The sequence below is a fragment of the Heptranchias perlo genome, unplaced genomic scaffold (assembly GCF_035084215.1).
Source record: "Heptranchias perlo isolate sHepPer1 unplaced genomic scaffold, sHepPer1.hap1 HAP1_SCAFFOLD_122, whole genome shotgun sequence".
Classification (NCBI taxonomy): domain Eukaryota; kingdom Metazoa; phylum Chordata; class Chondrichthyes; order Hexanchiformes; family Hexanchidae; genus Heptranchias; species Heptranchias perlo.
Genome location: NW_027138451.1, coordinates 1,299,342 through 1,371,430, shown reverse-complemented (window position 1 = coordinate 1,371,430; position 72,089 = coordinate 1,299,342). Strand labels below are relative to the sequence as shown.

The window sequence follows — 72,089 nt, the reverse complement described above, 5'->3', positions numbered from 1 at the left end:
GAAGTGCCAAATATATCCGAACAGCTAATCTTAGTCTATCATAATTTGCAGAAAGATAATCAAACTCCCAGGAGAAACTCCTGCCCATTGTTGTAACATTCCAATCGATTGTAACCAGATTATGACCCATTGTTGTAACATTCCAATCTATTGTCCTTAGATTATGGCCCATTCTTGTCACTTTCCAATTTATTGTTCTCAGATTCAGACGCTTTCTCCCACTCTCTGTCGAGCCGCTGATCCCTGTTAAGGCCGGAGTTGGTCCTTTACCTGACAATATGGGATAACACATTGCAAGGAGCACCTTATTTATAGCAAAGGGAAACTCTCTAGTGAAACAATTAGGGCCCGTGGAGGCTGATTGAAGTACAGTCACTGAATAAACAGGTTCAGTTAACGCCTTTCAACCCAATACATTTTATATCACAACATATATTTATCCAAATATTTCACAGTTGTAAATCTAAAAGCTCAGCACATTATTTAAATTAACATTTGGAAGAACAGAAACTATGAGACCCGCAATCTGATAGCATCGGTGTGAAGCGAGAGCAGCTTCAATTAAAGATTGCAGATTATTTCTGAACGTGATTTATTAATTAATTTCAGTTAGTTTCTAACCATTTCTAAAGGGTTGGGTTTACACTCAAAGACAGAAACTGAATCATTTACCAGTCAGCTTGAAGACCACCCTGCCAATATTGGTGTAATCTCTGGATAACCCGTCAATATTGTTAAGTCAATGGATTATCTTGGAAATATTGGTACAGTCTCTGAGTTTACCTTTAAGTAACGGTACAATTTTTGGATTGTACTGTATATATTCGCACAGTCTATGGGTTTCCCTGCAAATATTCCTGCAGGCAACGATAACGGCTCTGGATAATTCTAAAATTATTGGGCCATCTCATGATTTCCCATTATTATTGAAACATCTTTGGATACTCCCCATGAATATTGGCACCAACTCTGCATCATTCTCCAAATACTAACAGTTTCTGGATCCCATGTAAATATTACTCCAGTCTCTTCACGTCCAGTAACGTTTAGTGCAGTCTATGGATCTCCTTGTAAATATCGGTATATTGTCTGGATCGCTTTGCAACCGTTGTAGAGTGTGTGAATCCCCTTAAATAAGAGTTTTGCCTTACCCTCTCATAAGTTAGTAGCAAGAACACGTAGCCTTTGTAAATATTGGTAGAGTCTCTAAGTTTTCTAGTGTTATATTTAAACACTAACTACACCCGTTCTCAATATTTGTGCGTTCCCTGAGACTGACTATCACATTATAGGGACTGACCGAAAGTGTACTCTCCACGGTACACCTATACATAAGAACATAAGACATAGGAGCACAATGATGTCATACGGCCCCTCGAGCCTGCTCCACCATTCAATCAGATCACGGCGGATCTTCAACTTCAACTCCACTTTCCCGCCCGATCCCCGTATCCCTTGATTCGCTTCGTGTCCAAAAATCTGTCGACCTCAGTTTTAACTGCACTCAGCGACTGAGCTTCCACAGCGCTCTGGGGTAGAGAATTCCAAAAATTCACAATCCTGTGAGTGAAGATTTATTTTTCTCATCTCAATCCTAAATGAACGATCTCGTATTCTGAGGCCATGACCACTTGTTCTGGACTCTCCAGCCTGGGGAAACCACCCCTCAGCATCTACCCTGTCAAGCCCTCGAAGAATTTTGTTTGCGTTTCAATGAGATCACCTCTCATTCTCCATAACTCGAGAGAAAAAAGGCCCAATCAACACAATTTCTCCTCAAAGGACAACGCTCTCATCCCACTAATCAATCTAGTGAAACCTCGCTGCACTGAATCTAAAACAAGTACATCCTTCCTTCGGTAAGGAGGCCCAAACCATACACAGTAAAACAGGCGTGGTCGAACTAAAGAGTTTTTTAATTGCAGCAAGATATCCTTACTCACATACTCCAACCACATGCCATAAAGCATAACATATCATTTGCTTTCCTTATTGCTTGCTGTCCCTGAATTTTAACTTTCTGTGATTCGTGTATAAGGACACCCATAGCCCTCTGAATATCAATATTTACCAGTCTCTCACATTTTAAAGAATATTCTGCCTTTCTATTCTTCCTACAAAGTGGATGATTTCACATTTCCTCACATTATACTTCATATGCTGCCGATTTGCCCAATCACTTAAACTGTCTTTAAACCTTTGCATCCTCTATGTGTCAATCTCACAGCTTACTTTCCCACCTCGCTTTGTACCGTCAGCAAACCTGGCTACATTACACTAGGTCGTCTCATCTCAGTCATTAATATAGATTGTAAATAGAGGAGGGCCATGGACTGATCCTTGTGGCACCCCACTAGTTCAAACATGCCAACCCGGAAATGAACTGTTTATTCTTATTCTGTGTTTTGTGTCTGTCAGCCGATCCTCAAACCATGCTAATATATTACCCCCAACCCCACGGGTCCTTATCTTGTATGACAACCTCAACTGATGCACCTTATCAAACGCCTTTATAAAATCCAAACATGCTGCATCCACTGGTTCCCCCTTATCTGCCCTGCTGGTTAGACCCTCACGAAACTTTAATAGATTTGTCAAATACGATTTCCCTTTTATAAAACCGTGTTGACTCCGGCTAATCACATTATTAGTTTCTATGTGTCCTTTCATCACAGCCCAATAATAGATTCTATCATTTTCGCTACCACTGATGTCAGGCTAACTGGCCTGTAGTTCCCTGTTTTCTCTCACCTTCCTTTCTTGAATAGCGGGATTACATTTGCTACCTTTGAATCGAGGGAATTCTTGAAGATGAAAACAAATGCATCCACTATCTCTGCAGCCATCTCTTTTAAAACCCTAGGATGTAAGCCATCAGATCAAGGCGATTTGTCCGCTTTTAGTCCAATTAATTTATCCAGTACCTTTTCTTTACTATTCTTAATTACTTTAAGTTCCTCACTCTCATTGGACCCCATGGCTCACCACTATTTCCGGTACCTTTTGTGCCTTCTACTGTGTAGACAGATAAAACATATTTGTTCAACGTCTCTGCAGATGAAGTTCAACGCAGAAAAGTGTGGAATGATATATTTCGGTAGGAAGAACGAGGAGAGGCAATATAAACTAAAGGGTATGAACTGAAAGGGGTGCAGGTACAGAGAGATCTCGAAGTATATGTGCACAAATCGTTGAAGGTGGCAGGGCAGGTTGAGAAAGCGGTTAAGAAAGCATATGGGATCCTGGGCTTTATAAAAAGAGGCACGGAGTACAAAAGCAAGGGTGTTATGATGAAGCTTTGTAAAACACTGGATCGGCCACAACTGGAGTATTGTTTCCAGTTCTGGGCACCGGACTTCAGGAAGGATGTGAAGGCCTTCGAGAGGGTGCAGATGAGATTCACTGGGATGATGCCAGGGATGAGAGACATCAGAGACGTGCATCGACTGGAGAAGCTGGGGTTGTTCTCCTTATAGGAGAGAAGTTTGAGAGGAGATTTGATGGAGGTGTTCCAAATCATGAAGGGTCTGGACAGAGTAGATCGACAGAAAGTGTTCCCATTGGCGGAGGGGTCATGAACCAGAGGACAAAGATTTAAGGTGACTGGCAAAATAACCAAAGGAGACATGAGGAAAAACTTTTTGCACAGCGAGGCTTCACATCCTTCATAAAGTGCGGTGCTGAGACCAAGGCAGAATATTCCTGTTGTGGCCGAACCAGTGTTTTATAAAAGTTCATCATAACTTCTTTGCATTACTACTCTATGCCTGTATTTATAAAACCCAGGATCCCGTACGCTTTCTTAAAATATCTTTAAACAGCGAATGGTTGTGACCTGGAATGCACTGCCTGAGGGGGTGGTGGAGGCAGATTCAATAGCGCCTTTCAAAAGGGTATTGGATAAGTACGGGAATGGAAAATAATTGCAATGCTACGGAGATAGGGAGGGAGAGTGGGACTAGTTGGATTGCTCTTGCTGAGAGACGGCACTGACTCGATGCGCTGAATGGCCTCCTCCCGTGCTGTTACCATTCTATGATTCTATGCTGAAGTACTGAACATCACGACCAGAATTCGAACCCACGCAATCTGAACACATGGCCTTAGACCATGCGGCCATCCTCGCTCCCGGGTGCATCATTCAAATCCATTCATCAACCGGTAACGTTCTGTATCAGATTGCCGGAAATCCTAACATGGTTAGCGAGTTGCCGTCAAAAATGTAATATGTTTTTTGTGTTTTGCCCATGTTGATTGTCATCCATTCTCATTATACAGACGGTATTTTGGGACTTGGTTAAAAATGTTCCGTGCTTATGTCAACAGGAATCTAGAAAGAATTTAAATTCTCCACCTCACTAAACACAACGGTAACTATTGCCCCCATTCTATCTTGCAACCACACCAAGTGCCGCCTCAATTGAAAAACCTTAACTAATACGATCCCCCTCTCCGCCACTATTGAACAACCTCAGGTGTGTATAAACAAAGTGTGAGTGTGTTTGTTTGACTGTGATATTTTTGAAATAGCAGCCTCCAATCCCTCCATGTCTCTGGAAAGTTTGTTCGTGACGAAAGTCGAATCGTGCCCTGACAATACTGGAGCATCAATGTCCGGGCTCAGGCAACTCGACCGCGCTCTCGTCCAGTGTTGTCCAATGGAAAATGCTGACGAACCGCAGGTGTGACTGTGGAGACACCGTTTTATCCACATGAACGTATTTAGTGGAAACATCCCCCACACACAATACAAGGAAATGGACTTCACATGCGTGTATTTCAGAACATCTTTCACCATTCAGTAACCAAGGAAGTAAAACACTCACAACGACGAAACAACACTCGCACACTCTGCTTTTCATGGTATTATTTTACCAACAACACAAAAAGGTTAAAGTTCACATTCAAACCGCATGCGAATATGAGTATTGAGTTCACAGGCCCAAAGACTGTTCATTACTCATTTTTCAATTTAATAATTTCAATTGTAATTAGCCACATCTGAATTCCCATTTGGCCATAAGAGACCAGTTGCAACGGTATTGAACGACACTGGTCGATGCCACGATAGATTGATTGCACGGGCAGTGTTCTGCTGAACCCCAACGCTATATATTCTTACAACAAATCAAAATAAACCTGCCGTGGACTGATGTCCGTTTGATTTTCGAGTTGGTTTTCTGGAAGGAGCAAATCAACAGGGCAGAAAAATACCTCCAGACGAAGGAACAAAAAATAGTTCGGTACATATAAAGAACTAAACGTCAGAAGTGAAATTCGAACAGAGACCAACAGGAGAAATTGAAATCTGAACACAATACCTTAGGCCGCTCGGCCATCCTGACTCCAAACTCTGTAAATTACTGACCCTGATTTTCACACTGAGTCCCAGTGACCGGTTCACTCTCTGGTTCTCGGTAAATCCTGCTGGGACGCCGTGTGACCGAGATACAAGCTCCCCTGATTTCCCTGTACCTGTGCACGGTACATTGGAATGTTCGGTCGGGCTGTGATATCTTGTTTCCCATGGAGAGGCAGCAATTCGCGGTCTGAGACTGAATTCGCTGCTTTCCGTCGGCAGCAGGTGATTGAAGAGTGCGGGGCCAGACAGGCGGTCTGAATGTTGTGATTTGTCGCGGCCTCACTCACTCAGGGAACTGGGGAACAGCGAGAAACTGATGGGTTGTTGCTGTATCGCTATTTAATTTTAATTTTCCAATATAAAGTGAGCGACATTCATTGTGGAAACACCATGTCAATATAAACTAAAGGGCACAACTCTAAAAGGGAACAGAGAGACTTGTGCATGAGTCGTTGAAGGTGGCAGGACAGGTTGGGAAAACGGGTAAAAAGCAGACGGGATCCTGGGCTTTATAAATAGGGGCTTAGATTAGAAAAGTATGGAAGTCATGACTAAACTTTATAAAACACTAGTTCGACCACCACTGGAGTATTGTGTTTAGTTCTGGACACCACGCTTTCGGAAAGATATAAAGGCCTTAGAATGGGTGCAGACGAGAATTATTAGAATGGTTCCAGCGATGAGGGACTTTAGTTACGTGGATTGACAGGAGAAGCTTCGGTTGTTCTCCTTGGAACAGAGAAGGTTGCAAGGAGATGTGTTTGAGGTATTCAAAATCAAGAAGGATCTAGACAGATTAATTAGGGAGTAACTGTTCCCATTGGCTGAAGTTTTAAGAACCAGAGGTCAAAAATTTCAGGTGATTGGCAAAAGTACCAAAGGTGACATGAGGAAAAACCTTTTTGAACAGCAAGTGGACAGGATCTGGAATGGACTGCCCGAGGGGCTGGTGGAAGCAGATTCAATCATAGCCTTCGAAAGGGAACTGGATTAGTACTTGAAATGAAAAAATTGCAGGACGACGGGGTAGAGCGGGACGAGCTGGTTTGCTCTTGCCTTGAGTCGGCGCGGACTCTATGGGCCGAATGGCCTCCTTCCGTGCTGCAACCTTTCTATGATTCTATGATTCTACATGGAAACAGCCTGTTGTCATTCGCTACAGAAATATCCATGTGACAGGGAGCCAGCTCTCCTGCAACCAATGAGTACACGTTTCAGACGTTGTCTGTCAAGACGAATTCTGATTTCCGTGATGTCAATCTCGGATTTTTGCAGCAAAATACTGCGGATGATGGAAATCTGAAATAAAAACAGAAAATTCGTCTGGGCTTCTGACGAAGGGTCTTCGACCTGAAACGTTAACTCTGTTTCTGTCTCCACAGATGCCGCCTCACTTGTTGAGCTTTTCCAGCATTTTCTGTTTTATTTCGGTTTTTTATATATTATTCCTGCGCCTGCTCTTGGACCGCTCGGTAAATGGTGGAATATCAGCCCTGCTCAGCTGGGAATGTTTCCGTTCGCTTCACTGTAAGTGCAAGGGACAACTTTGTAGATGACGTGTAGTGTTACTGACCGGCCCATCGAACACGCTCATTTCAACTCATCTCATTTTCAGCAAACCTGACCATGACTGAAATAGAGGATGGAGAATCACAGCTGGAAAAATCAATCCACTCTATCACTGGGGGACTGAGTCTTCCAAACTTCAGGTGTTTAATGGCATGGGGAGTTTGATATTCAGAAATAATACAGCACAGATTTTCACTCGGTCAAGATTCACCCCCTTTATTGTGGAAAAGGAAACTGATAATAAAAAGCTGTTATATTGTTCGCTGCAATCTGAAGCTTTAACTCAGTGAATTAAAGGCGAAGTGTTGCTAATGATCTGTCGGTAGCGCAATCGGTTATCGCGTTTGCTTATTTCATTATTAAAAGTTGGTGTTTCGAGTCCATCCAGGAGCGATAGGGTAACTTTTACCCGAACTTTCATGGTCTCGCCTTTCCCGGTTTCTAATGTGTGTCTTGGTGCAAGAAAATGGGCCGGAAACATTCCCAGCTGAGCACGGCAGATACTCCACCATTTACCCAGCGGTCCAATAGCACGTGCAGGAACAATATATATATAAAAAAAAGAAATAAAAACAGAAAATGCTGTACAGGTCAGCAAGTGAGGCGGCATCCGTGGAGAAAGAAACAGAGTGAATATTTCAGGTCGAAGACCATTCGTCAGATGCCCTGACGAATTTTCGGTTTTTATTTCAGATTTCCATCATCCGCAGTATTTTGCCAGAAAAACCGAGATTGGCTTCACGGAAATCAGAATTCCTCTTGACAGACAAGGTCTGAAGGGAGGACTCACTTGTTGCAAGAGAGCTGGCTCGCTGTGACATGGATATTTCTGCAGTGAGCGACACCAGACTCTTTCCCTGTTTCCACAATGAATGTCGTTCCAATTATTTTGGAAAAGTAAAATGATATTCACATTCCGACAGGTTTCAGTTGATTTCTGAGCGATCATTAAAGGATCCTACAGCGCTGTCTCCGTTAATAATTACAGTTCTAAGCCGCATTTCGGATGCAGTAACAAACCCATCACTTTCTCGCTGTTTCTCAGCTCCCTGAGTGAGTGAGGCCACGACAGCAGCAACATTCAGGCCGCCTGTCCGGCCTTTCTTGCTCCAATCAACCGCTGCGGACGGAAAGCTCCGAATCCAATCTCAAACCGCGCGTTGCTGCCCCTCCCCGGGAAACAATATTCCACCGCGCAACCAAACCTCCTCATGCACCGAGCACAGGCACAGGGAAATCTGGGGAACTGGTATCCTGGTCACTAGGTCTGCATCCAGGAATTAACGAGAACCAGAGTGAAACGGTCACTGGGCCTCTTTGGGAAAATCACGGTCACTAAAGTTAGGGTGGCCGAGCGGTCTAAGGCGCTGTGTTTAGAATCACAGTTTCTTCTGAAAGCGTGGGTTCGAGTCCCACTTTCGAGCTTCACAAACACAAAACGATTTTGCCTTCTTTCGGCTGCAGGCGATTTGTGTGCCCAGTTGATGTGTTCTTTCCAGAAAACCAGTCCGCCATCCATCCACGGCAGGTTTTTTTTCATTTGTTGTAAGAATGTGTTGTCCTGGGGTTCAGCAGAACACGGCCCGTGCAATCATTCCATTGTGACACAGACCAGTGTTGTCCAATACCTTGGCCACTGAATAAAAATGAATAATGAACACAACCTGTGATCTCAATACTCATATTCGCATGCGGTTTGCATGTGAACTTTAACCTTTTTCTGTTGTTGGTAAAATGATAAGATGAAAAGCAGAGTGTGCGAGTGTTGTTCCGTCGTTTGTGAGTGTTTTACTTCCTTGGTTACTGAATGGTGAAAGATGTTATGAAATACACACATGTGAAGTCCATTTCCCTGTATTGTGTGTGAGATGTTTTCTATTAAAATCCGTTCCTGTGGATAAAACGATATCACCATAGCCACACCTGCGGTTAGTCAGCAATTTCTACTGAACAATACTGGCATAGAGCGTGGTCGAGTGGCCTGAGCCCGGACAGGGATGCTCCAGTATTGTCAGGGCGTGATTCGACTTTCGTCACTAACATACTTTCCATAGACACGGAGGGATTGGAGGCTACTATTACTTAAATGTCACAGTCAAAAAAACACACTCACACTTTGTTTATGCACACTTGAGTTTAAAAATAGTGGCAGAGAGCAGGGGTGGTATTAGTTCAGGTTTTTTTTAAATTGAGGCGGCACATGGTGTGGTTGCAGGATAAATAGACACACTCACACCTTGTATATACACACTTGAGGTTGTACAATAGTGGGGGACACTAGTTAAGGTTCTTTAATGAGGCGGCACTATTTAGGGTTATATGATAGAGTGGAGCAGTAGTTACCGTTGTGTTTTAGTGAGGTGGGCAATTTAACAATTCAACACATGCAAAACACAAAAACTTATTTAAGCTTTGACTGACTCGGTAAACATGTTCGGATTCCCTTCAGTCTGAAGCACAAAGTTATCGGTTGATTAATGGCGAATAGAATAACTATTCATCTTCTTTGAAGAGTTTGCTGTGGTTCTCGTAATTAATACAGTAAACTGTTTTGTAAAAAGTGAATTCTCTGAAACGAGAATCGAATCCGCCTCCCGCACTGAAAACATTTGTTGACCGCTGTCCTCTTCTCAGTTGTTCCTATAGTAATTTACAGAGCTGAGTTTCCGTAGTGTAATGTTTAGCACTCTCGCCGAATACACGAAAAGGCCCTGGTTTGAAATTGCGTTGAATTATTTTGAAAACATTACTCATTAAAGACGCAAAATTTCAAAAGTTAAAGAATTCATGTTGAGGTTAAATATGAATAAAATACAATATCTCACAGCCTCGGTGTATTCTTTCTTTCTCTGTACAGTTCTACTCAGACAAACATCACACAGATACCGGCAGTGTCTCTCCCTCACTCCCAATCCTTGCCCTGACGATGTCGAAAACCCCTCTCAAAGCTGCACATTCAGTTGATTTGTGAGAGATCATTAATGGAACCTGCAGCGATGCCTTTGTTAATAACAATAGGTTTTAACCGCATTTCATCAGCGGCAACAAAGCTATCAGATTTTCGCTGTTCCCCAGCTCCCGGAGTGAGTGAAGCCGCGACAAGCAGCAACATTGAGGCCGCCTGTCCGGCCCCGCTCTCTTCAATCACCCACTGCCGGTCGAAAGCAGCCAATGCAGCCTCGCATTCCTGCCCCTCCCTGGGAAACAAGATGCCACGGTCCGGTCAAACCTCCCCATGCACCGAGCACATGGGCAGGAAATTTTGGGGAGATTGTATCCCAGTCACTCAGCCTACCGGAAACATTTAACGAAGTCCGGAATGAGTGAAAATGTATTTGGGTTTTAATCTAGAAATGAGAGAATGTGACCACTGCAGCCAGGAGTCGGGAGTCTGAGGCGCTGCGTTCACGTCACGTGGAGCCGTTGGTTCCAATCCCAGTCCTGACGTTCAGTCCTTTACAAAGACGGAACTATTTTTGATGCATTCGGCTGGATGGGTTTTACGGCGTTGTTGATTTGTTCCTTCCAGAAAACGAACCTGACCTGCATTCGAATCCTAACCAGGGAAACTGCTGCAATTTTCCTTCAAGCAAGCCGACCAACGCTGCCCTTCCTGCTTCTCCCTTTGAAATGTAGGTCACTTTCGCCGCAGACAAGCTGCTCAAACAAAATGACATTTACTGCAAGAACACGAAATACTTGTTCAGAGAATGAAATCACCAAGTGCGGGGAGGCATGAACATGGAATGGACAGTGAGGGGAAATACTATCACAAGCTGCTGGTGTAACTGTGTCCATTTCAAAAACCCACCCAGCTGATCAATGCATCTCCTTGGAAAGGTGCAAGGCAACGCCGGCCTCTCAGGCCTCATTTGAAGCAAGTGACACTCACATTTTCTGCCAGTTTCACCTGCCATCTCCTTCTGTTTCTCTCTGTTATTTTCCTCCAGCTTCCTCTTTTCCTCCAGATGCTGGGGAATTAGATGTTCTAAGCAAATACTGCGGCTGAAAAATAAATCTTTACCAGGAAAGCAGGGAGAGGGGAAGAAAGATGTTCGGCATTGACAGACGATGAATTTTGCAGATGCCAGGATAAATAGACACATAGATCTCATCTCCCTGCCTCTCTCAGCTGCTGAAAATCTTAATGCTCAAGAGATGTTCTCACTGCCCCAGGCCCAATCTCCCGAGTCACACTGTCCCTCCGATCCTGCACACGTTACTTCGCTTTGAAACTGTCCATCACCCCTGTGCTCGCTCATCCACATTGGCTTCCGGTCCGCCAATGCCTCGATTTTAAAATTCTCATCGTTGTGTTCAGATCCCTCCGTGGCCTCGCCTCTCCCTATCGCTGTAACGTCCCACAGCCCTACAACCCTCCAAGATCACTGAGTTCCTCAAATTATGGCCTCTTGTGCATTCCTGATTTTAATCGCTCCACCATTGGCAGTCTTGCCTTCAGCTCCCTCGGCCCATACTCTGGAAAACCCGACTTAAACCCCTGCGCCTCTCTCTCCTCCTTTCTGACGCTCCTTCAAACCGACCTTTTTTGACAAAGTTTTCGGTCACCTGTCCGAATATCTCCTTTTTTGGATCTGTGTCAAATTTTACCTGATGACGCTCCTGTAAAGCGCAGTGGGACATTTTATTATGTTAAAGGCGCGATATAAATGCAAGTTGTTGTTAATTGTAAGCTCTCCCACCATTTCAAGAAGTAAGGATATGTCAGTCACCTTGGTAACTCCGAACCATCTATTGCTGCACCTGGTTCACCGTTTCCATCACCAGCCCAGGTGCACCGTCTCGAGAGGATGTATATAGTGAGACTGAGGGTATCTCACAGGGTGAAGCACCGAGCACCAGTGAGCAGGAGGAGCTGGAAATAATTATGATAATTACTGTTACATAAACTTTGAACAGCCCATAACTTAAACAATGACCCAATATAAACCCAATCGCCACTCCCTGTGTTGATATACTCAAGTCGTGATTTGCACACGGCCGAATGGCAGTTGGCGACATGTATCCTCTTGGAAACCGATCTGAAAGATTATACAATATCACCGGTCGGAAATGAGAGTATTTGATGGGAGCGTCAATTGTGCCTCGCTCCAGTGGCGCAATCGGTTAGAGCGCAGTACTTATATAACAGTATCAGGCTCGGGAAATGCCGAGGTTGTGAGTTCGAGCTTCACCTGGAGCAGTTTAACTTTTTGCTTCATGAACATTTCCACCGGAGTTCAAGGGACAGCTGCTTTGTTCCATGAAGTATCTCCTTCTTATTGTTCTCATGTGGGCACTTCGGGTCCTCTGGCCGGCCGTATTGCAATAGCAGGTGTGAGTTTATTTGTTAATAGGCGGGAGAGGGGGCGATTGGCGACAGCATGAAATGGCAAAGGAGGCGGCACGAGATCTTCAAATCTGAAGATCCGAACACACGATTCTTCTTTTCGTGAAACAGACATTCTTCTGTTTGAAGTGTCGCGTTGGAAAATTCGGAAGGTAAATGTGTTTCCCGGTGTCACTGAGTAACGGGTGGAATTATTCCGCTTTCAGTTGTTGATCCGCTGACAGGTCGAGAGACCTTTTCCAGCTCCGGTGTGGGACAAGTTTAGCTTTTGAGCCACTGGGTAAAGTTTTTATTTAATTGGTGTTAACGAATGACAGGACATTTGGCACGAACAAGAAAAATTGTAAACTCACGAGTTTTCTCTCCATGTTTCTTACATCAGGTTCAACACAAACAAGGATTCTCCTCAAAACGTTACTGAGAATTTTATAAAACGGACCATCACCCGAGTTCGACGCCCACAATGGAAAATTCAGAGACCGACCATGAATCTGTATGATGCAAACTCACGAATAGTGACCCTGGATAGTTCAGTCGGTAGAGCATCAGAACTTTAAGCGAAGTAGTGAACTTCGGGTCGAGGATTTAAGTCCCGACTCAGGTTGTTAGTTTTACAACAGTTGGCAAGTTCTGCCTTTCCAGCGGAACAACAACTGCGGGAGAGACGATGCCTGCGATGTGTTGTCAATATGTTGAACTTTGGTGAGCATTCTCAGAAAAGGGCTTTGTTCTTCTCTGATCAACATTTTTACCAGAAACATTTGGCCAGTAGATGATCAGTTAGAAAGACCACAGATTGCCCGTTCACACCACCCGTCCCTTGTTTGTACAGATATTGCTTAATGTCTAAACTGCTTCAAGTAAGTCTCTTCCATAATTATCTGGAAATGTTTGGATTGGTGCAGTTATCTGTAGCTTGTCAATTGGATGGTGAACACTGAGTTTAGTTGGGCTGATCTGATTTCTTTGTTCCAATAAATTACATACCTTTTAACCGCTACCCACTCCTTGCAGACACTTCCAGCATCATCTCCGTGGGCGGTAGAATGCAGAGACATTCAGCGCTACAAATCAATCCGTGCTGCCTCTTACCGAATCTCGGGAACGATGTGAACCCTTTCAGCCTCTCAGATGCCGCTGTCTCCAATTTCATCTTGTGAGCCAGAACCCCTGGTGACATTACAGTCACTGAAGTTCGCTTCACTTTCCCAAAGGTTTGCTCCAAGAGAAAACAACGAAAAATAAGGAAAAAGTGAGCATTTCGTCATTGGTGGCGAAGCAAAATCGCTGCTTTCATTCCTTCCAACGTTTGTCTTCCTGCGGGCTCTGAACCTTCTGCACTCCGCTATTTTTATCACATGACCAGGAAGTGAAACAAGTTGAATGTGAAAGTTGAAACAACAAACTGGATCAAGCAATAGGCGGGGGTGGCGGGGGCGGGGGGGGGGGGGGGGCGGGGGGGGGGTGGATATTGGAAAACAAACAGCCAAGCAACGAAAAGCGGGTCAGCTGTTTTATAAGAACATAAGAAATAGGAGCAGGAATCGGCCTTTCGGCCCCTCGAACTTGCTCCACCATTCAACAAGATCATGGCTGATCTTCGACCTCGAATCGATTTTCCCGCCCGATCCCCATATTCCTACACGACACTTCAAACAGAAGAATGTCTGTTTCACGAAGAGAAGAATTGTGTTTTCGGTTCTTCAGATTTAAAGATCTCGTGCCGCCTCCTTTGTCATTTCACGCTGTCGCCAATCGCCCCCTCTCCTGCCGATGAACATCTAAACTCACATCTGCTTTGCAATACGGCGGGCCAGAGGACACCAAGTGCCCACATGAGAACACGAAGAAGGAGATGCTTCAAGGAACAGACCAGCTGTGCCTTGAACTCGGGTGTAAGTATTCAGAAGCAAAAGTTCAAAGTGCTCCAGGTGAGGCTCAAACTCACAACCTCGGCATTTCTCAAGCCTGATATTATCATATAAGTACCGCGCGCTGACCGATTGCGCCACTGGAGTCACGTATGACGAGCAGTCTCATCAAACACTCTCATTTCCGGCCTGTGAGACTGTATGTTCTTTCCACCATGTTTCCAATTGGACAAATGCAGCCAACTGCAGTTCGACCATGGATGTTTTGGTGGTCGAATTCTTGCCTGCCGCACAGGAAGCGAGCGTTCCATTACCGACCAGTGCAGGAGCATTTTCATTCTGCATTCATGACATCGCTGAATTGGGATCAATTCATATCCAGCTTCAATCTGCACAACATCTTGAGACATTTTCTTTTCTCCAGGTGTGTTGCGTCCACTTAACCTCGGATTCTGCACGCAAAGGGTGGAAGACGTTTTGAACGCTCTTCTGCTGACCGTAGTTGATGCAAGCTCATTTGTGAATGTTAAATCTGAGATTAATAGATTTCTGTGAACGAAGGGTATGAAGGGATATGGGGCAAACGCGGGAATATGGAGTTAAGTAGCAGGTTCACCATGATCCAATTGAATGGCGGAACAGGCTCGACTGGCTAAATGCCACTGCCACTTGCTGCTTACTGATATGCGCCACCTTCTCCTGCAAGAAAACGGGATGTGTGTCTGTGTGATTTGCCTGTCATGCTTGGATAGCTGCCAGTGTGTATGACCTGTGATATGTGGGTGGGCGGCTCACAACAGTGGTCATGTGTAAGGGTGAAAGGAAGCCTCTGGTTAGAAGAGTTGAGTACCGATGGAAAGAGTTTGTTGGTATGTGGGGGATGGGGGGTGTATTGCGTGGTGCAGTTGGTAGGCGAGGCCACTTGAGAGCTGACTTCACTCGCCTTAACGACTCATGTAAGAGCATTGAACTTCTTCCTGCACTGCATCCAAGTCCATGCTCCTGTGCGCCTGGCATTGACTTCCGCCCCCGCTGCCTCCCGCTGCCGTTGGATGTATGTCTGGAGGGCCTCTTTCCCACCCCCTCCATCACCCCTCAATCTGCGGTTGTTGGATGTTCCTCCATCTATCCAAATCTTGCACCATGGTCTCTCAGCGTCAACAGAGACCCTTGGCGCATGCCCTCTCCAGGCCTGGAACCAACTCAGATTCATGACCAAACAATGCATTATATTGATGTTGCTGAAGGGATAAATATTGAACTGGTCTCCGGGAAGAACGAATCATCTTTTAAGACGGAGACAAGGTGATTGTATCAGTTCGAGTTTTGACCTTTGTAATGTTTTTCTTTCCTTATTTTTCTTTTCTTCAGATTCCAACTGATCAGAAAACTGACAACTGAACTCTCAAAGAGTTTTAGATAAATCTGTCACTCAAAATATAAAATGTTATAAATAAAGAAATAAACCGGATTGAGACGGTTCACTTCACTTCACTGAAACTTCTAATTCCGGTTAAACCGGCGCGGCGGAGTCACAGCAGCTCATCGCTGATCTGCACCTCAACTCCATTTCGCGAAATAGAAACTGGAAATCTCATGTTTCGAGACGAGTTTACTAATTCCCTGAAAAATGATTATCACTAAAATAGCAAAACATTCCCTGCCCTGATTAAACACACAGCAAGGGGATGTGTCGAATATATGGCAAGAAACCCGCGATTTTATTATTACACGGATAGAATCCCGTGCTCAATATTAACATTAACACTGAGCGCCAGGTCTGGATCTGACCCGTTTACCCCGTGGTGCGCGACCCGGTCCGCGTTTGTATTAACCAAACACAGAAAATCAGAATATAATAATCGCACCCAGCAAAATTGGGGATTGTTCGTATTTTACAAGACGAGATGAGACCACTCGGCCCGTCGGGCTTGGATATTAAATTCTGTTCACATTCTCCGCTCGGTGTTGTTCTCCGTGTACATTTTTCGTTCACCGATTTGTCTTGTTATTTTATTTCCCCTCTCTCTATTTTGCAGGCTGAGTGCGAAAGAGATTCGATTTGGAGGCTAAACACTTTGATCAAAGATTTGAACATTGTTTATTCTGATTGTAGGTTTCTCGGAGACCCAGCGGGAGTTCAGTTGTCAGTTTCATGATTAGTCGGAAACAGGAGAGCCAACTTGCTCCAAGAAAGAAAACAATAAATGAACAACATCAACAAAGTGAAAGTCAGTGAAAGATCCAAGCAGAGTCTTAACCACCCCTGGCCCTGGTTTAAGATCTTTTGCTGAAACTTTGTAGCAGCGGCCGCGTAGCCTAATGGATAAGGCGTCTGACTTCGGTATTAATCGTCGATGTTATCAGAAGATTGCAGGTTCGAGTCCTGCCGCGGTTGTTTTTACATTCCTTCCAACGTGCGCCGTTGCTGTTTGACACCGGGCCGTTTCGAACAGTGACTGACCTCATTGAACGGAATCCATAAATTCCTTTCCTTGCAGAAGTTGGCCCGACACATTCAACATTGTCGGTCTGGGTGCTCGGGCAGGGCATAGTGCAAAAGTGACTTTGTTTCTATTGTTTGGATTCAGAAATGGTCGAATAATCCATTCTGCTCTTACCGTGTGGGTCGGAATCCCATCCGTGTCGTTATTGTATTGAAATTTTGTTGCGGCCGTACGGAGGTTTTGTACAATTAAAATGGTCTTGAATGATATTACTATCAATTCGAAACCGGTGTTTTAAGTCTGTGTCCCTGGATTGTTTATATTTTGTTTAAATGGAGAGGGACAATTGGAATTTTACAACTGCTGTAATGAGATAAAGGTCGAGTGGAGAGGACGGATCGGAGATAAACCTTTCTGTCCTTCCGTGCTGCCTCTGGGGTTGACAGCGAATGAAAGATTAACGGGAAAAGCAAATGAAAAGGGAGCTGGAACATAAAGGGTTAACTTTATCCATCAGGATGAAATCGAATTTCAAAACTTTTTAACAATCTTGAACCTGTCCAGTTATTAGATTTGAACCAAGTCTGTACATTTTTTCTGTTAAATTTAATTCCTCCGCCCGCTCTTCATGACGAAAAATTAAATTTGGAGGGAGGTAGGGTCCAGATTTGAGCCCACGATCTCTCTCATTGTTAAGAGTCTCCCGTTTTGAACTGGAATCCCACCCATGGCTCGGTTCCCAGTAACTGCTGCAGAGATTGAAGGACTTCGGTCCCTCCTGAATCTCCTGCATTTCACCATCTCCCGATTATTCGATCGCTATTTGGGAACATGGGAGAAAGTCTGGGTTTAAATCCCGAACATTTAAATCCCCAACAATTCTTCTGTTTAACCCATTCCACGGTGTCTTTAGTTAACAATAACCTCCCGAGCGCAATTGGAATCCAGTCCGCAGTTTGTTTCCTTCTCTGTTCCTGTTCTCCCTCGGTGTCTCCAAAAGACCATTCACTGTTTGGATCAGGAGACTGGGTTTAAATCAGCATTCTTGTAATTATCTGCTGCACCCTCTCTAAAGCCTTGATATCCTTCCGAGAGTGTGGTGCCAATAATTGAATACAATATTTCAGCTGAGGCCTAACCAGTGTTTTATAAAGGTTTAGCATAACTTCCTTTCTTTTGTACTCTATGGCTCTAAGCCAATGATCCCATATGCTGATTTAACAGCCTTCTCAACTTGTCCTGCCACATTCAAAGATTTATTTACATAGATCTCCATATCTCTGTGTTCATGCACCCGATTTAAAATTGTACCATTCGATTTATATTGTCTCTCCTCATTCTTCAGGCCAAAACTTATCACTTCACACTTCTTTGCGTTAAATTTCATCTGCCATGCGTCTGGCCATTTCATCACTCTGCCTATGTCGTCCTGAAGTCTGTTACTATCCTTTAAATTGTTTATCACATTGCCGAGTTTCGTGTCACCTGCACACTTTGAAATTCTGCCCTGTCCATCCAAGTCCATGTTGTACACTATCTATTTCAAGCCGACGCGATCAGGCCTTCTTTACCAAAATCGTTTTCAATGCGTGACATTCATTATCAAGTAAGACTTTGCAGAATGTATGAGGTAAGAAACGACATTGCCGTCTGTATGTGCAACGTAATAAAGTGCTTCCTGATTTCACCGTGAAAATCCGAGCTCTGAATTATGTCCCGCCCCGTCCCCATCACCGGAGGAAATAACTTCTCTGCATCTACTCTTACGAATCGTTTTATCGTTTTAAATACCTCAATCAGATCAACCTTTCAAACTGAAGGGAATACAATCCAAGTTCATGCAACCTGTCCTCATAATTTAACCCTTTAAGACCAGGTAAGACCTGGTGAATCTGCGCTGCACCCCCTCCAAGGCCAATAACTCCTTCCTGAGGGGCGGTGCCAAGAACTGAACGCAGTTCTCCAGATTTACTCTGACCAAGGCTCCATACAACTGAAGCATAACTTCCTCCTCTTTATATTCCAGTCCCTTTAACCTTTTTGATTACCTTTTTTTATTGTCCAATCGTTTTTAGTGATTTGTGTACATGGACACACAAATCCCTTTGCTCCTCCACTGTTCCTAATCTCTCAACATTGAGACCATTTTCCGATTGATTGGATCCAAAGTGAATTACCTCACACTTCTCCTCATTAAACTCCATTTAACACAGTTTTGCGAGTCACTTAATCTGTCTCTGTCCCTTTGTAACTTCCTGATCCCACCCACACAGGTAACTGTGCCACCGATCTTATTGTCATTTGCAAACTTTGATATACAACTCTCTATTCCTTCATCCAAGTCACTCAGAAATATTGGGAGCACATTCCCGAGTGTTCACTGAAATCAGGTACCTTAATATTTTGAGGAATCCTTGAAATCCCACGGTGTTTCCCCACAGGTTTCAGTGAGCGCTGCAGTAAATCTCGTCCTCGCGTCTTTATTGAAAACCGTCAGTTTTTGCTGTTCAATCAGAATTGTCTTTGCATCCCGTGCTGGCGAGTCAGGGATTAGTGTTCGAAGAATCAGGAATAGGATCTGGAACCAGATCTTGCCGACTGCGCCACTGGAGAAATATGAGTTCGATTTTTATGTTTGATCCGCTCGATCAGATTGAATTTGACCAAGAAACAGGAAGCGGTTTCGGTGAAACTGATCCGAGGGGGAAGCGCGAAGGTGGTTGAAGCGATGAGCTGCTCAGTGATTGGATCCAGCCCGTGTGGCTCGGGATCCCGGTCTGGTCTCGGTCGCCGACACTGTTTTCTTCCTGATTGGTTTCCCTCTGCTTTCAGCAATTGCCTCAGGAACGACCTTTTATATCTGGATTCAGCACCAGGCAGAGAGATAGAAACAACTGTCTGGTGTTTATTGACCTGATCGGGAGGTTAATGTCACCGACGGCTGATTCACTGAGGTCTCCAGGCCTGTGCTCTGCCGCCATTTGCTTTGGTTCCCTGTTCGACGCTTGTTCTCTCCGGGTGAAGGAGACAGATTTTCTCTTTCACCAGTTTTTTACAATACTGGACCGGTCCCATTTTCTCTGTGGATAACTGGGATAAGTGGACAGAGCAGGGACAGAGAAAGGCTATTGGATCCCGGAGCGGAACAAGGTCTCACTGTTATCGGACCAGAATTATTTCGTTATCATTATAATCCTGCAATTGCTGGGACCTCGAGCCAAAATGATGCATTCACAGCGTGCGCCATTATCGATAGGTAAATGTTGCAGAAAGTGAGATACGGGAATTTGTGATTTGCCCAATAATTTCTGGAACATTTCCGCCGCTCCTCCGAAAGGCTCGGTTGAACGATAAAAGTTGTTTTCGTCGCTCAGCCCACGGTTGCCGTCAACGGCGATCGCCAATTCGCTGTATTTACGCAATTATTCGCGCCGCAGCCAATTACGATTGGACAATGAAGGTAAAGAAATTATGAGGCAGCAAGAAGTGACTGAGAAAAGTCACATACTTCAGCCTCTCAGCTTCTCTCCTGCCATCTCACTCTCAGGCTCAGTCTTTTGTTCCTTTTCAGTCGAGTTTATTTCTGATCCCTCCCATCTTCCTTCCTTCTATCCATCACTGCCATCTTTCTTGGAAAAATACGTTCCTGCCGTCTGCAGCTATGAAAAAATCTGAGACGCCAATTGGTGATTTTTCACTTAAAATGGAAGCGGAGTGGGACTTAACTGGGATCCGATCTCCGGACTTCTCATTTATCAATCAGTGAAAACCTCAAAGTGAAAATAAGACCCGAAGTTCAACGAAACGCTGGCAATTGACCATGCAGCCATGTGAAACTTCGCTGCCACCCACAGCCGATCAGCCATACTTTCAGACGCTTCCTGTTCATTCAATCTCGCTTTCTATTCCGATGTACAGCATCATTGAGTTGTACACTAATTATTTCAAGTGAACAATATCAACGTCTCTTCACGAAATTTTGAATGTCCAACTTGTCTTATCCAGTAAGACTTTCTAAAATTAAAATGATCTGAAGCAAAATTGCCGTTTGTGTGAGAATAGGTACACCGGGTAGACTAGCGCGAATACACATTTCATAACGTAAAACAAACACACGTTAAACTATTGTGCAGTAGTTGTCGGAGGTCAACCACAGGAGGAGGTCAGGGCCGGGTGTATCACACACAGTACTCACCAACATTTCGTGGGAAGAGATCAGAAATGCAATAGGGTAAGACCAGATAGTTTGGGGAGAGTGTGGGATTAAAACAGGATGAATAGGACTAGATATAAGATGTGCTGACAGGGGATAACAAAGAGAAGGTCACGACTGATATCCATGGTTTCTCAGGCTGAGACCGTTGAACAAAAGACCGATGTTATTGCGCAGACGCTCTGAAGGGGAAGGCTCAACAAAGTCGCTTGACAAAGGTATCAATACCATAACGTTGGGAAAGATTTGTACAAATGTGGGCGCCGTGGCTCAGTGGTTGAAGCACCTGTCTTGTAAAGAGGGGATCCTGGGTTCAAATCCCAGCGGTGCCTTCAAGTTCATGTTGTTTGTTTCTTTGCTTCCATTTTTCCACCCGTTGTGCTCCAGAGAGCAGCGAGATCAATGTTTACTCTTCCTCATTGGCAGCCTCCAGAAGCCCTTCGTTTTTGCTTCCCAGCCTCTCTGTGTTGACTGCCGATTTAAATTAGTTCCAGAGATTCCCATCCACGGGTTTCCAATTGCAACGAATCATCTCCGTGAGGTTAAAGTGCCCCCTGCTCCTTTATATTTCCATTAAATAATAAAAATCAATTGCGGAATAAAAATTCAGCTGTTCGCTGATATTCTGTATTTTCCCAAATCAAGTCGACAGGAGGGAACGAATCTTTCTGTGAGGACGTTGGACAAACTGATTCTCGGGGAGAGCTAAACATTCATGGTGGAGATTAAACACAGACCAACACCGCGGGACCGCTTCTGGTCAACGACTTTAATTCTTAAACCAGAGTTGTTTTAGCGAAGGGATTGAATAGCTGGATTCTAAATCTAAGGGGATTCCGACCCGCCGGTTTAACCGGATTTACACGGTTCACTTCACTTCAAGAGGAAAACATTCGACAATTTCAAAAGTTTCATCCCCTGATTCTCGAGACCGGACAGGAAGTGAAATTTCAAATTGGTTTTTCAGTTCGAGCAACAAGATTCTTCTCAATATAAGAAAAACGGAGTGTTTCAAACTGCAGGGAGTGAATTAACCGCAGATTCGGAGCCAGCGCTCTCCAGTGTGTTCTTATCTACAACACTCTTAGAATTATAGAGTCATAGAATGGTTCCAGCACAGAAAGAGTACATTCGGCCCTTCGAGTCCGTGCCGGCTCTCTGCAAGAGAAATCCAGCTAATCCCATTTCCCCGCTCCATACTCGAAGCTCTGCATTTTTTCCCCTTCAAGTACTGATCCAATTCCCTTTTGAAAGCCACAAGTGAATCTGCCTCCACCACCCCCTCAGGCACTGCATTACAGATCACAACCATCGCTGTGTCAAAAACTTTTTTCTCATGTCGCCTTTGGTTCTTTTGCCCATGACCTTAAATCTATGTCCTCTGGTACTTGATCCCTCCGCCAATGGGAACAGTTTCTCTCTATCTACTCTGCCTGGACCCTTCATGATGTTGAATACCTCGATCAAATCTCCTCTCAAACTTCTGGCTCAATGGAGAACAGCCCCAGCTTCTCCAGTCTATGCACGGAACTGAAGTCCCTCATCCCTAGAATCATTGCAGTAAATCTCTTCTGCAACCTCTCTAAGGCCTTCACATCCTTCCGAATGTGCGGTGCCCAGAACTAGAAACAATACTCTAGTTGTGGCTCAACCACTGCTTTATAAAGGTTCATCATAACCTCCTTGCTTTTGAACTCTATGCATCTATTCATAAAGCCCAGGTTCCCGTATGCTTTCTTAACCGCTTTCTCAACCTGCCCTACCATCTTCAATGATTTGTGTACATAGACCCGCAGATCTCCCTGTTCCTGCACCCCTATTAGAATTATACCGTTTAGTTTATATTGCTTTTCCTCGTTCCATCACTCTTCCCTTCCGCCGATAATTCTCAGGACTGAAAACTCAGTTTAATTACACCGACTTATCATTTTCTAATTTATCCCGTTTCTCTCCCTCTCTGTCTGTATCGAACGTGGTTTCCTCACATGTTGCGACCCCGCCCGCACTCCTTCCGTCTCTGTGTTCAGACAAAGGAACTGGCTGAAGTGTCACATTATCCTGGGGGATTTCAGCGTGTAAGTGAGGCTTCCGCGGACACTGGATCCCGTTCAAAGAGTTTCATCAAGAGGTGTTTCAATTCGGTGAGATGATCTTTACTTCCTGGAGATTATAATGTCCAGACGGGCAGTGAGACTGAATGGAGTCTGAGTGCTGAGATTGGAATGGGAGGCCAGCAAATTCACTTTGGTCTGGCCATGTTTTAATTTCTTCTCTATGAATCCCCTGAGCTGGAGATCAGCCTCCTCCTTGAGAGCGATTCGCCAATCCAGATCAGAGGGAATTAAGTGTCATGAAAGTCGAGTGGGACTGGAGCCCCTTGTTTGACTAATTTATTCGAGTTTTTTGAGGATGTAACCAGCAGGGTAGATCAAGGGGAACCAGTGGATGTAGTTTACATGGATTTTCAAAAGGCATTCGATAAGTTCCCACATAAAAGGTTGTTCCATTAAGTAAGGGCGCATGGGGTTGGGGGTAATATATTAGCATGGATAGGAGATTGGTTAACGGAGAGAAAGCAGAGAGCAGGGATAACGAGTCATTCTCAGGTTGGCAGTCTGTAATTAGTGAGGTGCCACAAGGATCGGTGCTTGGGCCTAAGCTATTTACAATCTATATTAATGAATTAAATAAAGGGAACGAGTGTACTGTATCCACCTTTGCTGACGATACAAAGCTCGGCGGCAAAGCAAGTTGTGAGGAGGAGACAAAGAATCTGCAAAGGGATATAAAAAGATTTACTGAGTGGGCAAGAAGGTGGCAGATAGAGGAGAACGTGGAGAAATGTGAAGTTATTCACTTTGGCAGTCAGAATAGAAGAACAGAATATTGTTTCAATGGTGAGAATCTATAAAGGTTGGTCTTCAGAGAGACTTGGGTGACCTAGGTCATAACATTTATTACGTGGGTACAGCAAGCAATTAGGAAAGCAAATGGCATGTTGGCCTTTATTGCAAGGTGGTTGGAGGACAAGAGTAACGAAGTCTTATTGCAGTTGTGAGGGCTTTGGTGAGACCTCTCCTGAAGTACTGCCAACAGTTTTGCTCTCCTTATCTAAGGAAGGATATACTTGCCTTGGAGAACGTGCAATGAAGGTTGACTAGATTAATTCCTCCGATGAGAGGGTTGTCCTATAAAGAGCGGTTGAGTAGAATGGGCCTAAACTCTCTGAAGTTTAGAAAAATGAGAGGTGATCTCATTAAAACGTAAAACATTGTGAGGGGGCGTGACAAGTTAGGTGCTGAGAGATTGTTTCTCCTAGTTAGATAGAAATGAACCAGGGGCATAGTCGCAGGACAAGTGGTCGGTTATTCAAGACTTTGATGAGGAGGAATTTGTTCACGCAGTGGGTTGTGAAATTTGGAATTCTTTACCCCAGATGGCTGTAGATGCTGATTCATTGAATATATTCAAGGCTGAGATAGAACGATTTTAGGACTCTCGGAGAATCAAGGGATATGGGGATCGGGCGGGAAAGTGGAGTTGAGGTAGAAGATCAGCCATTATCTGATTGAATGACGGAGCAGGCTCCAGGGGCCGTATGACCGACTCCAGCTCTTGTTTCTTATGTTCTTAAAACAGGAAGCGTCGGGATGGCTGTTTGCCTTCCATGAAGGACATCGGTGAACAGCTTGGGTTTTTATTACAAGGTCCCACCCTTCAGTATCATTACTATGTAGCCGTTATCTAAAATACAACGCTAGTGGGATTTGAACCCACAACCTTTAAAACCGTTTCATTTACTCACAATGACGTATCCATTGCGTCACAGAGCTAAAAGCAGCAAGGTCAATTTTGCTGAGTGCTGAACCGACCGGGCAAGCCGTTCGGTAGATTTGCACTTCCCACAGATTTTCCGTGGGGTTTCACACGCACGTTTTTATCAGCCAAACATCTAAACAGAGCTACAGAGCTACGACAGCAGACTGAGAGATGGGGGTTGAGGGATATTGTGAGAAGCTTGATAAGTGGGTTGAGAGGCATGGAGAGAAGGACTTAGTTGGGTTTGATGGATATGGTGAAAACTGGGAAGCTGGGGTTAGATGGAGAGTAAAGCTCCCTCAACAATGTCCCGTCAAACACTCACAGGGCAGGTACAGCACGAGTTAGATTACAGAGTAAATCTCCCTCTTCACTGCCCCATCAAACATTCACAGGGCATGTACAGTACGGGTTAAATCCATAGTAAAACTGCCTCTAAACTGTCCCATCAAACACTCCAAGGGCAGCAGCACAGAGCGGCCGGGATATCACAGGATCATTGTCGGTGCAGCACAGGAGGAGGCCATTCAGCCCCTCGAGTCCGTTCAGCCATTCAATTAGATCTTGGCTGATCTGTACGTAGGAACAAATGGAAGCGATTCATCTGGTCGAGCCTGTACCATCATTCAACTATAAGGAACCGATCCCACCATCAAACTCACCATGGACGACTCTTCAGAATCGTTTTTTTTTCTTGGACACACAAATCTCCATCAAAGACGGGCATCTCAGCACCTCACTCTACCGCAAGCCCACGGACAACCACACGAAGCGCCACCGATCCAGCTTCCACCCAAACTCCGTCAAAGAGGCCATCCCCGATGGACAGGCACTGCGGATACACAGGATCTGCTCAGACGAGGAGGAACGCGATGGACACCTACAGACGCTGAAAGACGCCCTCGTAAGAACGGGATATGACGCTAGACTTGTCGATCGACAGTTCCGACGGGCCACAGCGAAGAATCGCATAGACCTCCTCAGAAGAAAAACACGGGACGCAACCGACAGAGTACCCTTCGTCGTCCAGCACTTCCCCGGAGCGGAGAAACTTCGCCAAGTTCTCCACAGCCTTCAACACGTCCTCGATGACGGCGAACACCTCGCTAAGGCCATCCCCAAGCCTCCACTACTCGCCTTCAAACAGCCACCCAACCTCAAACAGACCATCGTTCGCAGCAAATTACCCAGCTTTCTGGAGAACAGCGTCTACGACACCACACAACCCTGTCACGGCAACCTCTGCAAGACATGCCAGATCATCGACACAAATACCACCATCACACGAGAGGACACCACCCACCAGGTACATGGTTCATCCTCCTGTGACTCGGCCAAAGTTGTCTACCTCATACTTTTCAGGAAAGGATGCCCCAGAGCATGGTACATTGGCGAGACCATGCAGACACTGCGACAACGGATGAACGGACACCGCACAACAATCGCCAGACAGGAGGGTTCCCTCCCAGTCGGGGAACACTTTAGCAGTCAAGGACATTCAGCCACCGATCTTCGGCTAAACATTCTCCAAGGCGGCCTTGGAGACACACGACAACGCAAAATCGTCGAGCAGAAATTGATAGCCAAGTTCCGCACCCATGAGGACGGCCTCAACCGGGATCTTGGGTTCATGTCACGCTACACGTAACCCCACCAGCGGGAAAAAAAAGTTATCTGTTTTTAATACAACTGGACATTCTCTCTTCTCTCTCTCTGCCTTTCGGGTCTCTTTCTCTTCTTGTCTGTGTAATTTGACCCTTGTGTATTCAGTACACTGGGACATACTGTTTTCCGTGGCTAACCTGTCTGAACCCAACGACACCTTTGAATCCCAGCTTAATATAAGATATGCGATTTGAGAACCTTTCATTCACTCACTCACCTGACGAAAGAGATAATCTCCGAAAGCTTGTGATTTTCAAATAAAACTGTTGGACGATAACCTGGTGTTGTAAGATTCCTTTCATTTTTCCACCCCAGTCCATCACCGGCATCTCCACATCATCATTCAACTAGTTCCTCGCTGATCTGTACCTCAGCTCCATTTTCCCGTCTTTTCTCCGCACCCTCAGACAACCTGAACCAACTAAAATCTCTCGATCTCAGTCCTGATATTTTCATTTCATGGAGTCACCACAGCCTTTTCGGGGAGAGAGTTCTAGATTTCACGGAAAAGCAGTGCCCGTGACAAAAGCTGCTCTCGATCTACAAACCGCCTCCTCGATGTACCCGGTTTACTGGACGGGCAGAGAAATTGAGGAGCAGCAGATCCTTACAATTGTTGCGCTCAGCTCTAACACGAAACAGCAACTCCCCAATGTTAGAGAAAGAGATTTCATTCGACATTCTAAGTCCCTTGTATTTGAAATGTGCTGTTGAGAATACAGCACGTGCAGACAAAGGGACAGGCAGAAATGCAGATTTGGCAAATAACAATGCAAAATAGATCCTCACAAATTAAACACTTCGTGAAATGAAATGGGGAAAATGATAAACAGTAACGATAATAATGAAAATAACGATAATAATCCTCATCATCATCATATTGGAATTAATCCAGAAGGAGAATTAATTATGGGGAATGTCCGTGGAACGAGTTATATCATAGGTCAGAGCGCAGTAGATCAGCATCACCTCAAGATTTCGGCCACCTCGATGCACCGGTAGCTTCCAAAAGCCGTTTTATTTCCTTCTTTCTGAATCCAAACAGTGTGAATTAAGTGACCGGTACAAAATGTCCTGCCCGTGCACCCAGATCGACAATGTTGAAATCGCACAGTCAGGAAGACAAGGAATGTATGTATTTACCTCAAGTCTTTTCTGGGACAGTTAGAAATGGTCGGATGTAAAACAGTTCCGACCCATGTAGAACACGTTATCAACCAGTGTGAAAACCGACCAGAGCAGGACTGGAACCTGCAATCTTGTGATGACATCACGATAAAGAGCGAAATCAGGTGCTTTTTTTATTAGACCACGATCACCAAATGATCTAAAACCCGGAACAGTGTTCATTAAAGCCTTTACTTCATTCTGTCTCTTGCTTTCACTTTGTGGATGTTGGTCATTTAATTGATTATCTGTTCTTTTACCAAGTTGGCCTTTCAGCTTCCGAAATCGAAATAAATCTTTCAGAAAACTGACAACTGAACTCCCGCTCGGTCACCGAGAAATTTACAATCAAAATAAATTATGTTCAAATAATTGATCGAAATGATTAGCCGCCAAACCGAACCTCTTCCACACTCAGTCCGTAAAATAGAGAGAGGAAAAGACAAATTGGTGAACTGAAAATCTATACTGAGAGCAACACAGAGCAGAGAGAGCGAACATAATTTACTGCGGGCCCCGACGGGCCGAATGGTCTCTTCCTGTTCTTTCCAATACGAACATTCTCCAATTCCACTGGGCGTGATTACTATTTTCTGATTTTCATTTGGTATTAAATATGAACGCAGTGTATTTGTGAGAGTGTGTGAGTGTGGTGGGGGTCCCGGAACCTCGGGGTAATGGGTTCGATTCAGATCTGGCGCTCAGTGTTAATATGTGTATTCTCACTGTTTATTAGTTAAATCGTGGGTTTCTTGCTATGCACTCAACACATGCTCTGTAATGTGTGTTTAATTTCTGCAGGGAATATTTTGCGAAATTGGTAATATTCAACTCGCGGGAATTTAATAAAATGGGAAAGAATTATTTTTGCCAAAATGAGAGGGCACGGAATTGGAGCGAGCCATTTGACTTGGGTTGAACATTAGTTGGGATGTAGGAGGCAGAGAGTGGGGATAAAGTTTAGGTATTCTGATTGGCGGGATGTGACAGTGATGTTCCCCAGAGTTCTGTTCTGGGGCTTCAACTCTCCACCATATTTATTAATGACTGGGATGAAGGAATACAGGGTTGGATATCCAAGTTTGCAGATGTGACTAAGTGAGAACGGACAGTAAGTGAAAAGGGGAGCAGGAAGTTGCAAAGGCGCAGAGACAGATTAAGAGAATGGACAAAACTATGGCAAATAGAGTTCAAAGTGGGCAAGTGTGAGGTCATCAACTTTGGACACGTAAATCGGCGAATTTTCTGAATGGTTAGAAGCGAGGGATTGTAGAGGAGCACAGAGATTTGGGAGTGCAAGCACATAAATCATTGAAAGGCAGGTAGAGAAAGTAATTGAAAAGTCTCAACTCTTGTAACCAGAGGCTTCCTCTCACTCTTCCACATTATCACTGTTGCAAGCCGCCCACCCACAACTCATAGGTCACACACACTGGCAGCTATTTAACCATGACAGGCACATCACTCAGCCACACATCCCGCTTTCTTGCAGGTGAAGGTGGTGCATATCAGGAGGCAGCAAGTAGCAGTGATACTTAGCCCGTCGATCTTGTTGCACCATTAAATGAGATCATGGCGGAGCTGTGACCTCACTCCATGTACCCGGCTTCGCCCCATATCCCTTAATACCCTTGTTTCACAGAAATCTTTCAATCTCAGAATTAGCATTCACAAGTGTGCTACCATCAACTTCCATCTGCAGAAGAGCGTTCCAAAACGTCTCCCACCCTTTGCGAATAGAAGCCGATGTGAAGTGAAAACAACACACATGGAGAAAAGATGTTGTGCAGATCGAAGCTGAATATGAATTTATCGCAATTCACGCGATGTCATGAATGCAGAATGAAAATGCTGCTACATTGGGCGTTAATCGAACACTTGCTTCGTGTGTGGCAGGAAAGAATTCGATTTCCAAAACACCAATGCCCAAGTGGCAGGTGGCGGCATGTGTCCACTTGGAAACCTGCCTGAAAGAATATGCAGTCTTACAGGCCGAAAATGAGTGTGTTTGATGAGACTACTAAACTAACGCGGCTCCAGTGGCGCAATCGGTTAGCGCGCGGTACTTATATAACAGTATTCAGGCTCAAGAAATGCCGAGGTTGTGAGTTCGAGCCTCACCTGGAGCAGTTTAACCTTTTGCTTCTAACATTTCCACCGGAGTTCAAGGGACAGCTGGTCTGTTCCCTGAAGCATCTCCTTCTTCGTGTTCTCATGTGGGCACTGGAACATAAGGGTGAACTCTATGACATGTCACAAGTGTTGTCAGCAGCTGAATGTGTTTACAACGCGCAAGACGCGTCATGCCACCAGCTGTTTGACCTGGCCGTCCGCCACAAATGCACTTGTTCATGCCCCAGTATAACTATCGGGGACTTTCCAGACTCTGAGGACTTCACCGAGGACTGCGAGTGCATCCGGTGCCTTGGAGAACCACAGGCTCAAGTACCAGCCGTCGACTTCAGGGGTCCCCGACGGGCAGACGCACGTGAGCTTGTGATTGATTGTTTGTCTGTTGCAATACTTGTATGTTATAAGTGTTACAATAAAGTAGTACCTTTTACTTTCGCCTGTGTACTATATTGTCTCAGATCCAGAACCTGTATTTAAAACAAAACACTACACAATACGACAGTGTAACCCTGCGATAAAACAATACACAGATTCGAGATAGAATTTACAGAAACGGGCCATTCGCCCCAACTGGTCTCTGCTGGTGTTTATGCTCCACACAATATTCCTCCAACTCCATCTCATCTAAAACTATCAGCATATCTTTCTGTTCCTTTCTCTCTCGTGTACTTATCTAGCGTCCCCTTACATATTTCTAAGATATTCTCCTCAACTACTCCATGTAGCTGTAAGTTCCACATTCTCACTACTGTCTGAGTAAAGATGTTTCTCCTGAATTCCTTATTGAAGGTATTGGTGACTATTTTCTACTGATCACCCGAAAATTTCGGCTCCCCGTAAGTTGAAACATCTTCTCTATCCCCACCTATCAAACCACGACATAATTGTAAAGACCTCGACCAGGTCACCTCTTAGTCTTCTCTCTTCTAGAGTAAAATGTCCCACACTGTTCAGTCTTTCCTGATAGGTATAACCTCTTAGAATTGTTATGATCCTCGTGAATATTTTACTTTCGTTCTCCAGTGCTTCTATATCCGTTTCCGTAATATGGAGACCAGAACAGTGCAGGCCTAAAACGTCATCATTGAGAGCGGTTCGTCAATCCAGATCAAAGGGAATTCAGGATTGAGAAAGTCGGGGTGGACCGGCGCCACTCGCATAACAGGAAGTGTCGGGGCGGCAGTTGCCTTTCATGGACATCAGCTTGGATTTTTGTTTCACCCACAGCGTCATTATTATGGAGCCCTCGTCTGAAATATAAATCTGGGGGAACACAGCGTCATTATTATGGGGCCATGATCTGAAATATAACTCTGGGGGAACACAGCATCATTATTATGGAGCCATGATCTGAAATATAAATCTGGGGGAACACAGCATCATTATTATGGGGCCATGATCTGAAATATAACTCTGGGGGAACACAGCATCATTATTATGGAGCCCTGATCTGAATTATAACTCTGGAGGAACACGGCATCATGATTATGGAGCCCTGATCTGATATATAACTCCTGGGGAACACAGCATCATTATTATGGAGCCCTGATCTGAATTATAACTCTGGAGGAACACAGCATCATGATTATGGAGCACTGATCTGATATATAACTCCTGGGGAACACAGCATCATTATTATGGAGCCCTGATCTGAAATATAACTCCTGGGGAACACAGCATCATTGTTACGGAGCCCTGATCTGAAAAATATCTTTGGGGGAACACAGCATCATTATTATGGAGCCCTAATCTGAAATATAACTCTGGGGGAACACAGCATCATTATTATGGAGCCCTGATCTGAAATATAACTCTGGGGGAACACAGCATCATTATTATGGAGGCTTGATCTGAAATCTAACTGTGGGGGAACACAGCATCATGATTATGGAGGCCTGATCTGAAATAGAACTCTAGTGGAACACAGCATCATTATTATAGAGTCGTGATCTGAAATATAACTCTGAGAGAACTCAAGCTCAGATCCTTTCAAATGTCGTTACAGTCTTGAACTAAAAGTCCAATGTGCTTTCCGTCGCGCCACAGAGCCCAATATATTTTACCTCTTCTTTCACTCTGTTCTTGTGAATCTGGGGACGATCTGATGTTGGGCAAACTTTTGTAAATATCTAAATTCTCCCTATTCCATTTTATTCAACAATTTCGTTCATATATTTCACACCAAGCTTGTTGTTGTAGTTAGGAGCAGGAGTAATATGTCAGGAGAAATCAGCTTTTGCTGGAGGTAAATATAAATCACCACTGAGCAGGAAATGCTCATTTGGTAAATATCATTCACAAATCATCCTAAAAAAATGGAGCACAGTGTGGAAAGAAATTCGGGAAATAATTATAGTCGTCAAAATAATATTCGAGCTACACTCGCCTTGCATTAAACAAGAGAGGAATTAATTGCGGGGAATATTTGTGCAATGAGTTACTTCACCAGACGGTTGCTTTTATTACTCGTAGAGAAACACCAACAATTATGAGGAGATGCACAGACTGAATATCTGGGGCTCAATTCCATTGGATTCTCAACAGTCAGTATAATAATTTACAATTATTGATAAGGAAACCCGCAATCTTATTATTTAGCAGTGAGGACACAGATATTAAAAACGAGTGGCCCGACTGCTTCGGACTCATTCCCAAGAAATGACCGGACCAGAGGGGTTTAGAATTTCGCAAAACGGAGACTGGACATAGCAGAGTGTCCCAGACTCTGATCTGAGAATTGGACCTTCACTTGGTGTAAAATGGGTCACTCACTGAAAGAAATAAACCAGCATCAGCCCCGAAAAATCAACGAGTTCCGATATTAAGTGACGGCCCCGATAACCATTCAATTCTCAGACAGAGGCTGTTTTTGGTTTGACAAACTGTGAAACAGAGAAGTGTGGGATGATATAAAGTATTGTAAATTATCTATTTTAGTTTCAGATTTACAGTTTCTCTTCAATTGTTACTGACAGGAGCGGCTGTAACGGAGCTGACTGGCTGAGTAACAAACTGCGATCAGTCATTGGCCTGTGCTCCAAACCAGCTCGTTGGACCTGCTCATTTCAGCTCACTTCATTCTCAGCTACCGGGAAAATTACTGTAAGAGAAGATGTGAATAACAGCTGGAAAAAAAAATGGTCTCCACATTGGTGGTCTGAGCTCTCCAACATACAGCAGTTAAGGGACTCGGTGAGTTTGATGTTCAGAGACAACACAGCACAGTTTCAGTCGTGCAAGCTCCATCCACTTATATTCATAGAATCACAGAAAGGTAACAGCACGGAAGGAGGCCATTCGGCCCATCGAGTCTGCGCCAGCTCTATTCAAGAGCAATCAAGCTCGTCTCACTCCTCCGCCCTATCCCCGTAACCCTGCAAATTCTTTCCCTTCAAGTACGTATCCAGTTCCCTTTTGAAGGCCATGATTGAATCTGCCTCCCCCACTCCCTCGGGCAGTGCATTCCAGATCCGAACCACTCTCTGTGCAAAAAAGATTTTCCTCATGTCACCATTGGTTCTTTTGCCAATCACCTTGAACCTATCTCCTCTGGTCCTTGACCCTTCCGCCAATGGGAACAGCTTCTCTCAATCTGCTCTGTCTGGACCCGTCATGATTTTGAAGAAGGTGGATGATTTTGAAGAATGACTTGGTAGAAGGATTATAGGGGAGAGTAGAATGTTTTTCAGTGGGTGGTGGGGATCTGGAATCACTGACTGGAAGGTTGGAAGAGGCAGAAACCCTCATCACGTTTAAAAATTACGTGGATATCCACTTGAACTGCCTTAACTTATAAGGCGAGAAACCAAATGCTGGAAAATGTGATAAGGCTGGACAGCCCTTATTTCGGCCGGCACAGACACGATGGGCCGAATGGCCTCCTTTTGTGCGGTAAATTTCTATCATTTCTATGATTCTATTTTGTTTCTTTTTCATGTGTTCCCGACACCAACTGTGTTAACTGATCGTTTACTTGAACGACAGAGTTTTCTGTCGCACTCACAGCTCAGCGAAGGGCGGTTTTCAAAATTAAAGCCGCAACTATAATGTTAAATATAGATAATGCCAAGAAATTAGTTTTATTTCTGTTCTTCCCCAGATAAATGTGTTATTTAGCGAGTGATCAGAAGACCGTTGATTTGTCTTTCTCACACCCTGCAATCTTGTGTTTGTGCAGAGTGTGATATTTGATGTCCCCTCTTCCCATTATATTGTGGGCAGAGTTTGATATTCAGACTCAGAGGGTGATATTTGAAGTCCGCTCTTCCCATTATATTGTGCGCAGATTTTGTTCTTCAGACTCAGAGGGTGATATTTGAAGTCCGCTCTTCCCATTATATTGCGGGCAGGGTATTTTCTAAATGGTAAAAAGTTAAAAACAGTGGCTGTCCAAAGGGACTTCGAGGTTGAGGGACAGAGATCATTGAAGTGTCATGAACAGGTGCAGAAAATAATCAAGAAGGCAAATGGAATTATGGCCTTTATATCTCGAGGACTGGAGTACAAGGGGGCAGAAGTTATGCTGCAGCTATACAAAACCCTGGTTAGACCGCACCAGGAGTGCTGTGAGCAGTTCTGGGCACCGGACCTTCAGAAGGACATATTGGCCTTGGAGGGAGTGCAGCGTAGGTTTACTAGAATGATACCCGGACTTCAAGGATCAATTTACGAGGAGAGATTACACAAATTGGGGTTGTATTCTCTGGAGTTTCGAAGGTTGAGTGGTGGTCTGATCGAACTTTATAAGATTTTAATGGGAACAGATAGGGTGGATAGAGAGAAACTATTTCAGCTGGCTGGGGATTTTACGAGTCGGGGACACAGTGTAAAAATCAGAGGCAGACCTTTCAGGAGCGAGATGAGAAAAACATTCTACACAAAAGGGTAGTAAGAGTTTGGAACTCTCTTCCGCAAACGGCAATTGATATTAGCTGAATTGCTAAATTTAAATCTGAGACAGATAGATTTTTGGCAACCAAAGGTATTAAGGGATTTTTTTTTTATTCATTGATGAGATGTGGGCGTCGCTGGTGAGGCCAGCATTTATTGCCCATCCCTAACTGCCCATGAGAAGGTGGTGGTGAGCCGCCGTCTTGAACCGCTGCAGTCCGTGTGGTGACGGTTCTCCCACAGTGTTGTTCGGAAGGGAGTACCAGGATTTTGACCCAGTGACGATGAAGGAATGAAGATATATTTCCAAGTCGGGATGGTATGTGACTTGATGGGGAACGTGCAGGTGGTGTTGTTCCCATGTGCCTGCTGCTCTTGTCCTTCTAGGTGGTAGAGGTCGCGGGTTTGGGAGGTGATGTCGAAGAAGCCTTGGCGAGTTGCTGCAGTGCATCCTGTGGATGGTACACACTGCAGCCACAGTGCGCCGGTGGTGATGGGAGTGAATGTTTAGGGTGGTGGATGGGGTGCCAATCAAGCGGGCTGCTTTGTCTTGGATGGTGTCGAGCTTCTTGAGTGTTGTTGGAGCTGCACTCATCCAAGCAAGTGGAAAGTATTCCATCACACTCCTGACTTGTGCCTTGTAGATGGTGGAAAGGCTTTGGGGTGTCAGGAGGTGAGTCACTCGCCGCAGAATACCCAGCCTCTGACCTGCTCTCGCAGCCATAATATGTATAAGGCTGGTCCAGTTAAGTTTCCGGTCAATGGTGATCCCGAGGATGTTGATGGTGGGGGAATTCGGCGATGGTAATGCCGTTGAATGTCAAGCGGAGGTGGTTAGACTCTCTCTTGTTGGAGATGGTCATTGCCTGGCACTTATCTGGCGCGAATGTTACTTGCCACTTATGAGCCGAAGCCTGGATGTTGTCCAGGTCTTGCTGCATGCTGGCTCGGACTGCTTCATTATTTGAGGGGTTGCGAATGGAACTGAAAACTGTGCAATCATCAGCGAACATCCCCATTTCTGACCTTATGATGGAGGGAAAGTCATTGATGAAGCAACTAAAGATGGTTGGGCCGAGGACACTGCCTGAGGAACTCCTGCAGCAATGTCCTGGGGCTGAGATGATTGGCCTCCAACAACCACTACCATCTTCCTTTGTGCTTGGTATGACTCCAGCCACTGGATAGTTTTCCCCCTGATTCCCATTGACCTCAATTTTACTCGGGCTCCTTGGTCCCACACTCGGTCAACTGCTGCCTTGATGTCAAGGGCAGTGACTCTCACCTCACATCTGGAATTCAGCTCTTTTGTCCATGTTTGGACCAAGGATGTAATGAGGTCTGTAATGGCATCATTACCCTGTTTACAGGTATTGTCTCATCATCAGCATCATGACACTGTTAAAAGAGAATCTCACCATCAGCATCATGACCCTATTTTTTAAAAAAGTCTGACCATTAGCATCATTGCCCACTTAAAATAGCATCATGACCATGTTTAAAGAGAGATTCTCTCCATCTTCATTATGACACTGTTTAAAAGGAGCCTCACCATGAACATCACGACCCTTTTTAAAGAGTGTCTCACCATCAACATCATGGCAGTGTTTATAGAGAGTCTCACTATCTGCCTCATCGCCCTGTTCAGATTGAGTCTCACTATTAGCATCATGGACTGTTTCAAGAGCGTGTTTCACCATCAACATCATGACCCTGCTTAATGAGCGTATCTCTCCATCAACATCACGGACAGGTATAAAGAGAAATTGGTACATATCGGTACCTACGACATAGGTAAAAAGAGGAACCAGGTCTTGCAAGCACAATATAAGGAAATAGGAAATAAGTTAAAAAGCAGGACCTCACGGGTAATTATCTCAGGATTACTCCCAGTGACACGTGCTCGTGTGTATCGGAGTGGGAGAATGGGCCAGATGAATGCGTGGCTGCAGGGTTGGTGCAGGAGGGAGGAATTTAAATTCCTGAGGAATTGAGACCGATTCTTGGGAAGGTGGGACCTGTACAAGCCGGATAGATTGCTTTTCAACAGATCCGGGGCTCATATCCTCGCAGGGTATTGCTACTGCTGTTGGCGAGGGTTTTAACTGGAGTGGCAGGGAGATGGGAACTTGAGCGGGGAATCATAATAGAGTAAAGTTGAAAGCAACAAGGGAGAGGAGGATCAAGAGAAATTTACAACACAATCAGTACAAATGGTTGTTCAAGAACAAGTGAAAGGGAAAAGCGTAGAGCAGCAGAAAGAAAATGTACTTTTGGCACTACAGATAAAGTATAACTAGAAGGTGTAAAGCGATTAATCCAGCATCATAGCTAAAGGTCAGGCTGGGGTGTGTGGCCCAACTAAGAGTTCGATATACAAATACACGGAGTAGAAGGAATAAATTAAATGAACTACAGGTACAAATTCAAATTGGAGGTATGATATGATATGATAGCTATTACGGAGACACGGCTGCAGGAGGTGACGAAAGTAGTGGTCAGGGGAATGTCAGTGGATGTTATTTATATGGACTTCCAGAAGGCATTTGATACTGTCCCACATAAGAGACTGTTAGATAAGATACAAGCCCATGGAATCGAGGGAAAAGTACGGATTGGTTAGGAAGTTGGCTGAGCGAAAGGAGACAGAGAGTGGGGATAATGGGAAGGTACTCACATTGGCAGGATATAACTAGTGGAGTCCCGCAGGGATCTGTCCTGTGGCCTCAATTATTCACAATATTTATTAACGACTTAGATGAAGGCATAGAAAGTCTCATATCGAAGTTTGCCGATGACACAAAGATTGGTGGCATTGTAAGCAGTATAGAAGAAAACATAAAATTACAAAGCGATATTGATAGATTAGGTGAATGGGCAAAATTGTGGCAAATGGAATTCAATGTAGATAAATGTGAGGTTATCCACTTTGGATCAAAAAAGGATAGAACAGGGTACTTTATAAATGTTAAAAGTTAAAAACAGTGGATGTCCAAAGGGAGTTCGGGGTTCAGGAACATAGATCATTGAAGTGTCATGAACAGGTGCAGAAAATAATCAAGAAGGCAAATTGAATGTTTGCCTTTATATCGAGAGGACTAGAGTACAAGGGGGCAGAAGTTATGCTGCAGCTATACAAAACCCTGGTTAAACCGCACCTGGAGTATTGTGATGAGTTCTGGCCACCGCACCTTCGGAAGGACATATTGGCCTTGGAGGGAGTACAGCGTAGGTTTACTAGAATGATACCCGGACTTCAAGGGTTAAGTTACGAGGAGAGATTACACAAATTGTGGTTGTATTCTCAAGAGTTTCGAAGGTTAAGTGGTGATCTGATCGAAGTTTATAAGATATTAAGGGTACAGATAGGGTGGATAGAGAGAAACTATTTCCGCTGGTTGGGGATTTTAGGAGTTGGGGGCACAGTCTAAAAATCAGAGGCAGACCTTTCAGGAGCGAGATTAGAAAACATTTCTACACACAAAGGGTTGTAGAAGTTTGGACTCCCTTCTGCAAACGGCAATTGATACTCGCTCAATTGCTAAATTTAAATCTGAGATCGATAGTTTTTTGGCAACCAAAGTTATTAAGGCATATGGGCCAAAGGCAGGTATATGGAGTTAGATCACAGATCAGCCATGATCTTATCAAATGGTGGAGCAGGCACGAGGGGCTGAATGGCCTACTCCTGTTCCTATGTTCCTATGAATGGTCAGGATTGGGAAATAAATGTACCGGGTTATAAGTTTTACTGGAGAGACAGGGAAAATGGAAGAGGTTTAGGAGTATCCTTATTAATCAGAGATGAAATCACTTCAATGATAAAGGATGATATAACGAGAGGTAAGCACCAAATAGGGACCTTATGGGTTGAATTGAGAAATAGGAAATGATCTCAGGCTATGGTGCGAGTTGTCTATACGACTGCTGGCAGTAGCTCTGAAGTGCTAGATTGTATAAATCCAGAGATCAGAAATGCGTGTAACAAAGGCATAGTGGTCTTAATGGTAAAAGCAGACAAGCAACTATCAGAAAGGTAGTGAATTTCTTGATTGTGTCCAGGATAGTTTTCTACAGCAGTATGTCCGAGAGGCAACAAGGGGGCAAACCATCCTGGATTTAATAATGACGAATGAACCAGATTTAGTTAACAGCTTAACTGTGCTTGAACATCGATCCAATAGCGATCATAACATGATCGAGTTCAAGTTGTGTTTGAAAGAGAAATAAATGAATCAGCTGCTAAGATTCTAGACTGGGTAAGGCAGACTTCAATGGGATGAGACAGAGACTGTCCACAGTAAACTGGGCAAATCTGTTAATGGGTAAAACGACTGACGATCAGTGGGAAATGTTTAAAGAAACATTTAATGTGATACAGAACCGGTTTCTACCTCTGAGGGGCAAGAACTGCACTTGCCAAAAAAACAGCCATGGACAACTGAAGAGGAAAGGGACAGTATAAGACATAAGGAAAGGACATAAAAAAGCAAAAAATGGTACAGATCCTGGCGAATGGGAAAGATATAAAGTTCAACAAAGGGTCACAAAACAGATAGTAAGAGGTGCAACAAGGGCGTATGAAAATATACTTGCAAGGGATATCAAAACCAATACGAAGAACGTTTATAGTTACATTAGGCAAAAGAGGGTGGTCAGGAGCAGTGTTGGCCACCTAAAAACTGAACGTGGTGGATATTGTCATTGACAATGGGGAAACGGCGGAAATGTTGAATAATTACTTTGCGTCAGTATTTACAGTTGAAAAATAGATGCCAGAAATCCCAAGAAAACTAATATTGAATCAATACAATTAACACAAGTAAAACTACAGTAATGTAAAAAATAATAACATAAAAGAGTGACAAATCCCGAGGACGAGATGATTTTCATCCCAGGGTTTTAAAGTGAGCACATTGCAGATGCCCCAAATATAATCTTTCAAAGTTCACTAGTTTCAGGAAACGTCTCCGCAGATTCGAAAATTGCATCTGTTACTCCGCCTTTTAAGAAAGGAGAGAGAGGGAAACCAACGAATTATAGATCAGTTAGCCTAACATCTGTTTTGGGGAAATTTCTTGAGTCTATAATTAAGGATAGGGTGACTGAACACCTCGAGAATTTTCAGTTAGTCAGGGAGAGCCAGCATGGATTTGTGAAAGGTAGGTCGTGCCTGACATACTTGATTGTTTTTTTTTGAAGAGGTGACTGAAGTCGTGGACAGGGGAATGTCAATGGATGTTATTTATATGGACTTCCAGACGTCATTTGATAAAGTCCCACGTAAGAGACTGTTAGCTCAGATAGAAGCGGATGGAATCGAGGGAAAAGTACGGGCTTGGTTAGGAAGTTGGCCGAGCGAAAGGCGACAGAGAGTCGGGATAATGGGTAGTTTCTCACATTGGCAGGATGTGACTCGTGGAGTCCCGCAGGGATCTGTCTTGGGGCCTCAATTATTCACAATATTTATGAACGACTTAGATGAAGGCATCGAAAGTCTTATATCTAAGTTTGCTGATGACACAAAGATTGGTGGCATTGAAAGCAGTGTAGATGAAAACATAAAATTACAAAGGGATATTGATAGATTAGGTGAATGGGCAAAACTGTGGCAAATGGAATTCAATGTCGGCAAATGTGAGGTCATCCACTTTAGACCAAAATAGGATAGGACAGGTACTTTCTGAATGGTAAAAAAGTTAAAAACAGTGGATGTCCGAAGGGACTTAGGGGTTCAGGTACATATATCATTGAAGTGTCATGAACAGGTGCAGAAAATAATCAATAAGGCGAGTGGAATGCTGGCCTTAATATCGAGAGGACTAAAATACAAGGGTGCAGAAGTTCTGCTGCACCTATCCAAAACCTTGTTTCGATCGAACCTGGAGTACTGTGAGCAGTTCTGGGCACCGCCCCTTGGGAAGACATATTGGCCTTGGAGGGAGTGCAGCGTTGGTTTACTGGAATGATCGCCTGAATTCAAGGGTTAAGTTACGAGGAGAGATTACACACATTGGGGTTGTATTCTCTCGAGTTTGGAAAGATAAGGGTTGATCTGATCGAAGTTTATAAGATATGAAGGGGAACAGAAAGGGTGGAGAGAGACAAATTATTTCCGGTGTTAGGCGATTCTCGGACAAGGGGGCATCGTCTACTAATTAGAGCCAGACCTTTCAGGAGTGAGATTAGGAAACACTTCTACACAAAAAGGGTGGTAGAAGTTTGGAATTCTCTTCTGCAAACGGCAATTGGTGCTAGCTCAATTGCTAATTTGAAATTTGAGATAGATAGCTTTTTGCCAACCAACGGCATTAAAGGATATGAGCCAAAGGCAGGTATATGGAGTTGGATCACAGATCATCCATGATTTTATCAAATAGCGGAGCGGGCTTGAGGGGCTGAATGGCCTACTCCTGTACCTATGTTCCTATGTTGCTATGTTCACAATAAGCATCGTAGCTCTGTTAAAAGAGAAAATCTTACCATCAGCATTATTACCCTGTTTAAAGAGAGTGTCGCACCATTAGCATCTTAGTCCTGTTTAAAGATAGTCTCGCCATCAGCATCCTAACACTGTTTAAAGAGCGTTTCTCACCATCAACATCATGCCCAGCTATAAAGAGAGAGTCTCACCATCAGCATCATGACCCTGTTTATAGAGAGTTTCACCATCAGCATCAGGATCCTGTTTCTCGAGAGTCTCACCATTAGCATCATGGCCCTGTTTATCGAGAGTCCCACCATTTAATTAAGGACCCTGTTTAAAGGGAGTGTCTCACCATCAGCATCAGGGCCCTGTTTAAAGAGGGTGTCTCATCATCAACATCATGGCCAGGGAAAAAAGAGCGAGTCTCACCATTAGCACCGTGAACCCCTTTAAAGAGCGAGTCTCACCATTCGCATCATGACCTTGTTTAAAGAGAGTCGAACCATCAACATCGTGAACCTGTTTAAAGAGGGTGTCTCATCATCAGCAATCTGACGCTGTTTATGGAGATTATCACCATCAGCATCATGACCCTGTTTAAAAAGAGTCTCAAAATCAACATAATAACCCTGTTTAAAGAGAGTATCACCATCAACATCGTAACCCTGTTTATAGAAAGTATCACCATCAGCATCATGGCCCTGTTTATAGAGAGTCTGACCATTAGCATCATGACCCTGTTTAAAGACAGTCTCACCATCAGCACATGAACCTCTTTATAGAGAGTTTCACCATGAGCATCATGACTCTATTGAAAGTGAGAATCTCACCACCAGAATCATGACCATGTTTCAGGAGAGAGTCTCACCACCAGAAACATGACCATATTTAAGGAGAGAGTCTCACCATCAGCATCACGACCCTTTTTAAAGAGAGAGTCTCAGCAGAAACATCATGGTTTTGCTTAGAGAGAGAGTCTCACCATCAACATCGTGACCCGGTTTAAAGAGAGTCTCACCATCAGCATCTTGACCCGGTTTAAAGAGAGAGTCTCACCATCAGCATCATGACCCTGTTTAAAGAGTGTCTCGCCATCAGCATCATGGCCCTGTTTATAGAGAGTCTCACCATCAGCATCATGGCCATGTATAAAGAGCGTTTCAGCATCAGCATCATGTCCCTGTTTATAGAGAGTCTCACCGTAAGCATCATGACCCTGTTTATAGAGAGTCTCACCATCTGCATCATGTCCCTGTTTATGGAGAGTCTCACCATCACTATCATGACCCTGTTTATAGAGAGTCTCACCGTAAGCATCATGACCCTGTTTATAGAGAGTCTCACCATCAGCATCATGACCCTGTTTATAGAGAGTCTCACCAACAGCACCATGACACTGTTTAAAGACAGTCTCACCATCAGCACGTGAACCGCTTTATAGAGAGTATCACCATGAGCATCATGACTCTGTTTGAAGTGAGAATCTCATCACCAGAATCATGACCATGTTTGAAGAGAGAGACTCACCACCAGAAACATGACAATATTTAAGGAGAGATTCTCACCATCAGCATCACGACCCTTTTTAAAAAGAGAGTCTCAGCAGCAACATCATGGCTTTGCTTAAAGAGAGAGTCTCAACATCAGAATCATGACCCTATTTAAAGAGAAAATCTCACCACCAGAATCATGACCCTGATTAAAGAAAGAATCTCACCATTGGAATCATGGCCGTGTTTTAAGAGAGAGTCTCAGCAGCAACATCATAACCCTGTTTAAAGAAGTGTCTCAACATCAGCATCATTGCCCTGTTTAAAGAACGTGTGTCACGATCAACATCATGGTCAGGCATAAAGAGAGATTCTCACCATTTGCACCGTGACCCATTTTAAAGAGCGAGTCTCACCGTCAGCATCATGGCCAGATGTAATGAGAGAGATTCTCACCACCAGAGTCATGACCCTGTTTAAAGAACGTGTCTCCCCATCAGCACATGACACTGTTTATAGAGAGCCTCACCATCTACATCATGACCTTGATGGAAGAGAATCTCACCATCAGCATCATGACATTGTTTATAGAGAGTCTCACCATCAGCATAATGTCCCTGTTTATAGAGCGTTTCTCACCATCAACATCATGGCCAGCTATAAGGAGAGAGTCTCACCACCAGTATCATGACCCTGTTTAAAGAGAGAGTCTCATCATCAGCATCATGACCCTGTTGAAAGACAGTCTCAACAGCAACATCATGACCCTGTTTCTCGAGATTCTCACCATCAGCATCACGACACTGTTCAAAGAGAGAGTTTCACTATCTGCATCATAACCTTGTTTAAAGAGCGTGCCTCACCATCAACATCATGGCCAGGTATAAAGAGAGAGTCTCACCATCAGTCTCATGAACCTGCTTAAAGAGAGAGTATCAACATCAGCATCATAATCCTGTTTAAAGAGAATCTCACCATTAGCACCGTGACCAGGTTTAAAGAGCGAGTCACACCATTAACATTAAGACCATGTTTAAAGAGAGAGTCCCACCATCAGCATCATGACCCTATTTGTACAGAGTCTCACCATCAAGAACATGACTCTGCTTATAGAGAGTCTCACCATTAGCATCATGGCCTTGTTTAAAGAGAGAGTCTCACCATTAGCATCATGGCCCTGTTTAAAGAGCGATTCTCACCATTTGCATCATGGCCCTTTTTAAGGAGATAGTCTCACCAGCAACATCACGACCCTGTTTATAGAGAGTCTCACCATGAGCAACATGGCCCGCTTTAAAGAGCGAGCCACACCATCAATATCATGACCATATTTAAATAGAGAATCTCACCACCAGAATCATGACCCTGTTGAAAGGGAGAGTCTCACCATCAACATCATGACCCGGTTTAAATAGATTCTCACCATCGCCATCACGACCCTGTTGAAAGATAGAGTTTCACCATCAGCATCATGATTATATTTGAAGAGAGAGTCTCACCACCAGAATCATGACCCTCTTCAAAGAACGTGTCTCACCATCAACACCATGACCCTGTTTATAGAGAGTCTCACAATCAGCATCATGAACCTGTTTGAAGAGATTCTCACCATTAGCACAGTGACCCTGTTTAAAGAGCGAATCAGAACGCCAGATCCCATTTCCCAAAGGTCTTATAATTGAGGGTCCAATGCAAGTGTGAGCCTTTAACTATTCAAAACATCTTTTAAAATATAGTCGCATCATCAGAACATATTTGTAAAAAGGGAGTTTCATGGCTGTTTCAAAATAATTACAAACAAAGTAATGTTTGAGAATTCCCTTTCACCATTGGCCCTGGGTTCAGTGCAGCCCAGAGAGCGAGTCGATGTTAAAGTGTGTTAGATTCTGGGCTTTGTACCCTGAAAGCCAGATTGAAATCTCATCCAGGATATGGGCAGGTGTTCCCGTGTATTGTGCGTGACTTTTCACCTTTTCACGTCTGTTCTTTGTGTTCAAAACTTGCCGCAAGGCGGGCTAATTGCTCTGAATAATGTCAGCAATCACCGAAAGGAGGATAAATGGAGAATTTAACACAACACAGCTACCGACACCATCACCATCTCAACCAATCAACAACCCGAACAACCATCACCCCAAACAAATCCTCCCACCAACACCTCCAACCACCCCTCACACCATCACCTCCAACCACCCCTCACACCATCACCTCCAACCACCCCTCACACCATCACCTCCAACCACCCCTCACACCATCACCTCCAACCACCCCTCACACCATCACCTCCAACCACCCCTCACACCATCACCTCCAACCACCCCTCACACCATCACCTCCAACCACCCCTCACACCATCACCTCCAACCACCCCTCACACCATCACCTCCAACCACCCCTCACACCATCACCTCCAACCACCCCTCACACCATCACCTCCAACCACCCCTCACACCATCACCTCCAACCACCCCTCACACCATCACCTCCAAACACCCCTCACATCATCACCTCCAACCACCCCTCACACCATCACCTCCAACCACCCCTCCCACCATCACCCCCAACCACCACTCCCATCAAAAACCCCCACCCCCACCATCACCGCTTCCACCATCACTCCCAACCACCCGTCCAACCATCATACCCCCCCACCAACATCCCCACCTCCACCAACATCCCCTCCCACCATCACACCCTCCCACCATCAACCCCAACCATCCCTCCCACCATCACCCCCTCCCAGCATCACCCCCAACCACCACTCCCATCAAAAAACGTCACCCCCACCATCACCCCTTCCACCATCACTCCCAACCACCCCTCCAACTATCACACCCTCACACCAACAACCCCACCCCTCACATCATCACACCCTCCCACCATCACCCCCAACCACCACTCCCATCAAAAAACGCCACCCCCACCATCACCCCTTCCACCATCACTCCCAACCACCCCTCCCATTATAACACACTCCCACCAACATCCCCACCCCCACCATCACCCCGTCCCACCATCACCCCCAACCACCCCTCCCACCATCACACCCTCCCACCATCACCCCCAACCACCCCTCCCACCATCACACCCTCCCACCATCACCCCAAAGCACCCATCCCACAATCACCACCTCCCACCATTAACCCAACCACCCCTCTCACCTTCAACCCCAACGACCCATCCCACCATCAACCACTCCCACCATCAGCCCCAACCACCTCTCCCACCATCACCCACTCCCACCATCACCCCCAACCACCGCTCCCAACATCACTCCCTCTCACCATCACCCCCAACCACCCCACCCACCATCACTCCCTCCCACCAACACCTCCACCCCCACCAACATCCCCACTCACCACCACTCCCACCACAATCCAACCCACCTCCCCTCATACCATGTTACGCTCCATCCCCACACTCCCCAACACACATGCACAGACATGCACACGGAAAGCCCTGTCTGTAACATTAAAACCTGATCGGCCATGAACAGGGCTCGTGAGGCCAGCAGAATTTCCAGTGATCCTCGTATCCAAACATATTGGGACGTTTCCAGCGCCTCATACTTTCAAAAGGGCGCTTTATTTCGCACTCAATGTCTTCTGTCCCTGACCTGGGTGCACAGAATGGGACAGTATCGAGCGAGTCTTATACTCAAATTCAGTTAGCATATGCCTGACTTACAAATGCTTAACATGAGAGTGTGGAGCTTTGCTCTGCATGTGAAGTGTGTGGTGCAAACATTTATTAATACATTTTGTCACAGCAGAATTATAATAGTGACTGAGGAGTGTGTGACGAACTGGTTATGTGTTCATACTGCAATACCCGAACACTGATTTCTACTTTATCAACAGACGCATTGTAAGTGAATAGAGTGAGGAGGAGAGATAAACAGGAGAGATCTCTGTGAAAAAAACAACGCCCTTGGTAACTTAAATCAATAAATTCCCTTGTTTGTGGGTACACTTCATCACTAGAACGTGCATTAAAACCTCTTTGAAATGGTAAGATGATATCAGACTCTTACGTCACATCAGTGCTGGACAAATTTCTGTTTCACGGTTAGTCGCCATCCCAATAGTTCCTAAAAATGAGATTAGGAGTTATTGGTGGTTTCAGTTTTTTGGTCAGCAGAAAGAAAAGCAGAAAACAAAGGTTGGGCTGAAATGAGCAAACAGAACCTGTTTGTTCAAGGAGTGTGATTAATGGAGCTCTCCATGGCCCCAGCTTGTCTCTGCGGAGGGATTCCCTCCCTTATGAATCTGGGTTGCATTCAATATGTAACCTCACAGTATAAATTGGAGCACTGTTTCTATCACAAACAAGAATCATTGATTAACAACAAAATTAGGTGTCGCGATTGAGGAGCAGATATGAAGGTTCTATTCGCACTTTGGGATATAGAGATGATTTACTATCCCATTCTCGCTGCTATTGGTGTTCCTGGTAACTCATTCTATCCAACTATTTATTCTGTAAACTTGTTAACTGTATTATTCTCGTGATTTTATCCAGGTATTATTTTTAATTCATGTATTCCTATTGTGTGTTTGAGAATCCACCGTGATCCCTTGATGCGATTGGTGCACAGTCGGCCATTCACAGGTCTCTGTTGAATGAATAATAGATTCTCAGTCCTCCCTATCAGCTCTGTATGATCCGGTTTTATTAAGTGTCCGTTTAGTCCCCACCACGAGCAATGTTACTGATGAATCTTTGAACAGGACAGCATGCAATCTGCTGGCTGCACTGAACACGGGTGGAACACTGGTCACGTGGTCTATGTGTTCACCTGATTTATTTTCGTTTCCACAGGAGGGTAAATTCTGTCGAATTGCAGAGACCAGTCCTGACAGACAGATCACAGTTTACTCAGAAAGTTTGGACATTTTTCACTGTCAATTAGGTTTCCAGTCAGCTATTTCCCTCTCACACCCCCGCTCTGTGTAACTCTCTGCTTATTGATGGCGGGGCGATTATTGCAAGTGTAATTTATGTTCTAATGAAATGTATATTCAGTTATCTTTCAAAGGATTTATTTTTAATCACAGTTTTGAGATAACAACACGAGCCCACTTCGTTCAGACCAATGGTTCTGTCAGCAAGCCCGAGCCCGACTTTCTACAATCTCCAGCTGTCCCTCGTTGGATATTATCCAGTTGACGAGCTGCAATAATTCTTGTGTCCAGTGGAAACATTTATGGTTTCCAGTAAGATGTGAAAGGCGCCACATTAGCAGTTTAAGAATCGTGTGAAACTCCTTCTGATACAATGATCTTTCCGCCCTGAAGTTCTCAGCTCGGTTCCTGACCCCTGGGTCCCCTCCAGTACATTCTGGGGAATCACAGCCAAGGATGTTCCAGTCCACAATGGAACATCTGACATCGCTGTCGCTGTGGAGGACTCTGCTCACATTCTGCTGCTCATGTCCATCTCCTTCCCCATTGTGCACTTCCAGTGGCCTGTTGGGACGAAGAGCCCATTTCAGCTGTTCAAATAATTGTTTCCAGTGTTATGAATATTAATTTTATTGTTATATTAGTATGTTTAATATTATTATTATTATTATTATTGCTATGATGTTTCAGTTTCTTTCCTCTCCTGAAAGCGCTGCCTCTTCCCACGGTCACATTCTAAAGCCATGACTGACCTCTGGTAACTTCGGCAAAACCTCTTTCTAGTGTGAGCCTGGCAGTGTAAGTCTGAAGACCATCGGACTGTGGAGAATGACAGCCGCGTCCAATCCTGTCCGTATCTCGCCTCCCGGCACTGGAGCCTTTCAGCTTGTACCTCTGTACAGTGATCACAAGAACAAACAGAGACACCTCTTCCCGAAATCTGTGGCCAAGGGAAGTGGATATTTCGGCCAAACCTGCAGCCATAGCCGCACTACCTGAGTTAGACTAACTCACCAAACGTTTCTGGTCTTTATAGATCGATGAAACAGTGATCAGTCAGTCCAGTCAGAGTGGTGGAGGGAAGCTCCCGTTCATTATCCTTCATTCCATTATTTACTCTTAACATCTATTTATTTCTTTGCGAATTAATCAATGATTATTTCTATTTTAATCGCTGACTCTGACCAAAACAAAGCGCCCCCGTCCAGTGATAGAAGAAGAAAAAACCCATTACCTGTAGAGTGAGGAGAAGAAGTTTCTGAATGATCCAGTGATCAGAGGAAAACCCCCATCACCTGCAGACTGAGGAGAAGGAGCTTCTCACTGACCCAGTGATCAGAGGAAACCCCCATCACCTGCAGAGTGATGAGAAGGAGCTTCTCACTGACCCAATGATCAGAGGAAACCCCCATCACCTGTATAGTGAGGAGAAGGAGCTTCTCACTGACCCAATGATCAGAGGAAACCCCCATCACCTGTATAGTGAGGAGAAGGAGCTTCTCACTGACCCAATGATCAGATTCTATCACTGAATGGAGGAACACAGCTGGACATTTAACTGCCAACCCAATCACACTGTTCCTCACACTTAATGTTTCCTTTTTGCGTTTAATTCTTCTTTTTCATTTAGTTAACTTAGTGACGATTGTGATCCTATCTCGGGGAAAGTGCGGTCTCTCCAAATGTGTCACTCGCTACCTGGTGGCCATGGCAGCGGCGGATCTACTGGTCATTATCACCGATGTTGTATTGAGGCAGATTCCAATTGCTTATTGGTCCCAATTTCGATTCGTGCGGTCCATCCCCGTGTGTAATATCCACGCCGTCCTGCTTTATGCAGCTACAGACTGTTCTGTCTGGTTCACCGTCACTTTTACCTTTGATCGATTTGTGGCCATTTGTTGCCAGAAGCTGAAAATTACGTATTGCACCGAGAAAACGGCGGCTGTGGTTCTAGGAACTGTGACTGTGCTGAGCTGTTTAAAGGATACGTTCTGGTACTTTATGTATTCGAGTGGCTACATGCTTGGCAATGAACCCTGGTTCTGTGCTGTCACACCCAGTGTTATGGCTTCACGGATTTGGGCTGTTGTTGAAGCCCTTCATTATATTCTAACCCCGGGGGTCCCATTTGTTCTTATTCTGCTGCTCAATGCTTTAACCGTCCGACACATTTTAGTGGTCAGCAATGCTCGCAGGAGACTTCGTGTTCACAGCGGTTGGGAGAGTCCAAGTGACCCAGAGATGAAGAGCAGAAGGAAATCCATTATTTTACTGTTTGTTATCTCGGGGAATTTCATACTGTTATGGGGATTTTTCATGGTGTATTCTATATGGAACCGAATGCATTATTTGGGCTTTTATTCAGTATATTTACATGAATTTATACAAGAATTGGGATTCATGTTCCAGCTCCTGAGTTGCTGCACGAACACCTGTATTTATGCTGTGACCCAGACTAAATTCAGAGAGCAGTTGAAGAATGCGGTGAAATTTCCCTTTGTTCTAATTGTTAAATTCATTAAATGATATGGAGATCTGAAATCTTTCCAACAGTCCTGTTCGCAAAAGGTTATCAATAAGGTTCTTCAACATTAAGGGTTCCACAACATTCAAACATTAAACATGTGAACATTATCACATTCAATGTGACATGAAAGGATTCACTGAATTATTACACATACAATGGATGGAGTATATTTGGATTTTCAAAACGCATTCGGTAAGATGCCACAGGAGAGGTTGTTACACAAGATATAGGCTCATGGGCTTGAGGTAATATATTAGCATGGATCGAGATTTGGTGAACGAACAGAAAACAGAGAGCAGGAATAAATGGGTCATTTTCAGGTTGGCAGACTGTTACTATTATCGGTGCTTGGGCTTCTGCTGTCTACAATATATATCAATGACTTAGATGAAGGGATCGAGTGTAATGTATCCATGTTTGCTGACGATCCAAAGCTGGGTGGTTAAGTAAGCTGTGAGGCGGATGCAAAAGGGCTGGGAAGAGATATGGACAGGTTAAGATGGGGCAAGAAGGTGGCAGATGAAGTAAAATGTGGTGAAATGTGAAATTATCCACTTTGGTACGAAGAATAGAAAAACAGAACATTGTTTTAAAAGGTGAGAGACTGAGAAATGTTGGTAGTCAGAGGGATTTGAGTGTCCTTGTATACGAATCACAGAAAGTTAACATGCAGGTACAGCAAGCAATTCGGAAGGCAAATAATGTGTTAGCCTGTATTGCAACGTGGTTGGAGTACAAGAGTAATGAGGTCTTGCTTCATTTTTATCGGGTTCTGGTGAGACCTCACCTGGACTACTGTTTCCAGTTTAGGTCTGCTAACCTAAGGATGGATACATTTGCTTAGAGGGGGTGCAACGAAGGTCCACCAGATTGATTCCTGGGAAGAGAGGGTTGTCCTTTGAGGAGAGATTGAATAGAAATGGCCGAAACTCTCTGGAATTTGGAAGAATGAGAGGTGATCTCAATGAAATGTATAACATTCTTAGAGGGCTTGCCAGGGTAAATGCTTAGAGGCCGTTCCCCCTGGCTGAAGAGTTTAGAACTCGGGGACATAGATTCAAGATAACGGGTCGGCCATTTAGGGACAAAATGAAGAAACATTTCTTCACTCAGAGGGTTGTGAATCTTTGGAATTATCTACTTCCATAGGGGTACGGATGCCCAGTCGTTGAGTATATTCGAGGCTTAGATAGATAGATCTTGGACACTAAGGGAATCAAGGGATATGGGGATCTGTCGGGAAGGTGGAGTTGACGTCGAAGATCAGCCAGGATCTAATTGAATTGTGGAGCAGGCTTGAGAGAGGCCATATGACCTACTCCTGTTCCTACTTCTGATGTTCTTATGTTCTCATGTCACACCACGTAAACATACACTTAAAAGGCAATACATACAACCACACCTGATGATGGTTGTTTGGGGATCCAAACGTATTACCGTTCTGGGCTCAGTATCTTGGGCCTTTACGAATGAAAACAATCATTACAAACTGGCAACTTTTATATATTTCTCTCTATATATGTATATGAAATCCACACCATTCTGCATTATAAAATTATATAAAAGTTAAAATACAATTGACGATACCGGATTCTTTACTCTTAGTCTGGTTCAGCAAAAACTGAAAGCGAATACACTTGAAAGTTTTAACACAATTTATTAGCTGCAGCTGACCCTATCAATAGAATTGATTTCAACTCTTGACAGAGTCTGGTCAATCTCATAGAACAGGCAATTTACACAGTCAAAGTTCACACAATTATACATTTTCAGAGTGGGGAGGGACATGAGTAGCAAGGGGTTAAAACCAATCATAAGCTGAGTCTGGGCAAGCCATACTAACTGACATAATGACCGACCACTCACAGGTGATACCTGTTCATACGTCGGTCACAGGAAAGGGAGTCTCACTTGTCTCAGGCCTGGGGTGTTTTTCGACCTTGTCCGAAATAAGGATCCATTCATTCGGTAGCTGCAAAACAACACTCCCTGCACCTGCTTACCCCAGAATTCAGCTTATCATATCGCTTTGCTTGATACATAATAAAGCATACATTTTCATACAGGAAATTAATAACATAAACGAATGATCAAGGATAAACTCATTTGAAAAGCTCATTGTTCTAATTCTAGCTAGCAAAATGGGACACTTATATTAACCCTTGATTTACCATACTGCCATTTTGTTATGGAGGCATCTTATTGAGCTACTGAAAGCTTACTACATATGCATTTCATTAGAGGGGCACCTCGTAGGTATTCTCATTCCCCCCTTTTATCATTTATGATAACTAATCTTTGCTCAATCAACAGTTCTGATTGGTCAAGGCTCTATACTCGGATTTGGTTGATGGCTATCTTGCAGACAATTTTGATGCTAAGAACGGTTATGGCGAAAATGAGTATTGCTGCAATTAGGATAACCAATCCATGCACTATATCCGCTCCCCATGAGGTACGGAAAAGCCAGTCTAACCAACCCTCCCTTGGGGTTTGGCGTAATTTCTTTACTTCGTCCCGTATGTGCTTAGCCAGATTAGTTATGTTTTCTGAGTTATCTGGTATGTAGGTGCAGCACTCTGATCCAATCAGCGCACATGTTCCCCCTTTTTCGGCCAACAGATAGTCTAGAGCCATGCGATTTTGCAAGGCCACTGTATGCATGGCTATCATTTCGGCGTTAATGTCCTGCAGTGCGTCGCTGTTTCATTAGCTACCTGTTCTAAGACGGAAGCGATAAGCCGAATTTCCTTGATTGTCCTGCCAACCCCATACCCAGGGAACAAAATAGCGAAGTATCGTTCTGTCTCTGTGATTTCCCTTTTGAGTCGGTAATGGCGATGATCTGCTAGGGAGGGCAAGTGATGGATGTATGGGACAACATATCCCAAAAAGCAGGACCCAGTCCATTTCTGAGGCAACCATGGGTATGCCTTATGGCCGCATATGAAATACGTACCATTATAGGCTGTCAGATTGGAGGGCAATTCCGTGAATGGGGGCACCCCGTCTGGTCCCAGAGGTTGTCCCCCCCCCCCGCCCCCGGAGTCTGTGCTGCAATACTGACCCATTTCCGCAGCCGGTCCATTGGATGGTACTGGGGCTGGCGTACATTGTCACATTGATGTATTGAGTTCATCTGCTCCATCCCATTACCTGTCCACCCGTGGTGTTTTTAGAGAGGCATATTAACCCCTGAGGCCTTGACGTGTTGGTGAGCATCAGGAATGGGGGCTTATAGGTACGATTGTAATTGGGTTGGTACCACCCCTTAAATTTGATCCCACACTTGGTGTGGTTGGTGTATTTTCTCCATTGCTCCCCCACTGGAACTGGCACTGTTAAATCGTATGCTCGTACATAGCCATTGTCTCTAATTCCGTTCCCGTCAGTTTCATTCCGATTTATCACCCATTCTGCCATTTCTGGGGAAGTTCGGGCAATCGGCCTTAGAGGGATACCTCCCTTGGAATGGGTAGGGATATGGGCGCACACCCAGCAGGAGGACATGTTTAAGCTTTGGGCATAGAGATGAGACATACAGAGAAAAGTATTTAAATACAGTCCCCTAGACACCCGAGTCACAGAGCGCCTGATCCCTCCTTTAGAGCATGGATCTGGGGCTGGGAATTCACTTTCGTTTTGGTGGCAAACAAAATCAAATTTGCATTTAGTCCGGTAACATGGTAAGTGACTGTTCCTTTGTTGTGCTCCCAATATCAGCGTGCGGTAGGGCTGCCGCAAGAGCCCGGTAGAGGCGTCCACCTGAGTGACGTTCCATATTCCGAATCCATCTGGGTCGTTGCATCGAAGTACGTCTCCTGAGCATAGGTGGTATATGCGTTCAGGCTGGTCGCGCTGACAGGTATCCTGTTTGTTCACTCCCAGGGTGAAGCAGAGCAGAATAGAGGAGATCCGTAGTAAGGCTTTCATGGCTGGTCACGGCACCTGTATAGGAAAGATTTCTTGAAAGAAATGAGAAGTTAGCATTTTAAATTTAAAACGTGGGACTGATAGTTTTACAGTGGTGGAGGTGAACCCAAGCACTCTTCCCCTCCACTTTCACAGCGGTAGGGGTGGTGAGTAAGACTTGATAGGGCCCCTCCCAACGAGGTTCCAGTCCTTTCCTTGTCCAATTCCTGATTAACACATACATTCCAGGTTTGATTTTAGATGGACTGGCTATAGGAGGAAGTTCGATGTAGGCAGCTCGTACCCGAGAGTGAAGGCTTCTCAATGCCTTAGTTAATGACAAAATATAGTTAGTCATTTCTGTTGTCATGTGGTGAAAATGGACAGTCTTCGTAACGTTTTGATTCCACGGTGTCTTGAGGGGTCTACCGTATATAATTTCAGCAGGACTTAACCGCATTGCCCCAGCCGGGGTAGTACGTATCTGAAATAAGGCTATAGGAAGAAGTTTGAGCCAAGTAGTACCAGTCTCAGCCTGCAGCTTGGCCAGTTTATTTTTCAAAGTCTGGTTAGCACGCTCAACCAACCCAGCGGCCTGTGGCCTGTAGGCACAATGTAGCTGTTGTTTGATGCCCATCTGTGTGCAGAATTCTTTATTCACCTGGCCTACAAAATGAGGGCCGTTATCTGAACTCAATTGATTTGGGATTCCGTATCTAGGAATGATCTCTTTCATCAGAACTTTTACAACAGTGGAGGCTTTATTATCCGTTGTCGGATAGGCCTCTATCCATTTACTAAATACATCAACAATAACTAGAACATATTTATAACCCTGACATCTTTGCAGCTCAATGTAGTCCATTTGGAGGGTCTCAAAGGGACCTTCAGGTAAAGGGGTTTTTCCCTTTTCGCAAGACACTGCCTTTCCAGGGTTGTGTTTCTGACAAATAAGGCAACGACTGCTGATGCCCTGGGCTAGGGCTTGCAAGCTAGGATGCCACCAAGTGGCCAGCAGTGTATCGCTAGCAGCTTTGGCCCCACAATGAGTTGCAAAATGTACACATTCAATAACCCATACTGCTAATTCATCCGACATACAAGTCTGCCCCGCAGGGGTAAGCCACAATTTAGACACACAGTCATAAGTACAACCAAGTTGTTCCCACAATTTCTTGTCACAGCCAGGAGCGTCCTCCTGTAATTTAATGACGTCTTGGATGGTTGGCATTGGTTTTTCAGAGGGAGACTTGCTCTTGTTTGAGCTTTTAGTCTGACTCATCATTCTCGGGACAACCACCCTCTGTGTCTGGGACGCTTCCTTTGCTTCCCGATCAGCATATCTATTCCCTATATCTACTGAGGTCTGTCCTGTCGTGTGGGCGGAGCATTTCATAACCGAGATCTGTCTTGGTAGCATAAGGGCTTGTAATAAATCTGAGACTAACTTCTGATGGGAAATCTGCGTACCTGCAGAAGTCAGAAATCCCCTGTTTTTCCATAACTGTCCAAAATCGTGAACTACCCCGAAAGCGTATCTCGAATCTGTACAGATGTTCACTCTCAAGTTTTTTCCTAAAATGCAGGCTCTTATTAATGCAAACAGTTCCGCTTGTTGGGCAGAATATGGAAATTCAAAAGCAGCAGATTCAATAGTTTCACGGTATTGATTCACGATTGCATATCCCGAAAGTTTCTCCCCAAAGGAACCAATAGAGGCACTCCCATCTGCATACATAGTTTGTTCTGGATCCTTTATTGGGACATCAGTCAGATCGTCCCTGACAGAGGTGTCTTCCTTAATTAAAGATAAACAATCGTGTCCTGGGTCAGTTTGTTCAAAGGGTGGTTCTGTGAGAAAACATGCTGGGTTGATGGTAGTACAATGTTTAAATTGCAGCTTAGGATTATTCAGCAGATATATCTCATAATTATTTTGTCGGGCCATGGTAAGATGTTGAGTCTGCAGCTGTCCTGATAATGCAGTTACCGAGTGTGAACTGTATACAGTGATGTCCTGTTGTAACGTCAGATTAGCAGCCGACTGCAGGCTATTGTAAATGGCCGTTAAAATCTGAGTACAAACTGGATGTCCCAGTGCTACCGGGTCTAACTTTGAAGAGTAGTACGCTACCGGTCTATGTTTGTCTCCATGTTTTTGAGTCAGAACAGCAGTCGAGCAATCAGTGAGGATAGTACAGTACAACTGAAAGGGTCTGTCGTACAGGGGTCTCCCCAATGCGGGTGCTTGTGACAAAGCTTCCTTTAATCTCTTGAATGCCTCTAAAGCTTAGGAATCTAGTTGAAATTCGCCCTCTTTGTTGGTATATGGCGTTAATAATTTAGTGTCCAAGGCAATATTAGGGATCCACTGTCTGCAATAGTTTACCATTCCCATCCACTGCCGTACCTCCTTTGCAGTGTGAGGTACAGGGAATTGACAGATTGGTTCAATCCTGCTTCTTTCTAAGCCTCGCTCAGTTGCTGAGAGCAAGACGCCAAGAAACTTAACCCTCTGTTGGGCCACCAGTACTTTCGACTGGGATACTATGTACCCTAGCGAGGATAAGTGATTTAGCAGTTGGGCAGTGTCTTCCCGGTTACTCTGCTCATCAGGGCTGGCTATCAACAGATCGTCCACATACTGGACTAGTGCAGACCCTTGTTTTAAAGTCAATGTCTGTAATTGCTCCTGTAGGCATCTAGAAAACAACGTTGGGGAGTTAACGAAACCTTGTGGCATCGGGTCCACGTATATTGCTGTCCCTTGTAAGTGAAGGCAAAAAGATACTGGCTAGATGGGTCTAGCGGCAAGGCGAAAAAGGCATGTTGGAGATCAACTACTGCAAAGATTTAAGCTGCTGCCGGGACTTGAGCCAGAATATGGGCCGGATTGGGTACAAGTGCGTGTAGCGATTGTACAATAGCATTAATAGATCGTAAGTCCTGTACTAATCCGTACTGGTCTGGTTTCCCTGGCTTCGGAACTGCAAGAATGGGCGTGTTACACGGGGAAGGACATTTAATCAAAATCCCTTGCTTTAACAACCCAGCGATCAGTTTGTCAATGCTTGGTATTGCCTGTTGCTTTAGTGGATATTGTCGAATAGAGGGTCATGCAACATTGTCCTGCAGGGCCACATGAATAGGAGTCATCTTAACGCATCCTACGTGTGTGGGGTCCTCTGCCCACACTTGCGGATTGATATATTCTGGTTTTTCTTTGCCCACATGGTGGTGCAATTGTGCCCTGTTAATCTTTGGTGTCTGATAAAACAGAATAGTCCGGCCATTTGACAGGATCTGCTTCTGCCGGTTATTTGGATCAGCTTGTTCGACTGCCCGATTTACCATGGGTCCTAGATTCCTCGCAGGGTGCGGGTAATTCACCTCCCGGGTGATATGTGGGGCTCCTTTTATTTCAAAGTATCCTGGATCCCATCCCATTGTTTTTGCAGCACGTCGAGCGATGTAACCTATAATAGGTGCTTCCTTCCACAACTCTGAGGGGATCTCAACATACTCTGCTCTCCCTTCTGGTCCTGTAACCATAGCTCGACGGATAACTTCCCATTCCGTTCCTACATAGCTTCGGTAAAAGTCCTCCAATTCCTTATTCTTCCCACTCATATCGTAAGCCAAGGTTACATGAAGGGGACCCTCATCCTTAAAATCTAGAGACCACCATTGTGGGGTGATAGAAACATAACACTGCCTTTTGGGGGCCCATGGTTTCACAGTCAGTCCTTTGTCCCCGCACTCAATGCTCAGGCGAAATGTACAGAGCAAGTCTCTAGCCATGAGGTTACAGTCTAGTCCATTTGTGATTATAAATTGGTGTTTTATTGAGTCATTTTGCAAAATATACTTCCACTGGTTTAGATATCGGGTATTGGTTCACTTGTCCCTGGAAATCAGACAGACTCTTTCTTTGCCCGGACTCAGGGAGATTGAGCTCCGATCGGACAGATGACATAGTTGCTCCGGTGTCTACTAAGAATGTATGTGGGTTTCCTTCGATCATTAATGACAGAACGGGCTCCTGTTCTGACTGGATCCCGTTCACCACAAGGTTAGCTAGTCAATACTGGGGGAAGGGATTATTTTGGGAAAAGTCCGTATATCTTCCTCGTCCTTGACTTCCTTGCCAAACTCCTCTTCGCTGCCCCTGCATCTGTTCCCTTTTTTGTTGTCTACGGGAGGGACATTCCTTGCTCCAGTGGCCCCGCTGACCACAATTGAAACAGCCATCTGACCCTGTCTGTCTCCCTCCTCCTCTTCTCGGTTTAGAATAACGTCTCGGGGGAACATAGGGTGGGCCATAATTAGGGGCGGTTGGTCCGTTAGGATGTGTAACATATCCATTCCCTTCCCTGTCCACCCATCCTGGGACACAAGACTGAGGCTCCATCTGATATCCTGTTATGAGTTTTGGCTCTTCCTTTTTCATCACATACTCAGTCTTGACCCTAACTTGGGCTTGACCTTCCTGGTGCTTATTATTCGTCCAGTAGTATTTTACTGCCCTATTCATCTGGGTGGGAGTATTCTCTGACCAGTTCATATTATTAGTCTTAATTGCTTGAGCAACCTGACTCGGTAGGCAGTTCAATAGCATAGCGCAGTACTGTGGTGAGTCCTTTTTGTCACGGTATGCTACATCCCCTGACTGATTCTGGTATATTTCAGAGAATCTTTCCAAATATTCTTCTGCTCCCTCTCCCTTTTTAGGCTTGGTGTCTAAGATCTTGGTTATGTCAACTGTTTTTTTGTAGAATAGCACTAAGGGCAGGAAAAAGACGCTGCTGGCGGTGTTCATCATTTGCTACCTGTTCCACCAGTGCGGCATGATTCTGATAGGTGAACTTTGCTAGGAATTTAGTATGTTCAGCAGGGGTTAAAACTTGGTGTATTAGCGACCATAAGTCCCTTGATTCGGCATTATAGACGGAAATGGTAGTCCGAAGAAAGTCCACGAATGAGGTAGGTGCTTGTTTTCTATCCGGTATCCCGGTTAGAATGGCCATTATTTCGTGGGGTCTCCATGGACAGTACACATTTATCGTTTGGGGGTTGTCAGCGTCTCCGGCGTTAGCCGCGACATAGGCGAGATTCGGCACCTGTCTCATTGGTAACTGACGAGGGGTCGGTTCATATCTAACTAGTGTCTCAGTATTACGGCTTGAGTCTAGTGATATCAAGTCGTCACCCGGCTCTCCAGTGTCTGTGTCTCTAAGTCCCTGACTGTCCAGTCTCAGCTGCTGTCCGGAACTAGGTGGGTTGGCTGAGGGTTTAAAAATTGGAGCCAATAAGCCCTTAGTTTGACTTCTGGTACGGGAGGAGACTGGGGAAACAATTTGAGGCGTTATGACAGCGGTTTGAACAACCGGTCTCGGAGCTGCTGAGGGATAGAGGCTACTGTATGCAGCAGGAGCACTAGGACCCTGGGGAGTTACATGGGACCTGAAGTTCCATTCATCGAATTCATCGTCTTCCCCGGTCAAAGCCATGCCAACCATTGGATGACGTAATCCACTCCTATCAAGTGTTTTAGACTCGACCGAAGTCTTTTCAGACTCCCGTTCTGCATGAGCACATTCTTTTTCTCGGAGTTCTGCAGACTTAACTATTCCTCCTTCAGTGAGTCCTATTCCTAACTTTCACGCGTTATCTTGCCAGCTGGCTAATACTGACGCTCCTCTCAATTCCTGACAGTGCTGTTTCCATAAAGCAATTAACCCTTTGGCTGGTTTACCTCCGTTATTTTTCCAAATTAGTTCCTCAGCCTTAGTGACGGCATCTAGGTTTTTACTGCCCCCCAATGGCCATTCCTCATTGCCCAGTCTTTCATTCAGCCCCCCTGACAACTGTCTTAATTGTTTTACCTTGTCTGGATATTTTTCACACAAAATTTGTAAGGGACTTCCCGGTTCCGTAGTGACATCCAAACAATTACCCATCTTATCTTGTTTTGTTACCCTTAGTCGACCAGTTAACACAACTGTATTGGTCGCTACCCAGTCAAGTCAACTAGTTAACGCTACCGTATGTCGCCACCCAGTTACTTCCTGGATTTAATGATGGTCCTGACTGCTTGTGCCTCACAATCCTAAGTGCCCTTTGTGCCTACACCCACTTCAGGGTCCTGACCTTCGCGTGGCGGATCTCCTCTCTTAACAACCAGTCTAAGGCGGGGTGTGTGACAGGCACTTCCTTCTGTAGTCGATCAGCACAAGCAATCAGTTCCTGTTTGTACCCAATCCCCAAGGATTCAAAGTACTGGTTTATACCCAATCACCAGAGACTTGAAACCTAACCCTAAGTGATATTGATCACTGACCCACCGTGTTCAAAGGTCCTGTTTATATCCAATCACCAGGAACTCGAACCGAGTGATATTTTGATCACTAACGCACCGTATTCGCACTTCCTGTTTATTTTCAATGACCAGGAACGCGAACTGGACTCAGTGATGTTTGTTGATCACTGACCTACCGCTTCAGAGTTTCGGTTTATACTCAATGACCCGGAACTCAAAGCCTGACCTAGTGATATGTTGATTACCACTCCCTCAGTCCGCCGACTGAACCAAAGTGATGTTAATCACGAACCGATATCCGTGTATTCGCCAGACTGAGTACTAGGCTGAATCTCGTAAGGACGCCACGCAAGAGTTAGCGATGGGACGATTCGTCGTCAGACGTGACAGATTTAGGAAAGCCGGAGTGGTAAAGAAGTGTTTACTCACCCGGGGCGCCCTCTCCTTCGTCCGTGTCCAAGACAATTCGTCTCTTACGCCGCGAACTCTCGGCGATCGACCGTTGAGATCCCGGACCCGAGCCCCCAAATGACGAGACCGGATTCTTTACTCTTAGTCTGTTTCAGCAAAAACTGAAAGCGAATACACTTGAAAGTTTTAACACAATTTTATTAGCTGCAGCTGACCCATCTATAGAATTGATTTCAACTCTTGACAGAGTCTGGTCAATCTCATAGAACAGGCAAATTACATAGTCAGAGTTCACACAGTTATACATTTTCAGAGTGGGGAGGGACATGATTAGCAAGGGGTTAAAACCAATCATAAGCTGAGTCTGGGCAAGCCACACTAACTGACGTAATGACCGACCACTCACAGGTGATACCTGTTCGTGCGTCGGTCAAAGGAAAGGGAGTCTCGCTTATCTCAGGCCTGGGATGTTTTTCGACCTTTTCTGAAATAAGGATCCATTCATTAGGTAGCTGCAAAACAACACTCCCTACACCTCCTTACCCCAGAATTCAGCTTTATCATTTCTCTTTGCTTGATTGATCATAAAGCATACATTTTCATACAGAAAATTAATAACATAAACGAATGATCAAAGAAAAGCTAATTGAAAAGCTCATTGTTCTAATTCTAGCTAGCAAAATGGGCCACTTATATTAACCCTTGGTTTACCATACTGCCATTTTGTTATGGTGGCATCTTATTGAGCTACTGAAAGCTTACTGCATATGCATTTCATTAGAGGGGCATCTCGTAGGTATTCTCATATATATATTGTGAATAGCTGAGGCCCAAGCACTGATCCCTGCTGTGCCCCACTAGTCACTGCCTGTCACCAAGAAAAAGACTCATTTTTTCCTACTCTCTGTTCCCTGAATGTTGACCAATTTTCAATCCATGCCAGTATATTACCACCAATCCCATGTGCTTTGAATTTTCCACATGGGACTTTGTCAAAGGCCTTCTAAAAATCCAAATAACCCACGTCCACTGTTTCTCCCTTATCTATTCTACCAGTTATATTCTCAAAAAACTCCAGTAGCTTTGTCAAACATGATTTCCCTTTCATTAATCCATGTTGACTTTGCCTAATTCCGTTGATAGTATCGAAGTGTCCTGTTATCGCAACCTTTATATTAGACTCTCGCATTTTCCCTACTATTGATGCTAGGCTAACCGGTCTGTAGTTCCCTATTTTCTCTCTCCCTCCATTTTTAAATAATGGGATTAGATTTGCCACCCTCCATTCTGCAGGAGCTGTTCCATACTGTATAGAGTGTTGGAAGGTGACAACTAATGCATCCATTCTTAGCATGGCTACCTATATTAGTACTCTGGGATGTAGATTATCAGGACCTGGGGATTTATCGGCTTTAAGTACCATTAATTTCTCCAGCACTATTTTTTTCACGAATACTAATTTCATTTAATTCCTCCTTCTCATTCGTCTCTTGGTTCACTAGCATTTCTGGGAAGTTATTTGTGTCCTCTTCCGTCAAGACAGAACTAAAGTATTTGTTTAATTGCTCTCCCACTCCCTTGTTCCCAATCATAAATTCTCCCGTTTCTGACTGCAAGGGACCTACATTTGTCTTCACTAATCTTTTCCTTTTTACATACTTGTAGAAGCTTTTACAGTCCACTTTTATGTTCCTTGCAAGTTTACTCTCATACTCTATTTCTCCCCTCAATCAATCTTTTGGTCCTTTTTTGCTGAATGCTAAACTGCTCCCAGTCCTCAGTCTTGCTACTTTTTCTGGCAACTTTATATCCTCTTTGGCTACAAAACTATCCTTAATTTCTTTTGTTATCCATGATTGGGCCGCATTTCCTTTTGTGTTTTTGTGCCAGAACGGAATGTATAATTATTGCAATGCATGCATTTGTTCCTTAAATGTTAGCCATTGTCTATCAACCGCCATGCCTTTTAATGAAGCTTCCCAATCTATCATAGCCAACTCACTCCTCATACCTTCGTTGTTTCCTTTGTTTAGATTTAGGACCCTAATTTCGTTTTGGACTACTTCACTTTCCGTCTTGATGAAGAATCCTATCAAGTTATGTCACTCTTGCCTAAAGGACCCTGCACAACAAGATTATTAATTAACCCCTTCTCATTGCACAATACCCAATCTAGGATGGCCTGTTCCGTTGTTGGCTCCTTAGTGTCCTTGTCGAAAACAAAAATCTCGTACATACTCCAGGAATTCATCCTCCACAATATTATTGCTAATTTGGTTTGGCCAGTCTGTATGCAGATTAATGTCATCCATGATTACTGTAGTAGCTTTGTTACACGCATCTCTAATTTCCTGTTTGTTCCCATCCTTTATATTACCACTATTGTTTGAAGGCCGAAAGACAACCCGACCAGTGTTTTCTGCCTCTTGGTGCTTCTTAACTTCACCCAAACTGATTCTACATCTTGAATTTCTGAGCCAATATCCTTTCTCACTATTGTTCTGTTTTCATCCTTTACTAACAACGCCACCCCACCTCCTTTTCCTTTTTGCCTGCCCTGCCTAAATATCGAATACCCTTGCATAGGGCATAGGAAATGCAGCAGGGTGTTAACTGAAAGTTAAAAATGGCCACGTTAACAATATACTATTACAGTGATATCACGACCTCATATTACGAAGTCAGACTATCTTTGAAATAAGTTAATTCATGTTTTAAATTGAGGATATTCAGGCCTGTCCTACTACTGTATTGTAACTAAATCCGTGTTGTGTACTTTATTAATATCGGGAACTAGAAATCAGAGGCAGTGAGGTCCAATTATATCATTGCGAGTTGGAAAGCTAAAGATAATAATCTTGGAAAAGAATATGCAAAAAAAAATTGCCGGATTGTCACAAAGATCCAATTGGTTCATCATTTCCCTTCAGAGATCGGAACCTGCTTCCGGGTCGGCGTCGGGTTATCAAAACGCAGCTCTCAGGTGTCTCGCCAGGAGTGTGCACTTCGACACACGATTCATTGAAGAACTAAACATACTAACGCAACTGGAAGACGTTTATGTCTCTAATAATATGAGTTTAGAATGTTTCGAAGAATCTAGGGCCACATACTTGTGTGACTGCTTTACATTAGGGAGCAGGAATAGGAATATGGCAGGTGTGGAGACCCTTTGACTGCGCATCCTTCTCAACTTGCCCTGTCACCTTCAAAGATTTGTGCACGTGCACCCCAGGTCTCTCTGTTCCTGCACCACCTTTAAAAGTGAACCATTTGTATCAAGTCATACACCATCCGGACTTGGAAATATATCGCAGTTCCTTTATCGTCGCTGTGTCAAAATCCTTGAACTCCCTTCCTAACAGTACTGTGGGAGAACCTTCACCACACGGACTGCAGCGGTTCAAGAAGGCGGCTCACAAACACCTTCTCAAGGGCAATTAGGGATGGGCAATAATGCTGGCCTTGTCAGCGATGCCCACATCCCATGAACGAATATATATATATATATATATATATATATAACCTATTCTCATTCTTCCTACCAAACTACACCCCCTCACATTTCTCCGCGTTAGATTTCATCTGCCATGTGTCTGCCCATTTGACCCGTTTATCTATGTCCTCCTGAAATCTGTTACTATCCTCCTCACTGTTTATTACATTTCCGAGTTTTGTGTCATCTGCAAACTTTGAAATTATACCCTCTATACCCAAGTGCAGGTCATCAATATATATCAAAAACTGCAGTGGTCATATTACCGACCCCTGGGGAACACCACAATATATATTTCGCTGCAGTCTGAAAAACAATATTTCACCACTACTCTTTGCTTTCTGTCCCTTAGCCAATTTCTTATTCAAGCTGCCACTGCCCGTTTAATCCAATGGATTTAATTTTGAAAAAGGTCTATGGCGTGGCACTTTATCAAATGCCATTTGAACGTTCATATACACAACATTAACTGTACGACCTTCCTCAACCCTCTCCATTACTTCAGCAAAGAACTTCATCAATTTAGTAAAACACGATTTTCCTTTAACTAATCCATGCTGGCTGTCATTTATTCGCCCATGCTTTTTCCAAATGAAAATTAATTTTGTCTCCAATTATTCTCTCTGAATCTTTCCCCACTACCGAAGTTATACTGACTGGTCTGTAGTTGCCAGGTTTATCCCTCTTCCATTTTTTGAACAGGGGTGTAACATTTGTAATCCCCTTTCCTCCGGCAGGGCCTCGAAATCTAAGGAAGATTGGAAGATTGTCGCCAGAGCCTCCACAATTTCCACCCTTACTTCCCTCAATAAATTAGGATGCACCCCGTCTGGACTGGGTAACTTTTCTACTTTGAGCGCTGCCAACCTTTTAAGTACCTCCTTATTATCTATTTTTATCCTTTCAAATTGCTCTACTACCTCCGCCTGCACTGTGACATTGGCAGCATCGTCTTCTTTGGTGAGGACAGATGCAAATTCCTCATTTAGTACTTCAGCCATGCCTTCGGACTCCACAAGAAGATTTCGTTTACCCTAATCGGCCCCACCCTTCCTTTGACTACCCTTTGACTATTTACATGTTTAGAATAGACTTTTGGGTTCCACTTTATGTTACCCGGTAATCTATTCTCATACATATTCTTTGCCCGTCTTATTTCCTTTTCCAGTTCTTCTCTGTACTTCCTGTATTCAGCTTGATTCTCCACTGTATTATGAGCCTAACATTTATCATCAGCCTCCTTTTTATGTTTCTTTTTAGTCGCTATATCCTTAATCATCTATTTCTAGCTTTCGATGCTTCCCCATTCCCCCTAGTGGGAAAGTGTCTCGTCCCCTTTCAACTCGCTGAAATGAGCCCTCCTCCAGTTGAGTATTTTCACATTTGATGTTCGTTGTCATTTTACATAAGTACCTCTTGATATTATGATCACTGTTTCCCAAATCCTCCCCCACTGAAACATGGTCCATTTGCGCCAATTCCTTCCCCAGTACTAGATCCATCACTGCTTCCTTCCTCATTGGATTGGAAACATACTGGTCAAAAAGTTCTCTTGTACACATTTCAGAAATTCATCCCCCTCTTTTCCCTTTACACTGTTACTTTCGCAGACGAAACTGGGATAATTAAAGACCCCCATTATCACTACTCTATATTTCTTGCACCTTTCTGCAACTTGCCTGCAGATTTGTTCCTCTATCTCCTTCCCACTATTTTTTGGCCGACAGTATACACCCAGGATCGTAATATCTTCTCTTTTTTCCTCAATACTAACCAAATAGTTTCTGTCTTTGAACCCTCTGCTATATCACCCCTTTCCAGTTCAGTAACAATATCATTGATCAACCCTGCCCCCTCACCCTCTCTCCTAGTCTTCCTTCCCTACCTGTCCTGAATACCTTGTAGCCAGAAATATTAAGTTGATATGTATGAGCCAGGCCTCCAAATTGCAACTATTTCATAATCCCACGTGGTAATTTGCGCCTGCAGCTTACGAACTGAATTTACCACGCTCCGTGCATTTACGCACATGCACTCAAAACTCATCTTAGTCTGCCTCACGTTGCCCCCTGTATGCTCCCTCCTATTTCTGAACTACTCTTTATGCTAATGCTGTTTGACTTTCCCAGTCCTCTATGCACCTTGTTTCTCCTCTCTAATTCTTTATCCTTGTGCCCCTCCTCCTGCCAATTTAGTTTAAATCCTCACCCACAGCACCAGTTAAACACTTCACGAGGACATTGGTCCGATACCCATCAGCACGTGGCATTGGGAGTAATCCAGGGATTATCACACATGAGGGCCTGCTCTTTAACTTCCTCCCTCGCTCCTGAAACTCTGTGTGCAGGAACTCAACCCCATTCCTTCCCATATCATTGATTGCAACATGGACCACGACTTCTGGCTGTTCCCCTTCCCAGACGCATAATCTTCTGCAACCTCTCCATGACGTCCTTTACCCTGGGACCGGGGAGACAGCACTCTGCAGGACTCATGTCGGCGGTTGCAAAAACGCCTGACTATCCCACTGACTATCAATCACCTATCATCTGTGTGCATTTCTATACATGGCTGTGCCCACCCCCCCCCCCCCCCACCACTGTGTAGTCCTTTGCCCCACGGTGCCGTGGATGTGCTCTAGATTGGATTCCCCTAGTTCGCGTCACCATCACTGGGATTCAGCACTGAAACCGGTCCGTGAGCGCCACACTCCAGGAGGATTCCTGAACTGCCTGCCTCTTCCTACCCTGTCGGATGGCCACCCACTTACTATCCTCCTGAACTCTCTGTAGCTGTGGGGTGACCACCTCGGGAAACGTGCGATCCAGGAAATTCAAAGCCTCCCGTATGCCCCGCAGTGACACCAGCAACACAAAGCTCGAACTTGAGCACTCGAGAGAAAAGTGCCATGATATTACGCAGAGGCATGAGGAGAAAAGACGCAGGTAGAATCATAGAATCATAGAAAGAATCAAAGAAAAGTTACAGCACCGAAGGAGGACATTCAGCCCATCGTGTCGGTGCTGGCTCTTTGAAAGAGCGATCCAATTAGTCCCACTCTCATCCACTTAGCCCATAACCCTGCAAATTCGTCCTATCCAATTCCATATTGAAAGTAACTATTGAATCTGCTTCCACCACCTTTCAGGCAGTGAATTCCAGATCATAACAACATGGATAGGAAGTTGGGTAAAGGCCAGAAAACAGAGAGTGGTGTTGGAACTATTGCTCTTCTCAATATCAGGAAATGAGTAACAGGACATCAAATATTCTCCTCTTATCCCGGAGAGATTAAGGACTCCACACACTGTGTGTTTGACGCAAAGCTGATTTATTTGACCGATATCATAATATTAAACTCTAGCCCAGTTATTGGGGTTCTTAACATCAGCAGATCCATAGCCCATCTGCCAGAATGCACATGATTCAATCTTGAATGTGATTGACAGCAACAATAAAAGCAGAATCCAACGCCTGCAGTCACATGTCAACTGGCTTTGCAGAGACGTGGGATGAATGAATGAATTTCTTCCCACACACGGAGCAGGTGAACGGCCTCTCCCCAGTTTTAGCTCTCTTGTGTTTCACTAGGTGGGATGACTGAGTGAATCTCTTCTCATACACGGAGCAGGTAAACAGCCTCTCCCCAGTGTGACTGCGTTGATGATGAGTTTCTAGCTCACATGGTTAATTGAATCCATTCCCGCAGACCCCACATTTCCACGGCTTCTCCGTGGTCCGGCTGTCCCTGTAATTCCACAGGTCGGACAATCGGTTGAAGCCTCGTCCACACACAGAACACGTGTGAATGGTGTGATGATTTTTCCGGCTCTGTAACTGGTTGAAGCTCTTCCCACAGTCAGTGCACTGGAACACTCTCACTCGGGTTTTTGTCTCCGTGCTTTTCTAGTCACACTGATGTTTGAAACATTTTCACACAGACAGAACAGAGAAACATTTGTTCTTCCACATTCAAAGGCCGATGATATTCAGGTCCTGATGAATCGAGTGACTCTGTCAGAGCTTGATGTGATGTTTGGTTTAAGTTTCCCGTCTGCAAATCCTCCCCTTCTAATACCCTGTCATCACTGTAAATACAGGATAGGAATTCAGAACACAGAATTCTAGTTTCTATGGAACATGTTTCCTCTCTTGTTCCCCCAAAGCTGTAAATCCCCGTCCCACACACTCTCCCTCCTCCCTGTGCTGAAATCCAAACCTATCGCACCATCTCCAACATTCCTCTCCTCCACTCCCAGTTCTGTCCCTCGCTCTACTCTGGTTGGGTTCAGTTCTGCACCCACTGTGTGCAGAGTGAGAATTCAATAAATGTGTGACTGATTTTCTCTCCAGGTTAATGGGAAGCAGAAGCCCCGCCCACTCTTTGTTCCTGGTTACTGGGACCCTTATGCCCTGCCTAATATTTATTCCAGGTCACTGGAACTCTGAAACCCTGCTTACTATTTGTTCCTGGTCACTGGGACCCTGAAGCCCTGCCTACTATTTGTTCCTGGTTCCTGGGACTCTGAAACCCTGCCTACTATTTGTTCCTCGTCACTGGGGCCCTGAAACCCTGCCTAATATTTGTTCCTGGTCACTGGGACTCTGACACCCTGCTCACGATTTGTCCCTGGTCACTGGGACTCCGAAACCCTGCCCACTATTTGTTCCTAGTCACTGGGACCCTGAAACCCTGCCTACTATTTGTTCCTGGTCACTGGGACAGTGAAACCCTGCCCACTATTTGTTCCTGGTCACTGGAACCCTGAAACCCTGCCACTATTTGTTCCTGGTCACTGGGACATTGAAGTCCTGCCCACTATTTGTTCCCAGTCACTGGAACCCTGAAACCCTGCCACTATTTATTCCTCGTCACTGGGACACTGAAACCCTGCCTACTATTTGTTCCTGCTCACTGGGACACTGAAACTCTGTCCACAATTTGTTCCCTGTCACTGGGACCCTGAAGCCCTGCCTAATATGTGTTCCTGGTCACTGGGACAGTGAATCCCTGCCCACTATTTGCTCCTGGTCACTGGGACCCTGAAACCCTGCCTAATATTTGTTCCTGTTCACTGCGACACAGAAACCCTGCCCACTATTTGTTCCTGGTCACTGGAACCCTGAAACCCTGCCACTATGTGTTCCTGGTCACTGGGACACTGAAACCCTGCCCACTATTTGCTGCTGGTCACTGGGACGCTGAAAAACTGCCCACTATTTGTTCCTAGCCACTGGAACCCTGAAGCCCCGCACTCTATTAGTTTCTGCTCACTGGTACCCTGAAGCCCCGCCCATTCTGTGTTCCTGGTTACTGGGGCCCTGATGCCCCGCCCACTCTTTGTTCCTGGTCACTGGGACCCTGAAACCCCGCCCATACTTTGTTCATGGTCACTGGGACACTGAAGGCCCGACTACTCTTTGTTCCTGGTCACTGGGGCCCTGAAACACCGCCCGTACTTTGTTCCTGGTCGCTGGGGCCCTGAAGCCTCGCCCACTATTTGTTGCGGTTCACTGGGAGCCGAAATCCCCGCCCACTATCTGTTCCTGGTCACTGGGGCGCTGAAGCCTCGCATACTCTTCGTTTTATTTTTATTCGTTCATGGGATGTGGGCGTCACTGGCAAGACCAGCATTTATTTCCCATCCCTAATTGCCCTTGAGAAGGTGGTGGTGAGCCGCCTTGTTGAACCGCTGCAGTCCGTGTGGTGACGGTTCTCCCACTGTGCTGTTAGGAATGGAGTTCCAGGATTTTGACCCCGCGACGTTGAAGGAACGGCGATATATTTCCAAGTCGGGAGGGTATGTGACTTGGAGAGGAACGTGCAGGTGGTGTTGTTCCCATGTGCCTTATGCCCTCGTCCTTCTAGGTGGTAGAGGTCGTGGGTTTGGGAGGTGCTGTCGAAGAAGCCTTGGCGAATTGCTGCAGTGCATGCTGTGGATGGTACACACTGCAGCCACGGTGCGCTGATGGTGAAGGGAGTGAATGTTTCGGGTGGTGGATGGGTGCCAATCAAGCGGGCTGCTTTGTCCTGGATGGTGTCGAGCTTCTTGAGTGTTGTTGGAGCTGCACTCATCCAGGCAAGTGGAGAGTATTCCATCACACTCCTGACTTGTGCCTTGTAGATGGTGGAAAGGCTTTGGAGACTCTGGAGGTGAGTCACTTGCCGCAGAATACCCAGCCTCTGACCTGCTCTTGTAGCCACAGTATTTATATGGCTGGTCCAGTTAAGTTTCTGTTCAATGATAACCCTAGTATGCTGATGGTAGGGGATTCGGTGATGGTAGTGCTGTTGAATGTCAAGGGGAGGTGGTTAGACTCTCTCTTGTTGGAGATGGTCATTGCCTGGCACTTGTCTGGCGCGAATGTTTCTTGCCACTTATGAGCCCAAGCCTGGATGTTGTCCAGTTCTTGCTGCATGCGGACACGGTCTGCTTCATTATGTCAGGGGCTGCAAAAGGAACTGAACATTGTGCAATCATCAGCGACCATCCCCATTTCTGACCGTATGATGCAGGGAAGGTCATTGATGAAGCAACTGTGGGAGAACCTTCAGCACATGGACTGCAGCAGTTGACGAAGGCGGATCACCACCCCCTTCTCAAGGCAATTGGGGATGGGCAATAAATGCTGGCCTTGCCAGTGACGCCCACATCTCATGAACGAATAAAAAAATGCGAAAGATGGTTGGGCCTAGGATACTGCTTTCAGGAACTCCTGCAGCCATGTCCTGGGGCTGAGATGATTGACCTCCAACAACCACCACTATCTCCATTTGTGCTAGGTATGACTCCAATCACTGGAGAGTTCTCCCCCGATTCCTGTTGATTTCAATTTTACTCGGGTTCCTTTGTGCCACATTCAGTCAAATGCTGCCTTGATGTCAAGGGCAGTCACTCTCACTTCACCTTCCCTCTCACTGGAACCATGAAGCCCCGACCAGGCTTTGTTGCTTCTCACTGGGACCCGGAACCCCAGCCCATAATTTGTTCCTGGTCACTGGGACCCTAAAGCCTCACCCACTCTTTGCTCCTGGCCACTCGGATCCTGAAGCCACGACCAGGCTTTGTTCCTGGTTAGTGGGACACTGAAGCCTCCCAACTCTTCGTTCCTGTTTTCTAGGACTCTTAAGCCCCGACCACGCTTTGCTTCTGATCACTGAAATCCGGAAGCCTCACCCAAACTTTACTCCTGGTCACTGAGACCCTGAATCCGCGCCCACTCTTTGTTCCTGTAGCAAGTGGGCCGCACATGCGCCGTGCTGGTCGCTGAACCCTTCCCAACATCCTCTTCCAATATGGCGGCTGGTTATCTGGTAAGCCGGTGCCATCACTGGGGAGAGATCATCGCAGATGCCGCCCTCTGGACACGCACGGGTTCCGAGCGCTCTGGGTCCTCAGACCCACAGTTGTGATTCCGAAGAGTGTGTCTCCACCCCTCGGGGTTTGCATTGATCCCTGACCCTCGCTCTCTATCTCCACCCCTCGGGGTTTGCATTGATCCTCGACCCTCGCTCTCTATCTCCACCCCTCGGGGATTGCATTGATCCCTGACCCTCGCTCTCTATCTCCACCCCTCGGGGTTTGCATTGATCCCTGACCCTCGCTCTCTATCTCCACCCCTCGGGGTTTGCATTGATCCCCGACCCTCGCTCTCTATCTCCACCTCTCGGGGTTTGCATTGAGCCCCGACCCTCGCTCATTATCTCGACCTCTCGGGGTTTGCATTGATCCCCGACCCTCGCTCACTCTCTCCACCTCTCGGGGTTCGCATTGATCCCTGACCCTCGCTCTCTATCTCCCCCCCCCCCCCCCCGGGGTGTGCAATGATCCCCGGCCCTCGCTCTCTATCTCCACCCCCCCGGGGTGTGCAATGATCCCCTACCCTCGCTCTCTGTCTCCACCACCGTGGTTTGTATCAATCCCCGGCCCTAGCTCTCAATCTCCACCCCCTTGGTTTGTATCGATCCCCGGCCCTCGCACTCTATCTCCCCCCACCCCCGCCCCACCCCATCGTGGTTTGTATCGATCCCCGGTCCTCGATCTCTGTCTGCACCCCCTTACAACATTGCAACTGGCAACAAACATATACTGAGCCTGAGAGCTGGGTTCCAC

General features: G+C 45.0%; 1 protein-coding gene, 4 non-coding genes and 1 pseudogene across 5 annotated transcripts; 4 read left to right on the top strand and 2 right to left on the bottom strand.

Annotated features, from left to right (window-relative positions):
• Nucleotides 1-14,204: 14,204 nt before the first annotated feature.
• On the bottom strand, nucleotides 14,205-14,299 carry trnai-uau (transfer RNA isoleucine (anticodon UAU)). Its single transcript has 2 exons — nucleotides 14,262-14,299; nucleotides 14,205-14,240 (listed from the first exon to the last, which is right to left on the bottom strand). It is a non-coding gene; the product is annotated as a tRNA-Ile (tRNA).
• Nucleotides 14,300-16,460: 2,161 nt separating this feature from the next.
• On the top strand, nucleotides 16,461-16,550 carry trnar-ucg (transfer RNA arginine (anticodon UCG)). Its single transcript is given in 2 exon segments — nucleotides 16,461-16,497; nucleotides 16,515-16,550. It is a non-coding gene; the product is annotated as a tRNA-Arg (tRNA).
• A 4,521-nt stretch (nucleotides 16,551-21,071) lies between these two features.
• Nucleotides 21,072-21,144, top strand: trnat-ugu (transfer RNA threonine (anticodon UGU)). The gene has a single exon. It is a non-coding gene; the product is annotated as a tRNA-Thr (tRNA).
• An 8,352-nt stretch (nucleotides 21,145-29,496) lies between these two features.
• Nucleotides 29,497-29,592, top strand: trnai-uau (transfer RNA isoleucine (anticodon UAU)). Its single transcript has 2 exons — nucleotides 29,497-29,534; nucleotides 29,557-29,592. It is a non-coding gene; the product is annotated as a tRNA-Ile (tRNA).
• A 17,190-nt stretch (nucleotides 29,593-46,782) lies between these two features.
• On the top strand, nucleotides 46,783-49,836 carry LOC137308166 (probable G-protein coupled receptor 139). The gene is made up of 2 exons (XM_067977049.1): nucleotides 46,783-46,855; nucleotides 48,938-49,836. The coding sequence occupies exons 1-2, from the start codon at nucleotides 46,783-46,785 to the stop codon at nucleotides 49,834-49,836; spliced, it is 972 nt and encodes a 323-aa protein (XP_067833150.1).
• Nucleotides 49,837-53,766: 3,930 nt separating this feature from the next.
• Nucleotides 53,767-57,301, bottom strand: LOC137308165 (uncharacterized; annotated as a pseudogene).
• Nucleotides 57,302-72,089: the final 14,788 nt, after the last annotated feature.

What these genes read in the sequence shown, in the direction of transcription:
- LOC137308166 (XM_067977049.1), top strand. Translation starts at nt 46,783, where the DNA reads ATGAAGGTTCTATTCGCACTTTGGGATATAGAGATGATTTACTATCCC. An exon ending in CGCTGCTATTGGTGTTCCTG is followed by an intron (nt 46,856 to 48,937) that starts GTAACTCATTCT and finishes TTTTTCATTTAG; the next exon opens with TTAACTTAGTGACGATTGTG.